Source organism: Carcharhinus amblyrhynchos, chromosome 3, assembly GCF_965287045.1.
Source record: "Carcharhinus amblyrhynchos chromosome 3, sCarAmb.v2.hapA, whole genome shotgun sequence".
Taxonomy (NCBI): Eukaryota; Metazoa; Chordata; class Chondrichthyes; order Carcharhiniformes; family Carcharhinidae; genus Carcharhinus; species Carcharhinus amblyrhynchos.
Window position 1 is genome coordinate 125,155,522 of NC_137326.1, and position 72,089 is coordinate 125,227,610.

A 72,089-nucleotide genomic window follows, 5' to 3' on the forward strand; every position below is an offset into this window, starting at 1 on the left:
CCTGCCTCTCTCCATCTCCCCTGCCTCCCTCCATCTCTCCTGCCTCTCTCCAGCTCCCCTGCCTCTCTCCATCTCCCCTGTCTCCCTCCATCTCTCCTGCCTCTCTCCATCTCCCCCTGCCTCTCTCCATCTCCCTCTGCCTCTCTCCATCTCCCCCTGCCTCCCTCCATCTCCCCCTACCTCCCTCCATCTCCCCTGCCTCTCTCCATCTCCCCCTGCCTCTCTCCATCTCCCTCTGCCTCTCTCCATCTTCCCCTGCCTCCCTCCATCTCTCCTGCCTCTCTCCAGCTCCCCCTGCCTCTCACCAACTCCCCTGCCTCCCTCCATCTCCCTCTGCCTCTCTCCATCTCCCCCTGCCTCCCTCCATCTCTCCTGCCTCTCTCCAGCTCCCCCTGCCTCTCACCAACTCCCCTGCCTCCCACCATCTCCCCCTGCCTCCCTCCATCTCCCCTGCCTCTCTCCACCTCCCCTGCCTCTCTCCATCTCCCCTGCCTCCCTCCATCTCCCCCTGCCTCTCTCCACCTCCCCTGCCTCTCTCCATCTCCCCTGCCTCTCTCCATCTCCCCTGCCTCCCTCCATCTCCCCTGCCTCTCTCCATCTCCCTCTGCCTCTCTCCATCTCCCCCTGCCTCCCTCCATCTCCCTCTGCCTCTCTCCATCTCCCCCTGCCTCTCTCCATCTCCCCTGCCTCCCTCCATCTCCCCTGCCTCTCTCCATCTCCCTCTGCCTCTCACCAACTCCCCTGCCTCCCTCCATCTCCCCCTGCCTCTCTCCATCTCTCCTGCCTCCCTCCATCTCTCCTGCCTCTCTCCACCTCCCCTGCCTCTCTCCATCTCCCCTGCCTCCCTCTGCCTCCCTCCATCTCCCCCTGCCTCCCTCCATCTCCCTCTGCCTCCCTCCATCTCCCCCTGCCTCCCTCCATCTCCCTCTGCCTCCCTCCATCTCCCCCTGCCTCTCTCCACCTCCCCTGCCTCTCTCCATCTCCCCTGCCTCTCTCCATCTCCCCTGCCTCTCTCCATCTCCCCTGCCTCTCTCCATCTCCCCTGCCTCCCTCCATCTCCCCTGCCTCTCTCCATCTCTCTCTGCCTCTCACCAACTCCCCTGCCTCCCTCCATCTCCCCCTGCCTCTCTCCATCTCTCCTGCCTCCCTCCATCTCTCCTGCCTCTCTCCACCTCCCCTGCCTCTCTCCATCTCCCCTGCCTCCCTCTGCCTCCCTCCATCTCCCCCTGCCTCCCTCCATCTCCCTCTGCCTCCCTCCATCTCCCCCTGCCTCCCTCCATCTCCCTCTGCCTCCCTCCATCTCCCCCTGCCTCTCTCCATCTCCCCCTGCCTCCCTCCAACTCCCCTGCCTCCCACCATCTCCCCCTGCCTCCCTCCATCTCCCCCTGCCTCCCTCCATCTACCCCTGCCTCCCTCCATCTCCCCTGCCTCTCTCCACCTCCCCTGCCTCTCTCCATCTCCCCTGCCTCCCTCTGCCTCTCTCCATCTCCCCCTGCCTCCCTCCATCTCCCTCTGCCTCCCTCCATCTCCCCCTGCCTCCCTCCATCTCCCTCTGCCTCCCTCCATCTCCCCCTGCCTCTCTCCATCTCCCCCTGCCTCCCTCCATCTCCCCTGCCTCTCTCCATCTCCCCTTGCCTCTCTCCATCTCCCCTGCCTCTCTCCATCTCCCCCTGCCTCTCTCCATCTCTCCCTGCCTCTCTCCATCCCCCCTGCCTCTCTCCATCTCCCCCTGCCTCTCTCCATCTCCCCTGCCTCTCTCCATCTCCCCCTGCCTCTCTCCATCTCTCCCTGCCTCTCTCCATCCCCCCTGCCTCTCTCCATCTCCCCCTGCCTCTCTCCATCTCCCCCTGCCTCTCTCCATCTCCCCTTGCCTCCCTCCATCTCCCCCTGCCTCTCTCCATTCCGTCTGCCTCTGTCCAGCTCCCTACCATGCCCCAGTCCCCGATACACTGTGACTGGCACCACCATACCTGCTGCAACTTTTGTGCTGATAGATTGTCAAATCCTCTGCCCTTGCTGTGAGGATGCAACAACGCTGTCTGTCAAATCCCGGAACCCAGCCCGAGCACTACCTCCAAAAACATTCCACAGTCCACATTGCAATGGCTGATGTTTAAAGTGCACCATCTCTGCAAGGAGAGTGTCTGACCCTTTGAGTGATGCAAAAAACCGGAACCCTAATTAGGCTCATGTGGTTCAAATTTGATAATGGACACTGTCTCAGCTAGTAGAAATGTCTAACGTTATGATACTGTGCATTCAGTTGCTTTTAGCACCTGCAGAGGATTCCTGCTTGAGCTGGTTTGTGCCATGTGAGCATACCAGAGGTATGTGGTGCCACAACGTGTACCCTCAGGAGGATGATTGGGCAGCAGTTCAGCAGAATCTAGCTTATGCCCCTGTCTCCATTAATGGGGACAAAGTAGGAATGGTCAAGAGCTTCATGTTTTTAGATGTTCAGATCATCAACAACTTGTCTTGGTCCCCCTATGCCAACACTATAATTAAGAAAGCCAACCAACGCTTCCACTTCCTCAAAAGACTAAGGAAATTTGGCATGTCAGCTGTGACTGTCACCAAGATTTGCAGATGCACTATAGAAAGCATTCTTTCTGGTTGTATCACAGCTTGGTATGGCTCCTGCTCTGCCCAAGACCACAAGGAACTACAAAGGGTCGTGAACGAAGCCCAGTCCATCACTCAAACTACTTCTCACCCCTTGACACTGTTTCCATTTCCCGTTGCCTCGGAAAAGTAGCCAGCATAGTTAAGGACCCCACGCACCCTGGATATTTTCTCTTCCATCTTCTTCCATCGGGATAAAGATACAAAAGTCTGAAGACACATACCAACTAACTCAAGAACAGCTTCTTCCCTGCTGCTGTCAGATTTTTGAATGGACCTACCTTTCATTAAATTAATCTTTCTCTTCACCCCAGCTATGACTGTAACACTACATTCTGCACCTTCTCCTTTCCTTCTCTATGAATGGTATGCTTTGTCTATATAGCACACAAGAAAAAATACTTTTCACTGTATGTTAATACATGTGACAATAATAAATCAAATCAAATCACTGTTGCTGTGATTGCCCCATGAGGGGTCACGTGGTCTGGGTGACCAGAAGGCACTTAGCAAGGGGAATCTCCCCAGGGTAGAGGAGTTCTCCTCATGCGAAGGTTCATTGAATTAGCTGCGAGAGTGCGGCTCATGTGACTTTCTTGTCAATAAAGTTTGACTGAACAAGTTCCCGAAAGTACATCTATGACTGATCAAAATTTCATAGCATAGACGTCCCACTTTTTAAAATGTATTCTTTCATGGGACTAGCATTTACTTCCCAATTGAGAAGTTGGCAGAAGAGCTTGTGCCCAACCAGGCACGGATTTGATGGGGTTATGGTGGGAATCGGCTGAACGATTTAAGCAATCTAGAGCGGCTACAAATTAACTCCTGCAAAAATAATAAATTATTTTTTTCTCTATTCATTCATGGGCATTGCTGGCTGGTGAACATTTATTACCCAGTTGAAAGTTGCCTGAGGACCGTTGAAAGTCAACATATTGCTGTGGCTTTGGACTCACATGTAGTGTCGATGGAATAGGCCAGACCGGGTAAGATAGAATCATAGAATCCTGCAGTGCAGAAAGATTTCCTTCCCTAAAGGACACTAATCAACCAGATTGGTTTTTCCGACAATCGATAATGGATTCATAGTCATCGGTAGATTCTTAATTCCAAATTGAATTCAAATTCCACCATCTGCCATGGCGGCGTTTAAACCCAGAGACATTGGCTGAGTTTCTGGATGAATAATCTAGTGATAATATCACTAGGCCATTGCCTCCCCTTCCCATTTCAGGGGAATAGATCATGACCTCACAGTACGCAGCTTTCATCTACTTTGTGCCTTTAATCTTTATTTCTTCGAGAAAGCTTCAAAATCAATATAACTTCATGCCATTCAGTATGCAATAGACAGACAAACAGATAATTACTCACAAATGCAATAGGAATCCCAATTTTCACCAATCACGTCTCAATTAAAATTGGGGTTTCACCCATACGGTGAGTTACCATCAGAGTGACCATTCTTAAAATAGAGAGGACGGTCTAATTTTTTTAGTACTTTCTAGTAGTGTTTACTCATCTAATGAACAAAGCCCCCAACATTCCAATCATTAGACTTACAGTATTGGCTTCTGAACAAAGAAAACTATTATCAGTGTTTCAATAATACCATTATATTAGAGAGAACAATGTCGAGGTTTGTTGGCATGTGTTTAAAATGCAAACATGAAATTGGTTTGCATTTTTGAAAGTCTTAGATTAAACAAGTATTTCACAAAATGATCCATTTGGGACAAGTGTATCACATGCTTTTTTCGTTCTTGAATCCTTCAGCAGGTCACTGTTAAGATAAGGTCTTTAAGTTAGTTTTCACCTCCAGTCTTCCCTAAATCTGTACATTTCAGGGGAATCTAGACAAGCATGAGGGAGATCAGATTTGAGGATTACAATGAAAGAAGCTTTTTTTATTCATTTGTGGGCTTAGGATGTTGTTGGCTGGCCAGTATTTATTGCCTATCCCTAATTGCCCAAGGGCAGGTGAGAGTCAACTATATAGAAACATGGAACAGTACAGCACAGTACAGGCCCTTTGGCCCTCCATGCTGTGATGAGCTTTGTCCAAACCCAAGATCAAGCTTCCAAACCCAACATCAAGCGTATAGGTCAAGAACAAGCACATTGCTGTAGCTCTGGAGCCACATGTAGACCAGATCAGGTAAGGATGGCAGACTGCCTTCCCTAAAGGAGATTGGTGAACCAGATGGTTTTTTCTGACAGTCAGTAATGGTTTCATGGTCATCAGTAAATTACAGGTTTTTTTAAAAATTCAAATTCCACCATCTGCAATGACGCAATTTGAATCCGACTCCCCAGAGCATTAATGGAGTTTCTGGATTGGCCATTGCCTCCCCAAGATTTAGATGAGGAAAGATGGAAGAGACTCGTGTGGAATGTAAACTCTGACATAGTCTAATTAGGCTGAATGTTTGTGTGTTGTACAAACCATGTAATCCTATACAATGCCACTTGAAAGCCCAAAGTTTGACCTGCTTCGACTACTCGTCTGTTTTGTTAAGGAGCATTGGTGAATCAGTGGCCAATATTTTCCACCCCCCTCTTCCCCCCGTGGCAATTTCCAGCAGTGGAATGGACTCACCACTAGCTGTCAATGGGATCTCCTCGTCCCATCCAGATTTTGCAGGGTTTGCCTGCTGCATTCCGTGAAACCGGTCTGGGGTTTGGGGGAAGATGGGGGGGGTGGGGGTTTCAGTGGAGCTGGAATATTCCACCAGATATACAGCAGGGAAAGGCAAATCATATCCAACATTTTTTTTAACCTTAAAAATCTTTATTCGTTTCTATATCTATCCATTTCCTTCGCCAGTTATGGGGGAGGTTGGGCAGGGGGTGGGAGGTGGGGTGTGGGTCATTATTTGATGTGTGTTTATGTGTTTTTTTGGTTGAGTTTTGAACACCCATTAAAATAAAGTATGACCATGCTGGAGAATGGGACTAATTCTCCGTCCTTATGCACACAGAGCGAGAATCAAACAGTGTCAAACGTGCTGCTCAGTTTAGGTTGCAGACATGAGCTCCCTTTACATAGCTATATCAATATGCTTCCATCCTTAATGAACTAAAGTGGGTCCTCATTTCCACCACCAGAAAACTCAAGGGGCTCCCAAATTAAAGTCATTCTAATGGACATCAGTGTCCTGGGTAAATGTGCTGCAGTCACAGGTTCATCTGGAAGCAGCAACGTGGTGGTAACAGTGGTTAGCACTGCTGCCTCACAGCGCCAGGGAGCCAGGTTCAATTCCAGCCTCGGGTCAGCATCTGTGTGGAGTTTGCACTTTCTCCCTGTGTCAGTATGGGTTTCCTCCGGGTGCTCTGGTTTTCTCCCACAGTCCAAAGATGTGCGGGTTAGATTAATTGGCCGTGCTAGACTGACCCTAGTGTTGGGGGAGTAGCAGAATAAATACTTGGGGTTATAGGAATAGGGCCTGGGTGGGATTGTGGTCAGTACAGGATCGATGGGGCAAATGGCCTCCTTCTGCGCTGTAGGGATTCAGTGATTCTGTGAAGTATCCGATTTGAGTGAAGCAAAAAGGGCAGGGCAGAACTTTAACTGAAGAGACAAGGCATGAAACACTTTGCCCAACCCTGTGCTTTGTTCTCTGTTTCTTTAGAAACATTATTTTACAGAAAGGAATTGTTTGTATTAAGGAAGCAAGTTTGCCTGGAGTTGGCCAGTGAGCTTGACACAGAGAATGCGTATCACCTGTAAAATTTAACATTAGTCAGCAGCTGCACAACTGCCACTTCTAAAAGACTTGAGCTTGCAACTATGCCTCAAGTGTTCAAACAATTGGCTCCTCTGTGTAGAATTTCTTCTTTCACCATTTGTAAATGGACCAAAACCAACTTTAAAATAGCAGAGGAATGAATTCCACTCATGAGCTTCAAGAATGCATATACTGGATTCTTCAACAACTGCGGTTATAATTTCTGTTCCTACTTTTTCCAGGCAGCAGGTTCTGGTGATGATTTTATGATTGATATTCTGGATCCAGTATTGCTTGTTCCAATGGCATCCTTCTTTTGCCTTGTACCATTACTCCTTTAGTTATCTATTAGTGCCATGAGTAGGCTGATATCAATGCTGCAATGAGGTTACTGTGAAACTCCCTTAGTTGCCACACTCGGGCGCCTGTTTGGGTACATGGAGGGAGAATTTCGTATGGCCAATGCACCTAATCAGCACATCTTTCAGACTGTAGGAGGAAACTAGAGCACCCGGACGAACCCCACACGGACACAGGGAGAACATGCAGATCCTGCACAGACAGTGACCCGAGCTGGGAATCGAGCCCCAGTACCTGGCGCTGTGACCCAGCTGGGGTTTTCCAGTCCCGCTGCAGTCAGTGGAGCTTTGGCTGAGCGCCAAAACTGTAGAGGGGGGTGGGGGTGGGAAGAGAGGTTTGGGGGGTGGGGAATGAATGAGACAAGAGAACCTCGGCTGAAATCTCTCTCTTGTCTGCCACCTTTTCACAGACCTAGCCTTGTGTTATTTTCTGTCCCCCCCCCTTCTTTTCCCCAACCCTACACTCGCTGAATAAACTATTACGGCACCAATTACTTCCAATTCTAACGAAAGGTATTCAAGCTCAACCTCAAACGAATGAGAACGTTCATATCTGATTGCATGGCAGTGCAGGCTCAAGGGGCCAAGCAGCCTACTCCTGCTCTTCAATTGTACGTCCCACATATATGGTATGTCTGATACATTAACTTGTTATCTCTCCACAGATGCTGCCTGAGGCATTGAGTAATTCCAGCATTTTATGATTTTTATTTAAAAATAAATACACTTGCATTCCATGGTGCAGTTTCAAGATCTATTGCATGTGTACCTGAGAGGAAAATTATTGCATGTACCTTCTCCCTGCAGCCATCCCTAAACCACCCCCCTCCCAACCATCCCCTCCCAGGAATAGTCTTCCCCCCATCCCTGCCCCACCGCCATCCTAGTTCTCCGTTCTTCCTTCAGTGCCTTCTTCTCCCCCACATCTTCAACATGGTCGTACTTCACTTTACCGGGTGTCAAATCCAGAGGTCATTGGAAGCAATGTCCTCCAGGAACTGCAGATTCCTCAGTAATAGGGAAAAAAAAGCCTCGAAATGGCTTCACATTGTACTTGATGCCTGTAAGTTCAATTACAAAAGTTATTGTGTACAATCGGAACATTATGATGAATTAATTCCAGTCAAATTCTGTGCAGGGAAGAGAGGAGGACTCACTCCTGTGCTTACTCACTTAGACTGTACCTTTTTCTGTCCACCACGTCCCAGTCATCTGCTTCTCATCGCCGTGAGGTTTCGAAGTACATAAAATCCTGCAAATGAACAGTTTCATTCAGCATCCACGTGGACAGCACTTCTGATGTAGAAAAACATCCAAATGTACTTCACGTAAGAACCATCAGATAAAGGCCTGACACTGAGCCAAGGAAGAAGAAAGGAGGGGAAGGAAGCTGAATCCTGGAATAGATCTGCAGGACTTGGGGGGGCAGTGTTGGGGGTTCTAGAAAGACTGGGGTCCAGATAACTGAAAGCAGAGCTGCCAAAAGGTGAGGCAACCAGGGCAAAGAAGAACAAAGAACAATGCAGCACAAGAACTGGCCCTTCGGCCCAACAAGCCTGCATCAGTCACTTTGCCCTACCGAGACCAACTGCCTGCATCCCTCTATTCACAGCCTGTTCATGTACCTATCCAGATAAAATGTCGCTAATGCATCTGCCTCAACCACCTCACATGGTAGTGCATTCCAGGCCCCCACCACCCTCTGTGTAAAAAAAAACTTCCCTCACACATCTCCACTGATCCTTCCCCCCTCCTTATCCTAAACTTGGGCCCCCTTGTGATTGTCATTTCTGTCCTAGGAAAAAGCTTCCAACTGTTCACCTTATCCAAGCCTCTCATCATTTTATAAACTTCTGTCCGGTCGCCCCCTCAGCCTCCATCTTTCCCGTGAGGACAATCCCAGTTTATTCAATTGAACGTTTTCACTTTGGGTGGGATTCTCCAGCTGCACACAGAGCCGAGACTGGAATTCCTGTCCGAGCCCGGGGAATGGTCCGTCGAGTGTCCTGTCTCACACATTACGATTCCCGCGACAGGTGAGACAGGAGAATTTTGGCCTTTATTCTTAGCATGTGCCACCAGAAACTGTGCAGAAGCTGGAGATTATAATTGCTGTTTACCTCTTTCCCAGAAGTCTGGGATATAAATGTCATTTGAAGGCATTAATGGTAGTTTCAAGGCATTTACTCCTTGGAAATGTTGAAACTGATACTTTATCTTTAACCTTAATTCTGTAATTGAAGTTGTTTCCCTTTTAGCTAAGGACTTTAGCGACACAGATGGTTTTTTATTACAATGCTTTCATGGTCACCATGACTCACACGAGCTTTCAATTGCAGACTTATTAATCAACTTAAATCCTACCTACTGCCAAAGGGCGGCACGGTGGCACAGTGGTTAGCGCTGCTGCTTCACAAGGTTTGATTCCCGAGTTTGGGCCACTGCCTGCGTGGAGTTTGCATGTTCCCCTCGTGTCTGCGTGGCATCCTCCCACAGTCCAAAGATATGCAGGTTCGGTGGATGGGCCGTGCCAAATTGCCCCTTAGTGTCAGGGGGACTAGCTAGGGTAAATGCATGGGGTTATGGGAATAGGGCCTAGGTGGGCTTGTGGTCAGTGCAGACTCGATGGGCTGAATGGTCTCCTTCTGCACTGTAGATTCTAAAGGTGGGATTTTAACCCATGTCCCCAGAGCATTTGCCTGTGTCCTTGGATTACTCTCCCAGTTACACCATCACCAATGTACACAACGTTAGTTAAATAATTTTCTAGGTTGACTACGAAAGCGAGGCATGAATCCTGGTTTTGTCTTGGGTTGGGTGGGGATAGGCAGGAAGCAGTGGTAAACTCTTGATGGTTCCTCGTGCCATGAGGTTAAGGTTGACCTGGTGGGAAAAATCACAACGGCAGTCCCATTGCTAAAATAGCATTCAGGCCAGAATTATACTCTTGAAGTTTGACCTATTAATAAGGCCCCTCTTTGCCTTCTGTCACGTGTGCTTTTCAGCAGCTTAGAATCACAGAATCCTACAGTGCAGAAGGGGGCCATTTGGCCCATCGGGTCTGCACCGACAACAATCCGACCCAGGCTTTATCCCTATTACCCCATGTATTTACCCTGCTACTTCCCCTGACACTAAGGGGCAATTCAGCTTGGCCAATTCACCTAACTCCCACATCTTTGGACTGTGGGAGGAAACAGGAGCACCCAGTGGAAACCCACGCAGACACGGGGAGAATGTGCAAACTCCACACACGGGCACCCAAGCTAGAAATTGAACCTGGGTCCCTGGCGCTGTGAGGCAGCGGTGCTCACCGCAGTGCTACTGTGCCATACTTAAAGAAGATTGGGTTAAAACAGGAGGCTACGATGCACCATTGGTTAAGTTCTTTGAACAACTTTAACTGCCTGACAGCATGGGGACAAACAGGTAGTGTTACCATCTCCCCTGTATAAATATTATCATAGCAGAATACTATTCCCTCTTTTGGGTCTAAGTCTCTCTCAGGAGATGCTTTATTGTGTCCACTTTGTCTTCTTACTTCCCAGACTAATCCTATTCTCCTGCTTTCTCCTCAAAGTATTCTCCTTCTTCTCCAACTAATGGTCTTACATCTTTCCTTGATTCTGCAGCCAATTTAACAATGATCACCACTTGTGATAAAAGCATTTCTTGTGATAATTGTATGGGAATGACTTTTTTTACTTCCCTTTTTATTCACACATTGCTTATTTTTAACTCAGTTTTGTACATAGCTGGTCTTGTGGTGTGGTGGCTGTGTCTTTTATCTCTGGGTTCAAATCTTACTTTGATGACTGGATGGCCAGGGAAGGTGTTTTTGCAATATGCTAAAACAGATTGTAAGTCCTGAAACAGCAGCTTCTAAAAGACATACGGGTGGGATTTTACAGCCTTGCTCAGGTGAGACTGGAAATTCCCGCCCCAGGTCAACGGAGATTCCCGTTGTCGAACCTTTGCCCGTGTCGATCCCATGGTGGGTGAGGTAGGAGAGTTCCAGCTATTACATCTGAAGGACACATATTGACAGAAATAGTCCATCTATGTTTAATCCTACAGTTTCTAAAGAAAATATATTTTCAATTCTTTTACTCAATTTTCTTGCAATCTTCTTAATTTGCGAAGACACCAATGGCTGATCTCTCTGTAATTCAGGCCCTCTCAGCTCTGCTGTCAAGCTGAATAAACAGTCACATATTTCACTAAAACCTTCATACTTACAATTAAAAAACAGGCACCCAACAGAGTGGCTTTAATCTTTACATCCAATGTCATTGGAAAACTGATCGTAAAGTTATCTACATCTGTGAGAACTTCAGTAAGAAATCCAGTCCAGTTCTTTACTATTTTTCCGATTGTTTGAGATCCACTCAGGTTTTTAATCTGTAATAAAACAGTAAACATTGTAACAATGCAAGATCTCCCTTGGCACCCCTTCCATAAACATTCACTCCCTTCATTCACTCTCTCTGCCCAGTGGCGTTCGTCTATAGCTTGTGCTACAGGAACTCACCAAGGTTCCTTTAGACAGCAGCCTCCAAATCCATCTCGAAGGATAACAATGCCATACAAGGGGACACCACCACCTGTAAGTTCTCCTCCAGTCATTCACCATCCTGACTTAGAAATATTTCGCCGTTCCTTCACTCTTGCTGGGTCAAAATTTAATGTTGGAAATTTAATGCTGGAATTTAATGTTGGCAAGTGTGAGGTGGTCCACTTTGGTAGGAAGAATGGTAGGAAGGACTATTACTTACGTGGCGAAAAACTGCAGCAGGCGACGGTGCAGAGGGACCTCGGGGTCCTTGTGCATGAGTCGCAAAAACCCAGCCTGCAGGTGCAGCAGGTGGTCAGGAAGGCGAATGGGATGCTGGCCTTCATAGCGAGGGGGATTGAATATAAAAGTAGGGAGGTCTTGCTGCAGCTGTATAGGGCATTGGTGAGGCCGCAGCTGGAGTACTGTGTGCAGTTTTGGGCGCCGCACCTGCGCAAGGATATTTTGGCCTTGGAGGGAGTGCAGAGGAGGTTTACTAGGCTGATACCGGAGTTGAGGGGGTTGAGCTATGAGGAGAGGCTGAATAAACTAGGCTTGTACTCGTTAGAGTTTAGAAGAATGAGGGGAGATCTCATTGAGACGTATAAGATGATGAATGGGATGGATAGGATAGAGGTGGAGAGACTCTTCCCGCTCAAAAAAGACAGTAGGACTAGGGGGCACAGCCTCAAGATAAAGGGGGGGCGGTTTAGAACGGAGTTGAGGAGGAACTTCTTCACTCAAAGGGTGGTGAATCTCTGGAATTCTCTGTCCATTGAAGTGGTGGAGGCTGCCTCGCTAAATATTTTTAAGAAGCGGGTTGATGGGTTTTTGATAAGAGAGGGGATTAAGGGTTATGGGGAGAGGGCGGGAAAGTGGAACTGAGCCACGACAGATCAGCCATGATCTTATTGAATGGCGGGGCAGGCTCGAAGGGCCAGATGGCCTACTCCTGCTCCTATTTCTTATGTTCTTATGTTCTTATGTTCTTAAAATACTGGGACATCCTCCTGAACTGCAGTGGTTCATGAGGTAAATTGCACATCGTCTTCTCAAGGGCAATTAGGGACGGACAATAGATGTTATTTATTGTCATTTATTCAGTTACTAGTGATGTACCACAAGGATATGTTTTGGGGCCACTGTGGTTTGTCATTTTTATAAATGATCTGGATGAGGGCGTAGAAGAATGGGTTAGTGAATTTGCAGATGACACGAAAGCCAGTGGAGTTGTGGACAGTGCGGAAGGATGTAACAGGTTACAGAGGGACATAGAGAAGTTGCAGAGCTGGGCTGAGAGGTGGCAAATGGAGTTTAATGCAGAAAAGTGTGAGGCGATTCACTTTGGAAGGAGAAACAGGACTACAGGGTACTGGGCTAATGGTGAGATACTTGGTAGTCTGGATGAGCAGAGAGATCTCAGTGTCCATGTACATAGATCCCTGAAAGTTGGCACCCATGTTGATAGGGTTGTTAAGAAGGCGTATGGTGTGTTAGCTTTTATTGGTAGAGGGATTGAATTTCAGAGCCTTGAGGTCATATTGCAGCTATACAAAACTCTGGTGCAGCCACATTTTGAGTATTGCGTACAGTTCTGGTCGCCGCATTATAGGAAGGATGTGGAAGCATTGGAAAGGGTGCAGAGGAGATTTACCAGGCTGTTGCCTGGTATGGTGGGAAGGTCTTATGAGGAAAGGCTGAGGGACTTGAGGCTGTTTTCGTTAGAGAGAAGAAGGTTAAGAGGTGACTTAATAGAGACATATAAGATGATCAGAGAATTAGGTAGGGTGGAAAGTGAAAGCCTTTTTCCTCGGATGGTGATGGCTAGCACGAGGGGACATAGCTTTAAATAGATATAGGACAGATGTCAGAGGGAGGTTCCTTACTCAGAGAGTAGTAAGAGTGTGGAATGCCCTTCCTGCAACAATAGTGGACTCGCCAACATTAAGGACATTTAAATGGTCATTGGATAAACAAGGTCATTGGATGATATTGGAATAGTGTCGATTAGGTTGGTTTTCACAGGTCAGCACAACTTCGACGGCCAAAGGGCTGTACTGTGCACTAATGTTCCGTGTTCTATGTTGGCCTTGTCAGCACCGGGCACATCCCGGAAAATAGTAAAAAATCTATTCAATGCTATTTCAAGTTGAAAAGAAAAGCTTGCATTTGTTTCACACCTTTTATGTCTTCACAATGTTCCAAAATGCTTCACAGCCAATCAAGTATTTTTGAAGTGTAATCACTGTTGTGGTGTGGGCTGCTGCACAGGCCAAGCTGCATATAGCAAGGCCCCTTAAAGAGTTAACTGAGCTTATGGTTTTGTGGTAAGTTTATTTATTAATGTCACAAGCAGGCTTACATTAACATGGCAAATAAGTTGCTGTGAAAATCCCCTAGTTACCACATGTGGTGTCCATTCAGGTACACTGAGGGAGAATTAACAGATAAAGCACGTAACCAGTTTGTCTTTCAAACTATGGGAGGAAACTGGAGCATCCAGAGGAAATGCACGCAGATGCAGGGAGAATGTGCAGACTCCACATAGACAGTGATCCAAGCTGGGAATCGAACCTGGGTCCCTGGCACTGAGAGGCAGCAATGCTAACCACTGTGCCATCTTGCCACAATAACATTCCGCCTCAGAGTCAGCAAGTATAGAGTCCACGTGCCACTCTAGACAGCCTCACCTAGTCATTGGAGGGGGGAGGCTTTGCATTCTGGGTTGAGGCCTGGTAGAGGACGTCTGTGCCCAATAAGAGAAGGTGCTTCCTACCCTCACCCGCCCTCCAGCATGGATAGCTGCATCTTTCTGCTTCTGCTTGAAAGCATCGGGTAGAAGGTACCGCAATGATAAAAGAGGTAAAAACAACATGAAGCCATCTGAACTCATTTCCGCAGTAAGTGATCCTAGAGCCTCATGACTTAGAACCTGCGTGGCAGCAAGACGAGATCAGGTAATCAGCAAAAGGAAACTTGAGACAGGATGAAAAAAATGTGGCATTGTGAATTATCTGGACTGCGCTGTCTGAAAGAGTAATGATGTGATATTTCAGCTTGGATCTCAAACTCATGTGTATAAGAACATAAGAATATAAGAACTAGGAGCAGAAATAGGCCATCTGGCCCCTCGAGCCTGCTCCGCCATTCAGTAAGATCATGGCTGATCTTTTTGTGGACTCATCTCCACTTACCCGCCCGCTCACCATAACCCTTAATTCCTTTACTGTTCAAGAATCTATCTATCCTTGCCTTAAAAACATTCAATGAGGTAGCCTCAACTGCTTCACTGGGCAAGGATTTCCACAGATTCACAACCCTTTGCGTGAAGAAGTTCCTCCTCAACTTAGTCCTAAATCTGCTTCCCCTTATTTTGAGGCAATGCCCCTAGTTCTAGTTTCACCTGCCAATGGAAACAACTTCTCTGCTTCTATCTTATCTATTGCCTTCATACTCTTGTATCTCTCTTCACTCCTCTGAATTCCAATGAGTATAGCCCCAGTCCACTCAGTCTCTCCTCATGAGCCAACCCTCTCAACTCCGGAATCAACCTAGTGAATCTCCTCTGCACCCACTCCAGAGCCAATATATCCTTTCTCAAGTAAGGGGACCAAAACTGTACACAGTGCTCCAGGTGTGGCCTCACCAGCACCTTATATAGCTGCAACATAATCTCGCTGTTTTTAAACTCCATCCCTCAAGCAATGAAGAACAAAATTCCATTTGCCTTCTTAATTACCTGCTACATCTGCAAACCAACTCCTTGAGATTCCTGCACAAGGACACCCAGGTCCCTCTGCACAGCAGTATGCTGCAATTTTTTACCATTTAAATAATAGTCCATTTTGCTGTTATTCCTCCCAAAATGAATGACTTCACATTTACCAACATTGTACTCCATCTGCCAGACCTTCACCCACTCACTTAGACCATCTATATCCCTTTGCAGACTTTCAGTGTCCTCTGCACACTTTGCTCAGCCTTTATTTTGCTGTCCATAAAATGATTAAACTGTGATGGATAATCAGTGCTTTTTACTTCCTGCTTTCCTGTCTGTTAGAATTCTTTAACATTATTTGTTGATTGGCTTACTTGATGACATATTATTTTTGCTGAACTAGAATTAACTGCTTGAACTGACGGCAGAATGGAAGTATATTCAGGAGCAACCTTCAAAAAAGGATTTGGTCGATATTTGAGAAAGAAATATCCTCAAGACTAGAGGAAAGGGCAGGGGATTGGGACTCATATAGTGCATTCAGAATGCTGACACACACAAAATGGGTTGAATGGACTCTTTCTGTGCCACATAGTTCTTCTGAGCGGCTTGGATTTTACAGTTGCGATAATGGCAAAATTATCAGCATTTGCTACCATTATAATTGTGAACCTGTCAACAAACGCTGGTGCCTCCACAGTGCAGGCACGCTGAAATCTAAATGTTACTGTCAATGATTTGTGACACCTCGCAGGGTGCGCTATTGAATGGAAATCTTCTCAAATCACTTAAACTGCATGAACATCCACTTTTATACCACATGACTCATTGTAGAAAGCCAGGATTCGCCAATCTCATCTGTGAGTGGGATTCTCTGGTCAGGCTGTTAGAAATGGACATGTGGCTGAGTGCCAAATTCTTCATCCTTGCTGGCAGTGGAACCAGAGAATTCCATCCATTATACCTCATTGGAAGAGGTGTAACTGGGTTTATAATGGCATTACGAGTTCATAAATATTGCGAAACAACCTCTCTGGATCTGAAGAAGTAATTTTCTATTTGTGGAATGTCAAATTTCTCCAAAATGATAAAAAAAACCTGATATTTTAAATACTAAAAAAAACATTTTTGATGTTGCTTGAGATATTTGGCATGTCAGCTATGACTCTCACCAACTTTTACTGGTGCAACATAGAAAGCATTCTTTCTGGTTGTATCACAGCTTAGTTTGGCTCCTGCTCTGCACAAGACCGCAAGGAACTACAAAAGTTCGTGAATGTTTCCCAATCCAACATGCAAACCAGCCTCCTATCCAATGACACTGTCTACACTTCCCGCTGCCTCGGCAAAGCAGCCAGCATAATTAAGCATCCCGGACGTTCTCTCTTCCACCTTCTTCCTTTGGGAAAAAGATATAAAAGTCTGAGGTCACTTACCAATTGACTCAAGAACAGCTTCTTCCCTGCTGCTGTCAGACTTTTGAATGGACTTACCTTGAATGAAGTTGATCTTTCTCTATGCTTTAGTTATGCCTGTAACACTACATTCTGCACTTTCTCGTTTCCTTCTCTATGGACGGTATGTTTTGTCTGTATAACGCGCAAGAAACAATACTTTTCACTGTGTGTTAATACATGTGACAACAATCAAATCAAATCAAATATTTCAGCACAACTTTGATTCCATGCGTATGTCCCAATCTTTATTTTGTTGTCTGTAAAATGATTAAGCAGTGAAGGCTAATGGACACTTTTTTACTTTCTCCTTTGCTTCTATGAGAATTCTTCAATATGATTAGCTTGTTTGGCTTACTTGTTAATTTTGCTGGATGCCAGATAACCCTTTTAGCTGACATCTGTTGTGCTTGCCACACAGTCTATTTTAACCTTATATGATGGACAAAGAACTGCGAGTAGATGTCTTGTTAGTACAGCCAATATTTATTTAAGACACACAATCAATAATCACCCATCCAATCAACAATAAGTTATCTTACAGAAAATATTAATGTTCAAGTCCAATACAAGACTGTTTTTTGCGTGACTGGTAAGTACCCAAGCAAATATTGGCCTTTATCTATGCACTGGCCTCGGTCGTCTTCTGCATACTCTGGTCCTTTGATCTGGTCTGGCACTCTGGCTCTGGTCTACCTTCCTTCTCAGGTGTGGTGGCTCTCCTCGTGCAGGTCATTGCTGGCGACGGTCACCGGTGTTGTAGCTTGCTCGTGGGGTCAGAGAGAGCGAGATTCTTGGTTGCACAGCGTCCTTTATACCCCGTTGGGTTTCGTGCCCCTTTTGGCCATTGCCAACCAATCGATCAGGACTTGATCACCCTGATCGATAAAGTCCAGTTGGGTGCTGCCACACCAATCTCTGGCTATGTCCCCAACGGCCATGTCTGTAGGTGCTGGGGGGGCACGTAGAATACGCACCTCCCTCCCAAATAAGGAGTTACGGCACCCCTATGCCTGGTAAACAAACCAGTTTGACCAGAAAGTCTCTTTTGCCCTGGAGATGACCCATAGCCTGTGTATTCACCCGTCTATGTTGCAGCCTGTTTATCTGTCTTTTAGGCTGCAGCCTGTCATTTTAGTTCTTGCCCAATTGTCCCAGAGTGCTTTACGAATTGCCATTTTAGATGGCCCGTTTGGCCACACACCAGAATGAAAATAAGATTGGGAAAGGCGCAACCACGCCCACAGAGATTGCTAGATTTTTGTCTCCAGTTTTCTTCGAGATCAGCTGTGAGCACTTTAACTTCACTGATGACAAAACCTGGACCTACTTTCCTAAAACAACCCAGCAGATGATGGAATCTGTTTTTGTCAAGTTAGTCAGAGTTCCTCGGGCCACCGTTCAGAGTTCTCCTGCTCTTCCTTTTGTATTATTTATTTTACTTATTTATTGGTGTCACAAATAGGCTGCACAAGAAACAATACTTTTCATTGCATATTTAACACACATGACGATAATAAATCAAATCAGATCAAACTATTAAGGGTAGATCCAGGGCCTCACTGAATCTACATTTGTATCCATTTAGATATCTCACCCTGGATCCTGTGAGATTTAACCTTATGCAACAACCTACCATGCGGTACTTGTCAAAGGCCTTGCTAAAGTCCATTTGACAACATCTACTGCACTGTCCTCATCTACCTTCTTGGTTAGCCCTTCAAAAAATTCAATCAAATTTGGGAGGCATGACTTTCCACTCACAAAGCCATGCTGACTGTCCCTAATCAGTCCTTGCATCTCTAAATGCCTGTGGATCCTGTCTCTCAAAATAACTTCCAACAATTTACCCACCACAGATGTGAGGCTCACTGGCCTGTAGTTCCCAGGCTTTTTCCTGCAGCCCATCTTAAGCAAAGGCACAAGACTTGCCACTCTCCAATCTTCAGGCATCTCACCCGTGACTATTGTGATTCAAATATCTCGGCTAGGGGACCCGCAATTTCCTCCCTAGTCTCCCACAATGCCCTGGGATATACTTCATCAGGTCCCGGGGATTTATGAGTCCACATTTCTTTAGGGCAGCATGGTGGCACAGTGGTTAGCACTGTTGCCTCACAATAGCAGGGATCTGGGTTCGATTCCTGGCTTGGTTGCTGTCGGAGTCTGCACATTCTCCCTGTGTCTGCATGGGTTTCCTCGGGTTCTCCGGTTTCCTCCTACAGTCCGAAAGACATGCTGGTTAGGTGCATTGGCCATGATAAATTCTCCCTCAGTATACCTGAACAGGTGTCGGAGTATGGGGACGAGGTGAATTTCACAGTAACTTCATCGCAGTGTTAATATAAGTCTTATTGTGACACTAATAAATAAAATCTAGAAACCCTAAACAACCAAGGGAGCACCTATAATCAGAAACCACTCACACACTTGACTCTTTTTCTTACCATTTTACTGACATGTGTATCAAAAGGCTAATGCAAATGAGTGTTGAGATCGCTTATGCAAGGTGCATCTATTACTCATATTTTGTTTGCCAATTAGAAATGCAGTTAGCCACATCTAAGTTCCTAAGTAGAAGCGGCTACCAATTAACATATTCAAAGTTTCAAGCTATGCGCATAGGTTCCATTAATATACCACTCACATAGCTAACATTCCATTCGATGTGTGCTCTGCCTAAAGACAGGCCCTTGGCTCAGGCTGCTGCTGCTTTGTCGTGAGACATTTCCCTTGGTAGATTTTGTCAGGAGATGGTTTGTGGGATTTCAGGCAGGATTCTGACTAAGAGGCACTCAGCCATAATCCAAGCCTTAATGCAACGCGCAAGAAGAGGGCAAACAGAAAAGGTCTCAAATCTACCTCAGCCGGAATGGGCATATAATTATCCTGAACCACACTCTAACCACCATCATATCCATTATAAATAATTAGAGAGACAAATCATTGATGGCGATGGACAGGATTATGAAAACAAGCTGTTAGTTTGGCACCACATGTTGAGATATCACTGCTGACCAATTTCAACCCAAATGGCTCTGTTCTGAATTTCCGAGGGCTTTGGAAATGAGACACAAATGAGGACAAAGAGCAATGCAGCACAGGAACAGGCCTCTGGCCTACTAAGTCTGTGCCGATACACTGTTTCTATTCCTCTGTTCACCTCCTGTTCATGTGCTAATGAAGATACACCTTGAACATTGCCAAGGTGACCTCCACTGGCGGTGCGCTCCAAACACCCACCACCCTTCTTGACTTCTTGCCTTGACAGAAGAATCCATCTTCTACCTGCAATAGTTTGTGCTGCAGATATTGCAGAGTTGTTAAAGTAGTCATTCCTTTTGACCCAAACCATTTCAACAAAGGTTTTGCACACAGGTTGACAATCCCACACACTGAACTAGGTGTGTTGTTACGTACAACCATGTGAGAAGTCATTGCAACACAGTCATTTTTCTGAAGTCATGCAATTCCAAATATCCAAGTCATGAGTCATAGTCACATGACACTCCCTCTATGAACAGGGAAGTATCTGTTCAGTTGATGAGCCAAAGACAGAAAAGTTAAGGAATTAAGGCATAACTCAGAAATTGCTGTTGGCAACCAGTGGTTAACATTGCTGCCTCACATTTTCAATTTCTGGCTTGGATGACTGTGCGGAGTCTGCACATTCTCCACGTATCTGTGCGGGTTTCCTCTGGGTAGTCTGGTTTCCGCCCACATTCCGAAAGACACGCTGATTAGGTATATTGGCCATGCTAAATTCTCCATCAGTATACCCGAACAGGAGTGCGAAAACTTGGAGATTTTCACAATAACTTCATTGCAATGTTAATGTAAGCCTACTTGTGACACCAATAAATAAATTTAAAATCTTAAGAACATAAGAAATAGGAGCAGGAGTAGGCCATCTAGCCCTTTGAGCCTGCCTCGCCATTCAATAAGATCATGGCTGATCTGAAGTGGATCAGTTCCACTTTCCCGCTCTCTCTCCATAACCCTTAATTCCCCTGTCTATCAAAAACCTATCTACCTGTGACTTAAATATATTTAGCAAGGTAACCTCCACCACAGAGAATTCCAGAGATTCACCACCCTTTGAGTGAAGAAGTTCCTCCTCAACTCTGATCTAAACTGCCCCCCCCCCCGCGCCCCCCCCCCCCCCCCCCCCCCCACCCCCAGCTTATCTTGAGGCTGTGCCCTCTAGTTCTGCTATCCTTTCTAAGTGGGAAGAATTTCTCTACCTCTACCCTATTCATCCCCTTCATTATCTTATACATCACTATAAGATCCCCCCTCATCCTTCTAAACTTCAACGAGTACAGACCCAGTCTATTTAGTCTCTCTTCATAGTCCAACCCCCTCATCTCCGGTATCAGCCTAGTGAACCTCCTCTGCACTCCCTCCAAGGCTAATATATCCTTTCTCAAGTGCAGCGACCAAAACTGCACACAGTACTCCAGCTGCGGCCTCACCAGTACCCTGTACAGTTGCAGCAAGTCTGCAGCTGTTAAATCTTAAAACATTTAAACTTTGTTCTGGTTAACATTTATTACCTGATGAAAACAGATTGAAGTGATGTTAATCCGAACTTCTCAGAAGAAACTGGTCAGGTGGTCTCTTAGCCATCAGGAGCTGGAGGGTTAAAATGTAGACCTACTGTCTTAAGCAGGCGGTGAGGATAGGATTACAGTTAACCTGTCCAACCTGCTCAAGACTGGTGAGGTGCTTTTTATCCGATTTATGTTGCGTCTTGATCTTCCTGTTTAGCTGCTCTCTCCAGAAAGTCCTCTTTAACATCAACAAGGTGCTTAAAATGGGTGAGAAGTTGTGGAAAGATTGAGTATGCTGGTTATTAGACCATAGGAGCATAAGGTATGAGGGCTGAAGTAGGCAATTTGGCCCATCGAGTCTGCTCCACCATTCAATGAGATCATGACTGTTCTGATATGATAACCCTCAACTCCACTTTCCCACCTAATCCCCATAACCCTTGATCCCCTTACAGATTAAATATCTGTCTATCTCAACCTTGAACATTCTTAATGAACCAGGCTCTGCAGTTTTTTTTTGTTTTTATTCCAATTCAATCAAATCAATTCCAGCTTAGAGTCTCAACAAATTGAGACATTCCTGATCCAAGCTGACAAGACAGGGCTCTCACTTCCTGTCTTAGGCTTGATCTACATGATCCAAGCTGATTGGAGTAGGCATAGCTCCTCCTCCAAGGCTTGATCTCATTTGCATCTTAGCCAAAAGGCTGAGGTGCCGCATTTAAAAATTGCTTCAAATGAAACTAAAATGCAACCTAATGACTTCAACCAAGCACAACATGTCGATACTACACTTGAACTTAGCCAAAAGGCCAAGAAACCATAAGAATTCCATAGCTTCACTACCTTCTGAGGGAATAAATTCCTCCTTATCTCTGTCTTAAATAGACGACCCCTTACTCTGAGATAATGCCCCTGGCCCTATTCTCTCCCACAAGGGGAAACAACTTCTCAGCATCTATCCTGTCAACCTCCTGAGAATTCAATATGTCTCAATAAGGTTTAATCTTTTTCATCTGAACTCCAATGAGTACAGGCCCAACTTACTCAAGCTCTCCAGATAAGAAAATCCCCCTGTATCCAGGATGAGCCTAGTGAATTTTCTCAGGACTGCCTCCAATGCTGAGATATCTTTCCTTCAGTGAGAGAAACAAAACTGTTACCTACATTCCAGATGTGTTCCTGTTTGTTATGTGGTCTTTTCTCTCATTTCTCTTTCTAGGTCCTACCACAGTGATTACACTTCAAAACTTTGTTACTGGCTGTGAAGAGCTCTTCGGCATCCTTCGATCATAAAAATCCAAGTGTTTTCTTTCTTTTAGTGTTTATGAAACTGACTTGGAATACTCTGCACGCTCTCCCTGTGTCTTCATGGGTTTCCTCCCTGTGCTTCGGTTTCCTCCCACAGTCTGAAAGATGTGCTGGTTAGGTGCATTGGCCATGTTAAATTCTCCCTCAATGTATCCAGACAGGTGCCAGAGTGTGATGACAAGGGGATTTTCATTTTCACAGTAACTTCATTGCAGTGTTAATATAAGCCCTACTTGTGACACTGGTAAATAAACATAAAACAAAATTTTGCAATTGACAAACAGCAGTGTTATAATTAGATGCAACATATCTTTCTTCGATGTTGAATAGACAGCAACATCTAAGTTTAAAGTTTATTTATGACAATCACATGTAGGCTTACATTAACACTACAATGAAGTGACTATGAAAGTCCCCTAGTCGCCGCACTCCGGTGCCAGTAATTAAATGCAATATTTTCATTCGTTCCATCCGTCTAGAATAGGTTCATTTTTATTGGGAGGAATGAGGAATAATGCCGAGGTGTAACTTTAGGGGGAATAGTCGTATGATGATTGTTCTATTTTACTGATTCCAAGCTTTTGTTGCAATTCCGAAGAAAAGTCTATTTCACTCTCCCCAGACACGCTGACACTACTCAGCACTTTCTGCTTTTACTTCAGATCTCCTGTGTCTGCAGTATTTTGCTTTTGGTTTATTTGTACCAGTTGGACCAATGTAAAGGGCATACCTTAAATTCAACTGAACGACTGCAGCTCGTGAAGCAGCATGGACCACGGATCTTCAAAACTGCATTTTTGTTTTTATCTTGGATTATGAATTTCGGCAAGCATGGGTGCCATGCTTGGGCAACGTATCCTATGGGTTCGCCAGGTGGTGCTTGCACCTCCAACTGTGAATGAGCAAAGAAAATAGAACAAAGTCACACAAGCAGTAACATTTCAGTACTGGAATTGCTATCCATGGTAAGTAAGCAGCTTCTAGCTCAGAAACGTGCTGAAAATATGCTGTGCCAGGAAGATGGCACCGGAGGCAACTTCTTGCGAGCTACACCCAGCGTACCCTTTAATTTCATCTTTTACTCATGTTCTATGCTTCTAAAACTCTATTCTAACTCTTTTAAACCCTCTATCTTTCTGTGCACCCTAGCTATGACTATAACAGTACATTCTGCACCCTCTCCTTTCCTTCTCTTTGAATCTTTTGCTTTGCCTGTATAGCACAAGAAACAATACTTTGCACCGTGTGCTAATACGTGTAACAATAATGAATCAAACCAAATCAAAAGATTCATGGGCATGGTCCCAAGGGTGAGGAACTTCATGACGGTAGATTGGAGAAGTTAGGTTTGTTTCCCTTGGAGAAGGAAAGACTTCGAGGAGTTTGAAGGAGGTATTCAAAACCTGGAGGGGTCTGAACGGAGCAGCCAGGGGGAAATTGTTTCTACTCATGAAATGATCGAGAATGAGAGGACACAGATTTAGAAAAATTTGTAAAAGAAGCGGAAGAGGTAGGAGGAGATACTCCTTCACACAGTGAGTGGTTAGGGCTTGAAATGTACTAACTGCGAGTGTGGTGTACGTAGATTCAACTGAAGCATTCAAAAGGGAATTGGACTGTCATCTGGGAAGGAAGAATGGGCAGGGTAATGAGAGAAGGCGGGGCGAATGGTGTGCTACTCAGTTGGAGAGCTGATGCAGACATGATGGGCCAAATGGCCTCCTAGTGTGCCATGACAATTCTGTGATTCTGTGAGTTCTCCATTATTGAAAATCCCAGCCGCAACCTGGACATTCTCAGGCAGTGTCATAGTGGTATTGCTACTGGATTAGTAATCCAGGCACCCCGGACAAGATTGGGGGACCTGGGTTCAAATCTCACTGTGGCAGATGGTGAAATTTGAATTCAATAAAAACCTGGAATTAAAAGCCTAATGATGACTATGAAACCAAAAACCCATCGTAAAGACCTGTCTGGTTCACTAATGCCCTTTAGGGAAGGAAATCTGCTGTCCTTTCCTGGTCTGGCCTACATGTGACTCCAGATTCACAATAGTGTGATTGACTCTCAAATGCCCTCTGAAATTCCATGGTGCCGCAGCATGGTGACTTCTTGCAAGCTGTGCCCAGCACGCCCTCTAACTCTATCTTTTACTCTTGATCTATGCTTCTAAAACTCTATGACTGTAACACTACATTCTGCACCCTCTCCTTTCCTTCGCTATGTCTGGTATGCTTTGTCTGTGTATTGCACGCAAGAAACAATACTTTTCACTGTATACTAATACGTATGACAATAATAAATCAAATCAAAACAAGAAATATAGAGCAGTTAGAGATAGGCAATAAATGCTGGCCCAGTCAACGAAGCCCACATCCCATAAATTAATTATAAAAATTGTTCTGTTGACAGGAACATGAGGATTATTCTCTTCAAGATCTGTTGAGACGCAGAAACACTGGCAGATAATTATTAGCTTAATGTACAGTTCCTGTTTACTGAGTTTGGAGTAGCTCCAATCCCAATCATTGCCAAATAAACGTCAATGTTCACCAGCGTTATGTAAATTCTTCATGGATAGAATGGCGTACAAAATTGTTTGCACTTTATATGATTTATAAAGAACAAGTTGGGACAGGACATCAAATTTTATTTACAATTAAGAAGAGAAAGAAAATGCACTAATGGCTTCTCATTGACTTCTGGGAGTACATAACAGCAATTAAATTTTAATTGAATTGAATGTATTCCTATTTGTATCAGTTGGACCTTGTGGGATTAAAGTGGAAGATTTGTTTAACCACAGACTTGTGTTATCAGCAGAGTTATATATTGTATGTCACACAGTAAATTCCCCTAAAGTGAAGTAGAGCAACCTCTCAATTACTGTTAAATGGTACATACTAACATTTATAATATAGTTTTCAGTACTCAATGCTATTCGTCGCTAATCTGCTTACCTGTCTTTGATTAATATCAGGTTCATCTTTCCAATACAATTTTGTGCTATCAACAAACTCAAACATCCTCGACCGTAAACTTTGACTGGCTGCTGGCTAGAAGTCATCACAATGTGGATATGCCGGCATTGGACTGGGGTAAGCACAGTAAAAAGTCTGACAACACCAGGTTTAAGTCCAATCGGTTGGACTTAAACCTGGTGTTGTCAGACTTTTTACAGAAGTCATCACAACCAGCCCACAATTTGGAACAGAGCCCAGATCCAATGGATGGGATATTATGGCCTTGCTTGTCCCAAAACTGTAAAATCCCACCCGAATTCAACGGACCTTTCCATTGTCTGCCTCTCGCCCGCTCCACTTCCTGTGGCGGAGTAGGGCAGTAAAATTCCGGCCAGTATCTTTCCACACAACAACCACAAACCTTTCCTACCTCCCACAGCTCCTATGTCCTCCTGACCCAGTGCTTAACTTTTAAAACATGAACGGTTATCAGTTTGGAATTCCCCGGAACTGACTTTTTCTTTAAAATGGGCACTGATGGGCTGCAAAAGGTGGCTGCTGTCGGCTAACATGACCCTCTGTCTGTGGATTCCAAATCATCTGCCGTATTGTCTCGAAAGGACAAAAGGACATTCCAGGCTAATGCGGTGTAAATGCTCATATCCTGACAGCATCCGTCCTGCATTCCTGACTTGAACCGAGACAATAATTGTTTAAAAGAGGGTGGATGTCTGCAAGTACAAAGACCCAGGATTTTGGCTAATTAACTTAAATCCCATGCCTTTTTTTTTGAAGAGAGCTGCGAAGGAAAAACACTGTAAGTGCTGTCTGCAAAACAACTCAGAACAACTGTAGAAACAGTAGCTGCAGATGAGGCAACAACATATGCGCCTTGAATAAAAGCAGAGAAAGCTAGGCAGATTTGACAGCATCTGTGGAGAGCGAAACAGAGCTAACACATTGACTCTTCAGAGCTCTGAAGGACCCAATGGAAAGATGTCTTAAGTGCTGTCTGTAAAGGATGTCAGCATCCCCGGCATTTATTGCCCACTCCAAATTTTGCCCTTGAACTGAGTGGCTTGCTGGCCATTCCAGTGGCAGTTAACACACAGCGCTGTACACTCGGCGCCATGTGTAGACCAGGTAAGAACATTGGTGAACCAGATGGATACAACAATGGCTTTTTGTTCCAAATTTCTTTTATTGAATTCAAATTTCATCATCTGCTGTGATGGGATTTGAACCCAGGTGCCGGGAGTATTACTCGCTCAGCAATAATTCCACTGCGCCACAGCCTCCCGATAAGGCTTCCAAACCTGTTCCTTTTCAATCCACCTCTAAAGCAATCTCTTGGGATTACAAGTGATCATCTTTGTGATCTGCTAAAAATCCATCTCTTCAAGGGAATCCTGCAATAACTCTGAGTGGCACAGTGGTACAGTGGTTAGCACTGCTGCCTCACAGTGCCAGGGACCCGGGTTCAATCCCGACCTCGGGTCACTGCCTGTGTGGAGTTTGCACATTCTTCCCGTGTCTGTGTGAGTTCCCTCCCACACACCAAAAATGTGTGGGTTAGGTTGATTGGCCATGTTAAATTGCCCCTTAGTGTCAGGGGGACTAGATAAGATAAATACTTGGGAGTTACAGGGATAGGGCCTGGGTGGGATCGTTGTTAGTGCAGGCTCGATGGACTGAATGGCCTCCTTCTGCACTGTAGGAATTCTATGATTCTTTGAATCCAGCTATTGGATCCACCTAGACTACACTTCAGGAGTGAAAATGTCTCCTTCAGACTATGCTTTCTTTCAAGATGAGACAAACACATGACCTCTGAATTATTATTTTGTTTATAACTTGTAAAATTGCACTATTCTCTCTTTTTTCCTGTGTGTGTGTTTGTGTGTGTGTGTGTGTGCATGTCTGTGTGTGCGTGTATGTGTGTGTGTGTATGTCTGTGCATGTGTTTGCATTCTGTGTGTATGTCTGTGTGCGTGTGTATGTGTGAATGTGTGTGTATGAATCAGTGCATGTGTGTGTGTGAATGCATGAATCAATGTGTGTGTGTGAATCGGTGTGTGTGTGAATAGGTGTGTGTGTGCGTGTATGTGTGTGTGTGTCTGTGTGTGTGAATGTGTGAATCAGTGTGTCTGTGTGTCTGTGTATGTGTGTGAATGCGTGAATCAGTGTGTGTGTGTGTGAATGGGTGTGTGCTTGTGTGTGTGTGTGTGTGTGTGTGTGTGTGTGTGTGTGTGTGTGTGTGTGTGTGTGTGTGTGAGTGTTTGACGTTTCTTCTGTGTGAATGCATGAGTAAACAATCTTCTTTATTTAAACCCATGAAGGCTTGCTGCTTGCTTGCTATACAAATTAACTGCACACTCAGGGGTGAAGAAATGCACATATCTTCCTCTTCAAAAACATTGTCATAGAATCCTTACAATGCAAAAGGAGGCCATTTGATCCATCAAATTTACACCAACAACAATCCCACCCTATCCCAAAAACCCATGTATTTATCCTGCTAATCCCCCTGACACCAAGGGGAATTTTGCATGGCTAATCAACCTGACCTGCACATCTTTGACATGTGGGGGGTGGGTGGGAAACTGGAGCACCTGGAGGAAACCCATACAAACATGAGGAGAATGTGCAGACTCCAGACAGACAGTTGCCCAAGGCCGGAATTGAACGGGGATCCCTGGCGCTGCGAGGCTGCAGTGCTAACCACTGTGCCACTGTCATTGTACACAATAGGGGAAGGGAACTGGGTTTCAGTTCAATCTCATCCTTGTCCATAACAGGATACTCCTGGATTATCATTAGAATTCCACTGAGCCATGGCTGCTCTAACTGATATCTATACCATTTGAGAATTAATGCAAATTTAATATCCGGTCTTAGGAATGCTCCATTAAGAAAAATGAACAGGAAATCAATTGCAAGCAAATTAATTAGTTCTCAATTGTTGGTTCATTGGCTTCCTGGAATGAAGATTTAGAAAACCATGCCTTACTTTTTCAGGTCTTTATTAGTTCATCGCAGAGTGGTGCACTGAACCTAAGGAAGTATGTGCTGGCCTTGGAGGGGGGTCCAGAGGAGGAACAGAAGAATGTTCCCAGGAATGAAGGGTTTGTCATATGAGGAGCAGTTGAGGAATCTGGGTCAATACTTGGTGAAGTTTAGAAGGATGAGGTGGGGATCGATTTGAAACTTACAGAATACTGACAGGCCTAGATTGAGTGGATGTGGAGAGGATGTTTCCACTAGAGGGAGAGGCTAGAACTCGAAGGCACAACTTCAGAGTGAAGGGACACTTCTTTAAAACTGAGATGAGGAGGAAGATCTTCAGCCAGAGGGTGGTGAATCTGTGGAACTCATTGCCGCAGAAGGCTATGGAGGCCAGGTTGTTGACAGAGATTGAAAAATTCTTGATCAATAAGGGGATCATGAGTTACAAGGAGAAGGCAGGACAATGGGAATGAGAGTCATATCAGCCATGATTGAATAGCAAAGCGGACTTGATGGGCCAAATGGCCTAATTCTGCTCCTATATCTTATGGTCCTGTGGCCTAACATTATTTGGAGTTCCATTAATTCAATGGGATGGACATTAGTGACACACCCACATAAGTGAGGGTTGCCCTCCTTGTGTACAGATATGACCAGATCCCCACAATTCTAACCACAGAGAGCTGGAAGTCATGCTCCCCTAGTACTTCTGTGGCATAAGTAGGAACCAAGAATCATGGCCTTCTATATGAAACAAACTGATTAAGGTCATGAAAATCACAAGTGCGAATTGTGAACATTAAGGTCACAGCACCAGTATCTAGGGACCTCTGCTTGTTACAGTTATGCAATTGAAACAATTCCCATCTGCCATGATCTCTTCACTATTATTTAGCTGATTATTAATCAGTAAACGTTAATCATTCCTCAAAACATCCCTAGTGTAGCTTAAGTCAACGTTACTAGCTATGAAATTCTTCCCATTGAATCTCAAAGGGAGAAAACTGTTTAAGTAACTTTTTTTTTGTTTCCTTCATTATGGGTCAAAGCATAAAGGGCGGAATTTTGATGATCTGCCAGCCATGGGAATCGTAGTGGATGGGAACAGAACCATGCAAAGGTCTGTTGACCTCAGGTGCAATTTTCCAGCTTTGGGGTGAATGCGGCTGGAAAATCCCACCGAAGGAGTTTGTATAACTTCTATCGCATTGTAAGCATATGTAGTCATGGCATATGCGCTAATAGCCACTAGGCTCATAATCCAAAGGGTCCAGAGAATGTCCTGAGGAACATTGGTTCAAATCCAAACTTGGCAGCTGGTGGAATTTAAATTGAGTTAATAAATTTGGAATGTAGGGCAGCACAGTGCCACAATGGTTAGCACTGCTGCCTCACAACGACAGAGACCCGGGTTCGGTTCCAGCCTTGGGTCTGTGTGGAATTTGCACATTCTCCCTGTGTTGGTGTGGCCTTCCTCCGGGTGCTCCAGTTTCCTCCCACAGTCTAAAGACTGTAGCTTAGATGGATTGGCCATGCTAAATTGCTCAGGGTTATGGAGATAGAGCAGTAGGGGTGGTGGGCTTGGGTAAGATGCTGAGCCAGAGCAGGCTTGATGAGTTGAATGAGCTCCTTCGGCACTGTCAGGATTTTATGGTTTATAAATCTACTCTCTGGAGTCGCAACCATGAAGATTGATTGCCATAAAACCCCATCAGGATTCTTAAATCTCTTTCGGTAAGGAAATCTGATCCAGATGTGACTCCACACCCACAGCAACATAGGGTTGACGCTTGCATACAGCAAGGAGTCAATTCTATTTTAGATATTAGACTGGCTTCAAAGTGCAGGGAGGCTGGTCGTCTCTACTTTCCAATTGTATTCCCTCAATATATTTGTTGTCAGATTGATGTTGGAGTACTGGGGGTTAAATGGTGTGCTTCGAAAGAGGCGTTGGATGGCAATTCAAAGGGGGTGAAATTAGTTTTATAAATAAAAAAAATGTTTTACAATCACAGGAGCTTCCATGCACTTTACAGCCAATGAAGTACTTTGGAAGTGTGGGCACAGATACAATGTAGGAAGTTTGGCAGACAGTCTGCATTCAACAAAGTCCCACGAAAAGCATCTTTTTTGAGGTTGTGCTCAAGGATTCTTTTACAACAACAGGATCTAAATTTAACCTAATATCAGTAAGACAGCACCAGCTCCAATCATATAACATTTTCCCTGGTGCTGTATTGTACCATTGGCCTAGATGCGGACGGCACAGTGGCACAGTGGTTAGCACTGCTGCCTCACAGCGCCAGGGACCCAGGTTTGATTCCTGGCTTGGGTCACTGTCTCTGTGGAGTTTGCACATTCTACCTGTGTTTGCGTGGGTTTCCTCCGGGTGCTCCAGTTTCCTCCCAGAGTCCAAAGATGTTAGGCAAATCAGGCATAATAAATTGCCCTTTAGTGTCAGGGGGACTAGGTAGGGTAGATGCATGAGGACAGGGTAAGATGCTGAGCCAGTGCAGGTGGGATTGTGGTTGGTGCAGACTTAATGGGCCAAATGGCCTCCTTCTGCACTGCACTATGATTTTATGACCTTGTACTTGGCTTCAGGAGTGGGACTTGAATCCATAACCCTGGAGGCAAGGGTGCTGCTAGTAAGGCACAACGGAGCACAGTAGAAAAGCAGGCTATAAACTGGACGCAATGGATAGGAAAAGGGCATTAGGATTCAAACAGTAGAGGGAAACCAATGACACATTGATCAGTCAAAGACAGGAACACTTTATGAAGTGTAGCTGATGAAGTGGAAAGGGTTGAGAGTTCCAAATTTTAAGTGTCTGGATCACCAACAACCTGTCCTGGTCCCTCCATGCTGATGCTATAGATAAAAAAGCCTTCTATTTTCTCTGGAGGCTAAGGAAACTTGGCATGTCCACTACAACGCTCACCAATTTTTAAAAAAATGAACCATAGAAAGCATCCTTTGCGGATGTATCACAGCTTGGTATGGCTCCTGCTCTGCCCAAGACCACAAGAAACTACAAAAGGTTGTGAACGTAGCCCAGTCCATCATGCAAACCAGCCTCCCATCCATTGACACTGTCTACACTTCACTGCTGCCCTCAGAAAAGCAGCCAGCATAATCAAGGACTTCACACACCCCAGACATTCTCTCTTCCACCTTCTTCCATCGGGGTAATGATTCAAAAGTCTGACGGCGCGTACCAACCAAATCAAGAACAGCTTCTTCCCCTGTTGCTATCAGACTGCTAAATGGATCTACTTTATGTTAGGTTGATCTTTCTCTACACCCTAGCTATGACTGTAACACTATATTCTGCGCCCTCTCCTTCCCTTCTCTATGTACATTATGTTTTGTCTGTTTCCCACTACATGCGACAATAATAAACCAAATCAACATTTAATTTGTAATTTCATAGGAAGTGATTAAAAAATGATGAATCACCACTGTCTTTTCAATCAATCACTAACCTTTTGCAAACAGCATGGACACCAGCAGCTGGTACATCGCTTCGGCCGTCTCACGCGTATTACTTCTGTCCCCAAATTGTCCACGATGTTAATTTTGAAAGGTCGTTGTGGGCCACAGAAAAATTTGCAGCAGCAGTTAGAGACTTCAGTAGCAAAGTAGACCTGTTGGCCAATCTTGTTCTTGACTTCATATTTGTTGTTCATCTCAAATCCCAGCAGGGCTGAAAGCAAAGACATTTGAAGCAGTTGCTAAGAGATGTGTGCTACGAAGGAAACATGCCCCTGGAATATTGCAGCGGTCATTTTTGGAATCCTTTCATGAGTTCAGAGACCTTTACGTCATTTGGGTCCCGTTAATAACAGTTTGAGGAAGGCCAACAAATCAATATTTTATTCCTCTTATAAGAGGTGATGGCTTACTGATACTTTCACTGGGCTATTAATTCAGAAACTCAGCTAATGTTCTGGGGCCCGGGGTTCCAATCCCATCATGGCAGATGGTGGAATTTGAATGCAATGAGTAAAATCTACAATTAAGAATCTATTCATAGAATATGCATGAATTCAGCCCATCAAGCCCGCACCAATAACAATTCCATCCAGACCCTATCCCCATAACCCTACATATTTACCCACTAATCCCTCTAACTCACGCATTCCAGGACAATTTAGCATGGCCAATCAACCTAACCTGAATACCTTTGGACAATGGGAGGAATCCAGAGCACTTGGAGGAAACCCATGTAGACACGGGGAGAATGTGCAAACTCTGCACAGACAGTGACCTCAGCCGGGAATTGAACCAGGTCCCTGGAGCTGTGAAGTAGCAATGCTAACCATTGTGCCACTGTGCTGTCCCCCTATTGATGATCATAAAACCATTGTCAATTGTCTGAAAAGCCCATCTGGTTCACTAGTGGTTCTTTAGGGAAGGATATCTGCCGTCCTTACCTAGTGTGGCCTATATGTGACTTCAGAGCCATAGCAATGTGGTTGACTTTCAACTGCTCTCTGAAATGAGTTCAAGGGCAACCAAGGATGGGCCATAAATGCTGGCCAGCCAGTGATGCCCATGTCCCATTAATAAATTTAAAAAAAGTGGATGATGGGTCAGGTTATTGAGAGCATTCAGGATGGAACAGAGGGAGCGGGTGCTCAAAAAATAGCCAAAGCAAGAAGAACGCTATCAGTTCCCCTTTCCTCTCATTCCTTGGTAAATAAGCAGATTTCCAATACCTTGGTAGGTTATTCATTTGTGAGCCTAGCAGTTGAGGGATATCACTGCAGAACTTGAATTCACCCTCCCCTGATAGGCTCACATGCAAGACTTCCACATTGACCCTTGGCTGTCTTGTCCCCCTTCTGATTCCAGGGGCATGAATGACAATTGTCTGTGTCCTGGCATTGTCCTGCCCAAAGCCACTCTTATCTTTCCTTGAGCACAATTTTCCACAAGTGTCATTAACAGTATCTGAGTTTCAGCTTCGCTGCAGGCAAAGCTGTGATGACCAACATTTTAACCAATGCGTTTTTCCCCAGCTAACTCTGATGCCAGTCGGAATAAGCTATCACTAACGTTCCACTATCGGTGAATGGACAAGTGACATTTCTAATCCACTGCCCATTTTGTTCTTATACTCTTCACTGGGATAAGAATGCTTGACGCTGCTCAGTAACTATTGCAACACAGGGCAAACAATATGAATATTGGGCGAAACAATCATTTTGTAGATGGGGTGAGTTGCAACTTTCATGTCATTTATCTCAACAAAAATGATGGTAAGGCAGTGAAAATTGGGGAGACACTGGGTCAGCATGCCCAAGTTTTGGTAAAGTCACAAACAGTTGCATTGAGACGTAATCTCATTGGAACATATTGGATTTTAAGGGGCTTGACAGGGTAAACACTGAGAGGATGGTTCCCCTTATGGGAGAGTCAGAGGCTAGAAGAATTTCTTCTCTTGGAGGGTTGGGAATCTTTGGAGCTCCTCGCCACAGAGAGCAGAGTCCTTGGCCGAAATGTTGCAGCCGTTGACGCCGACAGAATTTTCCCATCTCACTGCAGTGAACGGAGATTTGGCTGGGTGCCAAATTCTCTGACCCCACTGCAGTGGGAGAATGGCATGAATGGCCAATAAGACTTGTACCCCTTGTGCACATTTGAGGCCGAGATAGAGACATTGTTAATCAGCAAGGGTATCAAGAGTTACATGGAAAAGGGCAGGAAAGTGAACGTGAGACATGTCAGATCAGCCAAGATGCTATAGAATGGTGGAGCAGGTTCGAGGGGCCGAATATCCTTATGGTCCATTTAAAAAGTGCCTGTTTGTGTCCTCAAAACAGCTAACATTTCTCAGAGTAGATAACAGTGAATGGTGTTATTTAGGAAACTATCACACATATTATGCCAGCACTGTGTAACAAAGTACACTGAGGGGAGCCTACTGTTCTGCCTTTTCTTTGGTGTTCACTGGGGAAGAAATGTCCAAAATTCTGGGATAGGATGTCTACGATATGTCGGATTTTCATACTCTTACTGAAAGCTCTTACTGACACAAACTGTTTCAACTTTTGGGGAGTGAAAGAAAAACATATGTACAGTTCAAACTCGAACTGAGGTTGATGTGTTGATGCTAATTCGCACACATTGACAATCGCTTACCTTCCACTAACTCCAACTGCTGATGAATCAGAAGACAATCTACCTGTGAAACAACAGAGATTAACTGATTTTCTATTATTTTTCACATGTACACATTGCTGCCAGGGTGGTAGGTTGTTTCTGGGAGATACTACTTTGTTAAGTATTGTTTTTGTTTCTTGAGTTGTGTGAAATCAAGGCAGGACTTACTCATTCGATGGTAGGGCATTGGGGAGAGTTATCGAACTAGGAAATCTAGGGGTACCCATTAATAGTTCCTTGAAAGTGGCATCACAGGTGGACAGAGTAGTGAAGAAGGTTTCTTTGATCAGACTATTGAATACAGGAGTTGGGACATTTTGTTTAAGTTGTGTAAGACATTGGTAAGGCCACGCTTGGAATATTGTGTCCAGTTCTGGTCATCCCTATTATAGAAAGGATATTATTAAACCAGAAAGAGTGCAGGGAAGATTTACAAGGATACCAGGACTTGATGGTTTGTGTTATAAGGATAGGCTGGATAGAATGGAACTTTTTCCCTGGTGTGCAGGAGACTTAGAGGTGATCTTATAGAAGTCTATAGAATAATAAGGGGCATAGATCAGTGAGAAAGTCAACATCTTTTCCCAAAAGTAGGAGAGTCTCAAATGAAAGGGCATAGATTTAAGGTGAGAGGGGAGAGATACAAAAGCATCCAGAGGGGCAATTTTTTCACACAGAGGATGGTGAATATCTGGAACAATTACCAGAGGTAGTAGTAGAGGCGGGTACAATTTTGTCTTTTAAAAAGCATTTAGACGATTACATGGGTAAGATGGGTATAGAGGGATATGGGCCAAACATGGACAATTGGGACTGGCTTAGTGGTTAAAAAAAAGGGCGGCATGGACAAGTTAGACTGCCTGGCTTGTTTCCATGCTGTAAACCTACTTCTATGACTCTATGACTATATCTTTCATGCTTTGCGTCTCTTATGAGATTGTTTTGCATGTTTGATAGATAATGGTTGTAATAATGCAGCATTAAGTCCTGCCCTTCATAAGGCCACATTGTCAACATAAAACCACACTGGCATCTTTCTGTCTTCTATTTGTAAACAACAAAGCTGCAGTGAAAGGAGACACTGTGGGGAGATCTTTCCTGCCCTGCCCGTCACGGGAAGCGAAGTGGAGGGGGAAGCGGACGATGCAAAGGTCCGTTGACTTCAGGTGGGATTTTCTGGTTTTGGGGCGAGCGCGGTGAGGAAATCCCACTCCGTTTGTTCATTTCATTCCTTTCAGCTTGCAGTGGGGCTGCTCTTGAGGACAAAACAGAGTGTGGGATTTACCAGCTGTGCTCGCCCCCAATGTCGGAACCGCCCCCCAAGGCCCCCCCCCCCCCCCCCCCCCCCCAGCAGGTCAATGTCCTACGTGTGGTCCACCAAATTTTCTGTCCCGTCTACTACAATTCCTATGGTGGGCTGGATGAGAAAATTCCACCCAGAATGTTTGATTGGCGTCCCATCCCCTTCTTTAAACATTCATTCCCTCCACTGCTGATGCAGCAGTGCATACATCTGCAACTTCACCGTAGCAACGTTGCAAGGCTCCTTCGACGGCACCTCCCAATCCCACAACCTCTTACATCTAGAAAAGCAAGGACAGCAAGTGCATGGGCACACCATCACTACAGCAAGTTCCCCTCCAAGTCACAACGCATCCTGACTTGGAACTACATTACCATTTCGAAACTGTCAAAACCCTGGAATTGCCTTCGCAACAGCATGGCGGGCTCGCCTGGTCTACGGTGGTTTAAGACAGGCGCTCACCACCACACTCCAGGGCAATTAGGGATGGGCACTAAATGCTGGCCCAGCCAGTGATGGCCTCATCCCAGGAGTGAAGAATAAAATGGCAGAGACTTGGTTGCTGGAAGCGCAGACAGAGCTTTGGGACACACATGCCACGTGATTCTCCATCTGTTAACAGGCACAAGAACAAAATCCTAAGGAAATATCCTGCGTTTCTTGTTTAGTGGTCTTGTTGAGGAAGGATCTATGTTATGGGCGCAATTTCTTGCAATTCCTGATGATGTTCCAAAACCCCGTCTAATATTGATGCAGGAACAACATCTTCTACCTGTGATCAAAAACCCAAATGTAAGTAGACGTTCTAACAAACTTGTACAGTGACTGGATCCCGTGCTAAATTCTCCCTCAGTGTACCTGAACAGGTGCGGAGCATGGTAACTATGGGGTTTTCACAGTAACTTCATTGCAATGATAATGCAAAGCCTACTTGTGACACTTATAAATAAACTTTAAAAGAACTTTACTATTAATGATGTGTCAAGAATTATATCCAAATCCCTGTTGTTTTCCTCCTCTACCAGGGTTGACCTTGTCTAAGATCAGGGAGCCTCCTGGCAAGGACGTGATGTATAAATGTACTATGGGTGGCATAGTGGTTAGCACTGCTGCCTCACAGCACTAGGGACCCGGGTTTGATTCTAGCCCCAGGTCACTGTGTGGAGTTTGCACATTCTCCCTGTATCTGCATGAGTTTCCACCGGGTGCTCCAGTTTCCTCCCACAGTCCAAGATGTGGGGGTTAGGTTGATTGATCGTGCTAAATTGAACCTAGTGTAAATAAATGGGGTAACAAGAATAGGGCTTGGGTGAGATTGCGGTCAGTGCAGATTTGATGTGCCAAATGACCTCCTTTTGCATTATGGGGATTCTATAATTGTAAAGGGAATGCGGTTTGTGGATATGCAAGAATGAAGCTTCTGATTCACATCCCATTAATGTTAATGCAGCTTTATAACTCCCAATCCAGCATCCTTGTGAGGGCCAGTCATTATTGGAAGCATTTGCTGAGGGAACCAGTCTTCTCATGTCCCTTGGAGATAATGGCCTTAGCGGCATTATCATTAGATTATTAATCCAGAAACTCGACTAATGTTCTGGAGACACAGGTTCGAATCCCGCCATGGCAGATGGTGGAATTTGAATTCAATAAAAATAATCTACGATTAAGTATCTACTGATGATCATAAAAACTATTGTCAATTGTCACGAAAACCCATCTGGTTCACTAATGCCCTTTAGGGGAGGAAATCTGCCATCCTTACCTGATGTGGCCTACATGTGAGTCCAGAGCCACAGCAATGTAGTTGACTCTCAACTGCCCTCAGGCAACTAGGGATGGGCAATAAATACTGGTCCACCAGCGGTACCCATGTCCCATGAATGAATAAATAAAAAACTATGCTAAGAGAGAGCAAAGAACTATGACAAAGAAGAACAAAGAACAAAGAACAAAAACAGCCCGGGAAACAGGCCCTTCGGCCCAACGAGCCCGCGCCGCCATCTCAACACCACCAGTCCCCCTCTCCACCCACGACCCTTGTCTAATGTTTTATGGCCATCCAGATTGAGGGAAACTGATTTAGGGACAATTTATTACTGCCAATCAGCCTAACAGCACATCTTTGGGGTGTGGGAGGAAACAAGGTGCTCTGAGATGGCATCTGGTACCATCCATTCTCTGAATTGTAAAGTTGGTATCAATTGTTAATTCTGACCTGTGAGGACACCCTCTGAATGTTAGCAGTCTTCCAGGAAAATGCTTTGGCAGAACGGGAGGTGGGCGATAGGGATTCAACTGCCTGCTGTATGCTCTTCCTAACCTTTCTATTTATTGGTGGAAAGCTGGGGAAATGAGTGTATCACGCTTTCGTAACCCTGTCAACAGTTAAAATGAGCATTTGGTCAAGTGGCTTTTGTACCTCCAGAAGATACTCCAGTCCTGGTGGGCAGTTTATATCAAACGGCGATTGTGGTACACTCGCCATCCTGGGTTGCCCTCGTAGGAGTCGAAGACCAGGAAGTTTGACGAGGAACAGTCCCGGGCCGGCTGGATTGAAGCAAAATTCCTGAAGTTATTGTAGTTGATTTTTATCACTGGGTAACACATTAATCTTTACACAATCCAAACATTACCTCAGAGAGAACGAGTCATGAATGCCCAAATTTTCAATGATTAGAAAAAGGATTTGAAAAGTAGGCATATAAAAGCAATGGCAAAGATTGAGTGGGGGTGGGGTTGGGGGAGGGGGGGGCGGGGTGGGGAAGAAGGGTTGCAACCACCTCCCCAACCCCTCCCCCACCCCCCCCCCCACCCCATCTTGCTCCCATGAGCTTCCCATCCAGGTGAAAGAGAACTGCTTCAGTGAGCAGGCAAGCTGAAGATGAGAAGAGCCAGCACTGATTACAACACAGCACACTCAAGGCCAGCACTAATATTTAAGTAATCCAACACAAACATGTTTATCTAGTGCTTGGGACAAATCCTCCAGGGAACGTACAGCATCTGCGTTCTGCCACACAACAGTTCTGTGTATAAAAAAAACAATGAAGACATTAAACAAGTCACTCTGATCAGCTGCAGTAGGATTTGTTCTTTTTAGTGTTACAGAATGAAAGTCCAGTGACAACAATCAAAATATATTATATACAGATGCATACACAGAAATATTAATAAAAACATATTGTGCAACAAATATGCTAGTCTTAACTTCCCGAATCCTGCTCCATAAATACACAAAAATTGCTTTTTCAATTACGTCCCAGCTTTGGAAATGAACTTGGAGATCCAGTTCCCATGCCTCACCACACCATGTTAAAGTCCAACAGGTTTATCTGGAATCGCGAGCTTTCGGAGCGCTGCTCCTTCATCAGCTGAGTGACTTTGGACTTTAACCTGGCGTTGTGAGACTTCTTACTGTGTCCATCCCAGTCCAACGCCGGCATCTCCGTATCATGGTCCCCATGCACCTGCTGCCCTTGCCCTTAAAGGGAAGGTGGTAGGATGGGGGCATGGTGGTGGGGAGCAGGCTGGGCCAGGCAACATCTTTCTCCGTGGCGCACAAAGGAACATTCTCGCTTTACCTGGTCACACAAAGGAAACATTTCCATTTTGCCTTTGACCTCCTCTCTGTTGCCAGTGTACCTTCACATGCTGCGAAAACTGTGGGTCCAGGTTAAAATGCAATGGGGATCCCATTGATTTAACGTGACTCAAAATTTGTGTGAAGCGATGAGGCTTCTATGGGTCCCAGTGGGTGTCAACACAAGTGATCTAGTAAGGCTGAAAGTCCTGTTTTAAAAGTCACCCCACTCCCTTCCTGCCAAGGTGGGTTAAAATCTCCTCTCCAACCAAGAATATATTCAACCAAGAGGGTCAAAATGTCTTGTCCTTATTGGTCACTGTTTGGCTTAATTTGGTATCTTTGAGTCACATATAAAGAATGTTCTGTCGTTGTTCTGCCACTGAGGCTGCTACATGGACAATGTACTCCATGATGGAGCATTGCAACGTGTGCAATTCTGGTCACCCTATTATAGAAAGGATATAACTAAACTAGAAAGAGTGCAGAAAAGATTTATTAGGATGCTACCGGGACTTGATGGTTTGAGTTAGAAGGAGAGGCTGGATAGATTGGTGCTTTTTTTCCCTGGAGTGTAGAAGGCTTAGGAATGATCTTAGAGAGGTCTATAAAATAATGAGCATCATAGATCAGTTAGATAGCCAATATCTTTTCCCGAAGGTAGGGGAGTCTAAATCTAGAGGGCATAGGTTTAAGGAGAGAGGGGAGAGATACAAAAGGGTCCAGAGGGGCAATTTTTTCACATACAGGGTAGTGAGTGTCTGGAACAAGCTGCCAGAGGTAGTAGTAGAGGTGGGTACAATTTTGTCTTTTAAAAAGCGTGTAGACAGCTACATGGGTAAGATGGTTATAGAGGGATATGGGCCAAATGCGGGCAACTGGGATTAGGCCAGGAAAAGAAACAAGGATATGAATGAGTTTCTAACAAGATGTATGGAAATGGAAAATAACAGAACAAGTTCCATTTGCCTGGCCAAGAAAGTACAAATGCAACGGCATTGGTGTGACGACAATAATATCTCCCTCAATGTCAACAAAATGACAGAGATTGTCATCAAATTTCAGAAATGTAGTGGAGGGCATGCCCCTGTCTACATTAATGGGGATGAAGTAGAAATGGTCAAGAGCTTCAAGTTTTTAGATCCGATCACCAACAACCTGTCCTGGTCCCTCCATACTGACGCTATCGTTAGGAAAGCCCACCAATGCCTCTGCCTTCTCAGAAGGCAAAGGAAATTTGAAATGTCCATGACAACTCTCACCAACGTTTACAGATGCACTATAGAAAGCATTCTTTCTGGTCGTATCACAGCTTGGAATAGCTTCTGCTCTGCCCAAGACTGCAAGGAAGTACAAAGGATGATGAACAAAGCCCAGTCCATCACTCAAACCAGCTCCCACCCATTGACACTGTTTACACTTCCTGCTGCCTCAGCAAAGCAGCCAGCGTAATTGAGGACCCTGCGCACCCCGGACATTCTCTCTTTCACCTTCTTCTGTTGGGAAAAAGATATAGAAGTCTGATGACATGCATCAACTGAGTCATAGAAACCGTACAGTACAGAAAGAGGCCATTTGGCCCATCGAATCTGCACCGACCACAATCCCACTCAGACCCTACCTCCTTATCCCTATATATTTACTCACAAATCCCTCTAACCTACTCATCTCAGGACACTAAGGGGCAATTTTAGCATGGCCAATCAACCTAACCCGCACATCTTTTGACTGTAGGAGGAAACCGGAGCACCCAGAGGAAACCCACAGAGACATGAGGAGAATGTGCAAACTCCACACAGGCAGTGACCCAAGCTGGGAATCGACCCCAGGTCCCTGGAGCTGTGAAGCTGCAGTGTTAACCACTGTGCTACCGTGCTGACTCAAGAACAGCTTCTTCCCTGCTGCCATCAACTTTTAAACGGACCTACCTTGCATTAAGTTGATCTTTCTCTGCACCCTAGCTATAACTGTAATGCTACATTCTGCACTCTCGCTTTTCCTTTTCTATGAACAGTATGCTTTGTCTGTATCATGCGCAAGAAATAATATTTTTCATTGTATACCAATACATGTGACAATAGTAAATCAAATCAAATCAAATCAAAATACTGACTGAAACCTAATGGTTGCCTTATTATTGAAATGAAGACATTGGATAGAAGAGTGAATGGCAGGGACAGCACATGCTATTCCACTCAACATCTTTCCAATATATGATTTGCAAATTACTGCCCAAACACTGCAATTCTCAATAAAAACAAAATCTTTTTTGGGATGTCAGCACTGTGGGCAAGACTCATGTATTGCCCATCCCTAATAGCTCTTGAGGAGCTGATAATGATTTGCTTCCTTAAAGCTTTGCAGCCTATTTGGTGTGGGTGCTGTTAAGGTTGTGGCATTGTCAATAGGTCTCAGGCTTTGTGAGGAACAAAGGGTATTTATTGATAAGAGAAGTCTGTTACAGGAGGGGTTGCAGCTCTAGGCTGCCTTAGAGCAGAACTCCAGTCCTTGCATGTTTAAAACATGGCATCTAAAGGATTCTGCCTGAGGGAGGACTCCACCCTCATTTGTGATCACCCACTCTCAGGGCCCAATTTTACCATTGGGCTCGAAAACTTGGTAAAGTTGGGCGTGAGGCGATTAGCGCGATCCACGCCCGCGTCCGCGCAGGTTCCCGCTTTACCAAGACCTGAAAATGGTCACAATCCAAAGCGCACCCAAAATGGGCACAATGGCAATTTAAATGCATTTGCATGCATTTAAATTGCCAGCGCTTCCCCCCTTTATCACCGCCTTCGCCTGTCCAGATTCGGCACGAAACAGATATGATCCGCAAAGGTCCCATTCGGGCGCTCCAGCTTCTGAAGAGGTAAGTTCAGAGCGTCTGGCAGCTCTCTAAGTGGCTGGGGAAGGTCGTGGGGGTTTGGCGGGTGGGGGGAGGGGTGGAGGGAGGCCCGATCGTTTTCTGGTGGGGTGAGGAAGGAGGGAAGTGGCTCGCGTGTAGCTCTGGTGCGGGTGGGGGTGGTGGCGGGGAGGGATGCCAGTTCATTCCCTGGTTGAGGGGAGGGGGGGTAGGTGGAGGAGAAAGGTCCGATCATTCTTTGATGGTGGGGGGGACCCGGGTTCGATTCCCGGCTTGGGTCCCTGTCTGTGTGGAGTTTGCACATCCTTCCTGAGTCTGCTGGTGTGTTTCTTCCAGGTGCTCCCACAGTCTGAAAGACGTGCTGGTTAGGTGCATTGGCCATGCTAAATTCTCCCTCAGTGTACCCGAACAGTGCCTGAGAGTGGTGACTGGGGGATTTTCACAGTAACTTCATTGCGGTGTTAACGTAAGTTTATTTGTGACTAATTATTAAAGTCAACCTCATGTTAGGGGTTGTGAGTTTTAGACAAAAAGAATAGATGTGGTTTGTACATATCGATTCAAACTAACAACAACAAGGTTTACTGAAAGAGCTTTGACCTTTGTAAGTAAGAAAATCTCAGTGGGCCTGGTGGCATCTGTGGAGAGAAATAGTTAACATTTCCAGTTGAAATAACCTTTCATCAAAAAAGCAGGATATCAAAAGCTGGCACCATCGACACAGCAAACTGCCGGCTCCAAATGGAGAGGATCTCCAAGAAAATCACGCATATCGACACAGACATCAAGTTTCTACAAAGATGCAAGAAAGCAGACAACTGTGGTCTGTGTTATAGGTTGACCTGAGTGGGTTCATGATCTGTAGAACTTTCCCAATATTTTCACTTGAGGTTTCCAGCATTGGTAGTAATTTGTGTTTGTATTATTGTTAAGACTGAAGTCAAACTGGTGAGATTTCCCTTCATGTTCTCTGGATTATTAATCCAGGAAATATAACCACCGTATTCCTCCTACACACACACACACACACACACACACACTCCCAAGCAACAAAGTCAAAGTGAAAATAACAATTAAACAACGTTCTATATCCAAATTATCAGGCTAGGACAAAGATAGGAAGTAGGAATCAAGGACATTAAACATCAATAAAAAAAAATACATGAGTAAATGACATCAAAATATTAGTTCAAGATAACTTACAAACGTATTGGCATGAAGCCCTGCCTAAATGGCAGTAACTGTTCACTCACCTGAGGAAGGAGCAGCGCTCTCAAAGCTCGTGATTCCAAATAAACCTGTTGGACTTTAATCTGGTGATGTGAGACTTCTAACTGGCGGTTTAACTGACTTATTTAGAATGCTGAACTGGAACAGTTCAAAACCTGTGACTGGTATAGAATGTGTTCCTTGTAGAACATTGATATCGGCGCTGTCCAATGTGAATAAATGCAGCAATACTTGCAACGCGGAAGCTGCAGCTCATACTTTCAAAACTGGTCTGTGCAGATTTAGTTGACCCTGATACTCAGGGTAATAATTGGCTGGTGTTATCCTGGGTGAGCGAACATTAGCGTTAACCAGAACCTGCTTAACACTGGTCACAGCCTGGTCAACATCTGCTGGAAAGTTGTGGATGTCAGTGTTGTAGTGGTATTGTCACTGCACTAGTAATCCACAGTAATGGGGCCAGGGTTCGAACTCCATCACAGCAGATGGTGAAAGTTGGCTTCAGTAAAAATCTGGAATTAAAAGTCTGATGAAACCATTGTCGATTGTCGGAAAAGTCCATCTAGTTCGTTAATATCCTTGAGGGAGGGAAATCTGTCATCCCTACTTCGTCTGGCCTGTGTGTGATCATGATGTGGATTTACTCTGAGTGTGGTCCACAGCAATGTGCTTAACTGTTAAACACCCTCAGTGGTGGGCAATAGCTGCTGGTCCAGCCAGTGTTGCCCACATCCTCAGAACAGATAAAAAATGAAGTGTTGGTAGAATTAAGTTTGACCTTGATTGCTTCTACAGCTGAATAGTTAATGTTGGGGGTGGGCTGGGAGGGGGTTTAGGTTTTCCTGCACCTGAACTTGGGGTAATTCTGTGGCTGGGCTATAGGGAATAAAGACACAGGTTATGGACAGAAGGAAAGATGTGGTGATCTCATCAGAGCACTGACCCAGTGATGATTATGTAATTTTCATCAAGTTACACGAATATTTCTGCTGGTGGAAAGGTTGTGTTCACTTGGCAGGAGGGTCGGTAACCAAGGGAAACAGATTTGAAGTCATTGGCAAAAGAATCAGAAATGGTTGTGGGGAGATTGGCTTTCACCTGCATGTTGTTATGAGCTGGAATGCACTAGCTAAAAGAATGGAGGAAGCAGATTCAATCGCAGATTTTTAAAAGGATAGGTTGGTGAAAAGGAATTCATCGCAGAACAATATGTAAAGCATGTGACTGAGGACTGGGGAGGGTGGGGACTAATTATATTGTCCCACACAATGAACCAAATATCTTCCTTCTGTGATGCAAAGTTCCTTTTGCTAGCTGCTCGTGGGAACACGGGCAACACTGGTTAAGGCCAACATTCCTCCTGGTGAGTTCTTTGTTGACAAACCTCTCACACATCATCCCTCAGCTACTCAGGAAGTATTGCCCAACCTTTAAGTCCGTTTTTGTATAGAATAGGAGGTAATGTGGTATTATCGCTAGAGAATTAATCCAGAAATTTAGCTAATGCTCTGGGGACCCGGTTTCAAATCCCACCACGGCAGATGGTGGAATTTGAATGCAACAAAAAATATCTGGAATTAAAAATCTACTGATTGCCGATTGTCTGAAAAACTCATCTGGTTCATTAATGTCCTTGAGGGAAGGAAATCTGCCGTCCTTACCTGACCTGGCCTACATGTGATTCCAGAGCCACAGCAATGTGGTTGACTCTCAGCTGCTGTCTGGAATGGCCGAGCAAGCCACTCAGTTGTATCAGCAATTCAAGAAGGCAGCTCACCGCCACCTTCTCAAGGGCAACTTGGGACGGGCAATAAACCCAGGCCAGCAAGCAACACCCATGTCCCAGGAATGAATTTAAATAAATGCTGGAATTTAGGACCAAATTTCAGGGAATTCTCTTGAAGAGGACAGCCATGCCAACACTATAGTTAAGAAAGCCCGCCAACGCCTCGACTTTCTCAGAACGCTAAGGAAATTATTAATCCAGGAAATACAACAACCTTTTTCCTCCTGCACGCACACACACACTCCCAAACAACAAAGTCAAAGTGCAAATAACAATGAAGCAACGTTCTATATCCAAATTATCAAGCTAGGACAAAGATAGGAAGTAGGAATCAAGGACATTAAACATCAATAAAAAAAATACAATAGTAAATGGCATCAAAATGTTAGTTCAAGATAACTTACAAATGTATTGCCATGAAGCCCTGCTACGACTCTCATCAATTTTTACAGATACACCATAGAAAGTATTCTTTCTGGCTGTATCACAGCTTGTTATGGCTCCTGCTCTGCCCAAGACCGCAAGGAACTACAAAACATTGTGAATGTAGCCCAATCCATCACACAAACCAGCCTCCCATCCATCGACTCTGTCTACACTTCCCGTTGCCTCGGCAAAACAGCCAGCATAATTAAGGACCCCATGCACCACACTCAGTCTCTCTTCCACCTTCTTCTGTCGGGAAGACAACACAAAAGTTTGAGGTCACGTACCAACCAACTCAAGAACAGCTTTCTCCCTGCTGCCATCAATGGACCTACCTTGTATTAAGTTGATCTTTCTCTACACCCTAGCTATGACTATAACACAACGTTCTGCACTGTCTCCTTTCCTTCTCTATGAATGGTCTGCTCTGTCTGTAGAGTAGTGCGCAAGGAACAATACTTTTCGCTATGTGCTAAAAAATGTGACAATAATAAATCAAATCAAAATTGCAATATTTACTTTGGGAACAAATCCTCAATGTCGCACATATTGAAGACCCTCTGAGTTAATGCAGTGAGTTCTGTCACTATGTAATATGATTGGCGGTATGGTGACACAATGGTTAGCATTGCTGACTCACAGTGCTACGATCCCAGGTTCGAACCCCAGCTTAGGCTACTGTGTGGAGTTTGCACATCCTCCCTGTGTCTGCGTGGGTTTCATCCAGGTGCTTCGGTTTCCTCCCACACTCCAAAGATGTGTGGGTTAGGTGGATTGGCCATGCTAAATTGCCCCTTAGTGTCAGGGGGGCTAGCTCGGGTAAATGCATGGAGTTATGGGGATAGGGCCTGGGTGGGATTGTGGTCAGTGCAGATTCAATGGGTTGAATGGCCTCCTTCTGCACTGTAGGGATTCTGTGAGTCTATTATCCATTTCCATCAATGATACACCAAAGGGTTTGTCTGTAAGAGTGTGAAAAAGGTGTGTGGATCTGTGGGAACCTAATAGGAAATTCAGGACAAATGTCCTCACTTGAAGAATGGTAAGAATGTGGCATTGGCTATCACGGGGAGTTGTTCAGGTAAATAGAATAGATACATTAAAGCAGAGACCAGGGGAAAAGGGAATGAATGGATCTGATGATAGACTTAAATGAAGAAAGATGAGAGGAAGCTTGTGTGCAACTTGAACACTAACACGGACTGGTTGGGCCGAATGGTCTGTTTCTCTGCAGTACATCTTAAGTAACTTTTTGTCCATCTCTAATTGCCCTTGTCTCACCACCTTGAAGCAGAGTAGTCCATTGAGTGTTGGTGCATCCACAGTTCTGTGAAGGAGGGTGTTTTGATCCAGCGACAGTGAGGGAATGACAATATAGTTCCAAGTCAGGATGGTGAGTGGCTTGGAGGGGAACTTACAGATGGTGGTGTTCACATGTGTCTGCTGCCCTTTGTCCTTCTAAGGTGCAGGGGTCACAAGTTTGGAAAATGCTGTCTAAGGAGCCTTGATGGTTTTTGTAATACAGCCTGTAGATGGTACACACTGTCGCCACAGTGTATTGGTGGAGGAGAGAGCGAACTTTGTGAATGGGATGCCAATCAAACGGGTTATTTTGTCTTGGATGGTGTCAGATTCCTTGAGTGGTGTTGGAGCTGCAATGATCCAGGCAAGTGGAGAGTATTCCATCACACTCCTGACTTGAGCCTTGTAGATATGGTGGACAGGATTTAGGGAGTCAGGAGTTGAGTTACCCCCTGCTGGAATCCCAGCCTCTGACCAGCTCTTGTTGCCACAGTACTCATATGGCTGGTTCAGTTTTTTTGTCCATGGTAACCCCCAGGATGTTGATAGTGGGGGATTCAGCAACAGTAATGGGAGATGGTTAGATTCCCTCTTTGTTAGAGAGGGTTAGAGTGTGAAATGCAAATTAGATGGAATTCTAATAGGACCCACCATTTTTACTGTCCAAATAGCACCAGGAAAATGAATTGAACAATTTCCCACAGTCAGCTAATTTCCCCTCAATCAAGATCAAAAAATGGTGGAAAAGCTCAGCAGGTCTGACAGCATCCGTGGAGAGAGAATAGAACCAACAATTCGAATCAGAATGACCCTTCATTAGGGCTGAAGACGGAGAAAATCTGACAAAATTTATACTGTGAGGGTGTGGGGGTGCTATAATTGATAGGAATGGCAAAAAGGCAGAAGGTGAAGTCCTGCAGGATCAGAAGCGAGCTGACAAGTTGAGTACTGAACTGACTCAGTCATAGAAGTTAGCAGTGGAAGGGTGTGTTTCTGAATGGAGGGCTATGATCAGTGGCATTCCTCAGGGACCAGTGTTTGGACCTTTGCTGCTTGTAATATATAAATTTGATTTGGAGGAAAATGTTATTGATTTGATTAGTAGGTTTGTGACAGACACAAAGGTTGGTGGAATTGCAGATAGTGATGAGGATCATCAATGAATATAGCAGGATATAGATCAGTTGGAGACTTGGGCAGAGAGATGGCAGATGGAGTTTAGTCCAGACAAATGTGAGGTAATGCATTTTGGAAGGTCTAACACAGATGGGGAATACACAGTAAATGGCAGAATCCTTAAGAGTATTGATAAATAGGCAGAGGGATCTAGATATACAGGTACACAGGTCAATGAAAGTGGCAATACAGATGGAGAAGATAGTCAAGAAGGCATATGGCAATCATTGCCTTCATTAGCTGGGGCATTGAGTTTAAAAATTGGCAAGTCATGTTGCAGATTTATAGAACCTTAGTTAAGCCACACTTGGAATATTCAATTCTGGTCGCCACACTGCCAGGTGGATGTGGAGGCTTTGGAGAGGGTACAGAAAAGACTTAACAGGATATTGCCTGGTATGGAGAGCATTAGCTATGAGAAGAGGTTGGAAAACTTGATTTTTTCTCACTGGAAAGACGGAGGTTGAGGGTCGACCTGATAGAAGTCGATAAGATTATGAGGGGAATGGACAGAGTGGATAGTCAGAAGTTTTTTCCCAGGGTGGAAGAGTCAATTACTAGTTGAGAGGGGCAAGGTTTAAAGGAGATGTATGAGGCAAGTTTTTTACATTGAGGTTGTTGAGTGCCTGAAACTCGCTGGTGGGAGGGGTAGTGGAAGCAGATATGACAATGGCTTTTAAGGGGTGACTTGACAAATACATGAATAGGATAGGAATAGAGGGATATGGTCCCCAGAAGTGTAGAGGGTTTTAGTTCAGATAGGCAGCATCGTCGATGCAGACTTGGAAGGCTAAACACCCTGTTCCTGTGCTGTAACTTTCTTTATTCATTTGAATGTGGCAGCATGGTGGCACAGTGATTAGCATTGCTGCCTCACAGCACCAGGGACCTGGGTTCGATTCCCAGCTAGGGTCATGCAGGCATGTTCCCTCCATGTCTGCGTGGATTTCCTCTTGGTGCTCCGGTTTCCTCCCACAGAAAAAAAGACATGCTGGTTCGGTGCATTGGCCATGCTAAATTCTCCCTCAGCGGACCTGAACAGGTGCCGGAGTGTGGCGACTGGACGGTTTTCACAGTGACTTCATTGCAGTGTTAATGTAAACCTATTGGTGACACTAATAAACAAGTGTTAACTTTAAATGGTGATGATAAAGGGTGAGAATGGTGCTAAGAGTGTCTATTAAGAGATGTGCATGGTAGAACAAAGTGTAGGAATGCGGTAGTTGGCCCTAGTGGAGTGGGGGAGGATGGAAACAAGATGGAAAGCGAGATTTTAGAAGTGGAGGAATAAAAATAAGAATATAAAGTAATAAAAATAGGAAAAATTTTCTTGATTATCTTAATTTTCCCTCAGTGACTGCCAGTGGTTCAGTCACTGTGCAATACTTCATCTGTCACGAGTTATGCTTAAGATAATGCCAGTGTTTTCTCCAGGGAGGTTTTTGCTTCAGTGGGCAAGGTTGTTTTCTCCTTTCCAACATCAGCTGCTTCCGTATTTCACTCGGGTCAGGTTATTCTCCAGGGGCCTGAGATTTATACACCGATGAAACGTTACATGACACTTCTCTTCAGCGCTGCACAATACTCAAGCCAGTTCCCCTCAGTCTCCGCTCTCTGGGTCTTGAGCTTGTGCGTGTCATTCGCTCCGTTCAACAGTCACTTCATATCTGCCAATACTGCGCCCTGCAGTGGGAAATGGAGTCTGGGTTTCCCCTGGCAACAGATGAAGCTCATCCTCCACCTGTCGCTCTCAATCGGCCCACTCCGATCAGTGACAGAATATCTGTCCGACCAGCTGAAACCTCGCTCTTTTTGCATTCCTGCCACGTTGTGGTGATGCGGACCGGTGTCGATCTCACGGAAACCCACGCAGGTTTGACATACTCCACTAGCCTGCTCAAATCCAGCCTCCTGTTACAGAGGTTCAGACAAGTTGGATGCATATTTGAGAACTGGTGGCGGAGAAACAAGTGGGCCCTCCACGAATATAAACGGAGAATTATACAGGAGCACTGACATCGGTGCCCGTGTTCTCAACAGGCCTTCCTGTCAGATGTTCACTAATTCGTTTCATGTGAGAAAGCATCAGGGAGGAGGAGATAAAGAAATAGTAGAATGCCCGCAGTGCAGAAGGAGGCCATTCGGCCCATCGAGCCTGCACCGACAACAATCCCACCCACACCCAACCCCTTAACGCCAGTCCCCCGGACACTAAGGGTCAGTTTTGCGTGGCCAACCAACCTAACCCGCACATCTTTGGACTGTGGGAAGAAACTAGGTAGACACGGGGAGGACGTGCAAACTCCGCGCAGACAATCACCCAAGGCTGGAATTGAACCTGGGTCCCTGGCGCTGTGACGCAGCAGTGCTAACCACTGTACCACCATTGCTGCCCAAATAGCTTGTGCTATCACAGAACCATAGAAACGTTAGAGCACAGAAGGAGGCCACTCGGCTCAACTTGCCATAGAATCATAGCATCCCTGCAGTGCACAAGAAGGCCGTTCGGTCTATCGAGACTTCTCTGACTCTCTGGCAGAGCATCTTACCCAGGCTCATACCCCCTGAAACCCTATGTATTTACCCCACTCAACCCCCAAACATTCACATCTTTGGCCACTAAGGGGCAATTTAGCATGGCCAATCCACCTAACCTACAAATCTTTGGATTGTAGGAGGAAACTGGAGCACCTGGAGGAAACCCATGCAGACATGGGGAGAATGTGCAAACTCCACACAGACAGTCGCCTGAGGCCGGAATTGAACCTGGGTCCCTGGCTCTGTGAGACAGCAGTGCTAACCACTGTGCCACTATTCCACCCTTGCAAATCTTCTGAATGCCCCACAGTGCTTCCCACTTTCCAAGTGGAGTTTGCAATGTAGGCAAACATGGCTGTCAATTGGTGCACAGCAAGGGGAGGTGATGGCCTAGCAGTATTATCACAAGATTAGTAATCCAGAAACTCAGCTAATGTTCTGGGGCTGAGTTCGAATCCCACCACAGCAGGTGGTGGAATTTGAATTCAATAAAACATACCTGTTATTGAGAATCTATTGATGATCATGAAATCATTGACAATTGTCAGAAAAACCCATCTGGTTCACTAACGTAGGGAAGGAAATCTGCCACCCTTACCTGGTCTGGTCTACATGTGACTCCAGAACCACAGCAATGTCTCAACTGCCCTCTGAAATGGCCCAGCAAGCCACTCAGTTGTATTAATCACTACAAAGTCAAGGGCAACTTAGGATTGGCAATAAGTGCTGGCCAGCCAGCAATGCCCATGCCCCACAAATGAATAAAAAAAAGCTCTCACAAACAGCAATAGGATTAATGATCACCTATCTTGTTTTGATTAAGAGTTGGTTGAGAGAGAAACCTTGGTTGGAATGCTTCCTTTGTGTTATTTTTTGCTATGTCTTTTAGAATCATAGAACCCCTACACTGCAGGAGAGGACGTTCAGTCCATGGAATGTGCAACAAGTCTCCGACAAAGTATCTTACCCACCCGCTCTTCCCCCAATCCCGGCACAATGGTGGCACAGTGATTAGCACTGCTACCTCACAGTGACAGGGACCCAGGTTTGATTTTCGGCTTGGGGTCACTGTCTGTGCAGAGTCTGCATGTTCACCTCATGTCTGCGTGATTTTCGTCTGGGCACTCCAGTTTCCTCCCACAGTCCAAAAGATATGTTGGTTAGGTGTATTGGCCATGCTAAATTGCCCTTAGGATCAAGGGGATTAGCAGGATAAATCTGTGGGGTTATGGGGATTAGACTTGGGTTGGAATGTTGACGCTGTAGGCTCAAGGGGCTGAATGGCCTCCTTTTGCACTGCAGGGATCCTATGATTTACAGGATAGCAGTAGAAGTGTGTGTTTCTGAATGGAGGGCGGTGACAAGTGGCATTCTTCAGGGATCAGTGCTGGGACTTTAGCTGTTTGGTATGTATAAATGATTTGGAAGAAAATGTAACTGGTTTGATTAGTAAGTTTGCAGATGACACAAAGGTTGGTGGATTTGCAGATAGCGAAGAGGATCAACAGAGGACCACTGCAGGATATAGATTGAAGACTTGGGCAGAGAGATGGCAGATGGAGTTTAATCTGGGCAAATGTGAGCTAATGCATTTTGGAAGGTCTAATACAGATTGGAAATATACAGTAAATGGCAGAAGCCTTAAGAGTATTGATTGGCAAAGGGATGTGGTTGTACAAGTACACGGGTCACTGAAAATGGCAATGCAGATGGACAATGTAGCCAAGAAAGCATACAGCATGCTTGCCTTCATCAGCCGGGGTATTGAGTTTAAAAATTGGCCAGTCATGTTGCAGCTTTTATAGAACTTTAGTCAGGCCACACTTGGATTATAATGTTCAATTTTAGTCGCCACATTACCAGAAGAATGTGGAGACTTTAGAGAGGATACAAAAATGATTTGCCAGGATGCTGCCTGGTATGGAGGGCAATAGCTATGAGGAGAGGTTGGAGAAATTTGGTTTGTTCTCACTGGAATGACAGAGGTTGAGAGGTGACCTGATAGAAGTCTGCAAGATTATGAGAGGCATGGACAGAGTGGATAATCAGAAGCTTTTTCCCAGGGTGGAAGAGTCAATTACTAGGAGGCACAGGTTTAAGGTGTCAGGAGCAATGTTTAAAGGAGATGTACAAGGCAGATTCTTTACACAGGAGATGACAGGGAAACAGATAAGGTGTTGACTTTTAAGGGCCGTGTTGGCAAATGCACGAATAGGGTGGGAATAGAGAGATATGGTCCCCGGAATGATAATGGGTTTCAGTTAAGTCTTGTTAAGCATTGTCAGTGCAGGCTTGGAAGGCGCAAGGGCCTCTTCCTGTGCTGTAATTTTCTTTGTTCTTTGTATCCCTGAAACCACACAAATTTACCTTGGCTAACTCATTCAACCTACGTATCCTGAGGTACCAAGGGACAATTTAGCATCACAAAATCATCTAACCTTCACAGCTTTGGATCTTTGGATGTGATTCTTTGCATCCATTTTCTAAGGCTGTCGGGGCATTGATTTAATGTCTTGTCCTCAGCCCTTTACTATACTTCTTATACACCTATGACTGTGTGGCCAAATTCCCCTCCAACTCAATTTTCAAACTTGCTGATGACACCAACATCATGGGTCCAATCTCAAACAATGATGAGATGGAGTACAGGAAAGAGATAGAGAATCTGATGAACTGGTGTGATGATAATAATCTCTCCCTCAATGTCAACAAAACTAATGAGATATTCATCGACTTCAGGAAGCATAAAGGAGAACATGTCCCTGTCCACATCAATGGGGATGAAGTAGAAATGGTTGAGAGCTTCAAGTTTTTAGGTGTCCAGATCATCAACAACCTGTCCTGGTCTCTCCATTCCAACACTATAGTTAAGAAAGTCCACCAAAACCTCCACTTTCTTAGAAAATTAAGGAAATTTGGCATCCTGCTACAGCTCTCACCAACTTTTACAGATGCATCCTGAAAAGCGTTCTTTCTGGTCGTCTCACAGCTTAGTCTGGCTCCTGCTCTGTCCAAGACTGCAAGAAACTACAAAGGATCATGAATGAAGCCCAGTCCCATCACTTAAACCAGCCTCCTATCCATTGGCTCTGTCTACACTTCCCACTGCCTTGGAAAAGCAGCCAGCACAATCAAGGATTCCATGCACACTCGCCATACGCTCTTTTACCTTCTTCACTTGGGAAAAAGATACAAAAGTCTGAAGCCATGTACCAACCGACTCAAGAACAGCTTCTTCCCTGTTGCTGTCAGACTTCTGAATGGACCTACATTCCATTAAGCTGATCTTTTTCTATAACCCAGCTATGACTGTAACACTACATTCTGTACTCTCTCCTTTCCTTCTCTATGTACAGTATGCTTTGATTGCATGCAAGAAACAATACTTTTCACTGTATACTAATACCTGTGACAATAGTAAATCAAATCAAATCATTAGAACTGATTTCCAACAATGTGGATGTGATAGCACTAGAGGGGGTACAGAAGTGGCTCATCAACATGTTGCCTGGGACGGAGCATTTGAACTGTAAGGAGAGATTGACTAAGCTTGTACTGTTTTCTTTGGGCTAGAGAAATGGACATGATTGAGGTGTACAAGATTATGAAGGTTATGGACAGGCTGAGGAGGGAGCAGCTGTTCCCCTTGGTTGCTAGCTTTAGGGTAACGGGATTCAGTTGGGATTTGAGAAAAATCCTTTTCACTCAGAGGGTTGCGGGAATCTGGAATACCAGGGAAAGGAGCCAAGGCTGGAAACATTACACCTTTTAATGAATATTTGGGATGAGAACTTGAAATTTCAATATTCAAGGATAGGGGACAAATCTGGAATTAAGGATTAACTGATGACCATGAGACCATTGTCAAGTGTCGGAAACACACATCTGGTTCACTGATGCCCTGTTGGGAAGAAAATCTACCATCCATCCCTGGTCTGGCCTACACGTGACTCTAGAGCCATAGCAATGTGTGTTGACTCTCAACTTCCCTCTGAAGTGGCCTAGTAAACCACTCAGTTTCTTGAGTAGGGTAGTTGGGGATGGGCAGTTAATGCTGGGCAGCGATGCCCATGTCCCACGACTGAATTAAAACAAGTGCACCAAAATGAGATTTGCACAACTTTAGTGTTAGCTACTGTCGGTGTAGAACAAATGGGCTGAAGGGCCTTTTCTGCACTGTATAACTCTCTGATGTCTGACCTGAGATATTAGCCCATCCTCCACTCTCTCATAGAAACAGAGAACAATACAGCACAGTACAGGACCTTCGGCCCTCAATGTTGTGCCGAGCTATGTCCAAACCCAAGATCAAGCTATCCCACTCCCTATCATTCTGATGTGCTACATGTGCCTATCCAATAACCGCTTGAAAGTTCCGAAAGTGTCTGACTCCATTATCACAGCAGGCAGTCCATTCCACACCCCAACCACTCTCTGAGTGAAGAATCTATCTCGGACATCCCTCCTCTATCTCCCACCATGAACCTTATAGTTATGCCCCCTAGTGACTGCTACGTCCACCAGAGGAAATAATCTCTGCACGTCCACTCTGTCAATCCCCCTCACGTTATTAACCTGTTGCATTCCATCAAGTGTTTATTCTTTCATTGAAAACTCAGAACAAATCCTCAGATTGTACCCTCTAATCTTGAAAACTGGACAGCAGAATGCTGCAGATGCTTGAAATCTCAAATGGAAACAGAGAAAATGTTGAAAGTGCTCAGCACGTTTGGCAGCTGCAGTAGAGAGGAACGGAGTTAACATTTCGAATGAAAGGACATCAGCCCGAAACATAAACTCCAATTCTCTCCACAGATGCTGCCTGATCTGTTGAGTATGTGCAGCATTGTCTGCTTCTATTTGCTCTCACTTGGCCTCCTAACTATTTGTTAAGGCCTTAATGAGATAAATAATCAGAAAATATGTTTTTTTTGGTGACGTTTGTTGAAGAATAAATATTGGGCAGGACACTGGGGAGAACTCCCTTTCTCAGGTGATGTTTTACACTCACCTGCAAGAGCAGATGGGGCCTTGGTTCAGAGTCTCACCTGAAAGATGCCACCTCTGGCAACACAGCACCCCCTCAGTTCAGCACTGGAATGGCATTGTAGAATTTGCACCCGAGTTTACGCGTGCGGACGATGAACCAACAATTTTTGGACTTGTAAAGACTATCCACTGAGCCACACTTGATGCCAAAACTTTAAAAGTAAAGGTACCATATTATGAAATACCCACAAATGATCATAGTTTTTAGGTGTCCAGATCATTAACAACCTGACCTGGTCACCCCGTGCCGAGTAAAAAAGCTCACCAATGCCTCTACTTTCTCAGAAGATGAAGAAAATTCAGCATGACAGCTATGGCCAACTTTTACAGATGCACCATAGAAAGCATTCTTTCTGGTTGTATCACAGCTTGGTATGGCTCCTGCTCTGCCCAAGACTGCAAAGAACTACAAAAAGTCGTGAATGTAACTCAATCCATCACGCAAACCAACCTCCCATCCATTGACTCTGTCTACACTTCCTGCTGCCTCAGCAAAGCAGCCAGCATAACTAAGAATCCCCACGCACCCCGGACATTCTCTCTTCCATCTTCTTCCTTTGGAAAAACGATACAAAAGTCTGAGGTCACGTACCAACTGACTCAAGAACAGTTTCTTCCCTACTGCTGTCAGACTTTTGAGTAGACTTATCTTGCATTAAGTTGATCTTTCTCTACACCCTAATTATGACTATAACACTACATTCTGTATTCTCTCATTTCCCGCTCTATGAATGATACGCTTTGTCTGTATAGCAGGCAAGAAACAATAATTTTCACTGTATGTTAATACATGTGGCAATAATAAATCAAATCAAATCATAGAATCTCTATGGTGCAGGAGGAGGCCATTTCGGCCCACCGAGTTTGCACCAACAACAATCCCACCCAGACCCTATCCCCCAAAACGGCACATATTTACCCTGTTAATCCCTTTAACGTACATATCCTGGGACACTGAGGGGCAATTTTGCATGGCCAATCAACCTAACCTACACACCTTTGGAGTGTGGGAGGAAACTGGAGCACCCGGAGGGAACTCATGCAGGCACGGAGAGAACATGCAAACTCCGCATAGACAGTGACCCAAGCCGGGAATCAAATCCAGGTCCCTGGTGTTGTGAGGCAGCAGTACTAAGCATTGTGCCACCGTGCCACCCCAACTTTGCCACTGTGCCATCCCATCTGACTGTGTACAGTTTTGGTCACCCTATTATAGAAAAGATTTTATTAAACTAGAAAGAGTGTAGAAAAAATTTGCTAGGATGCTACCAGGACTTAATGGTTTGAGTTGTAAGGAGAGGTTGGAAAAGCTGGGGCTTTTTTCTCAGGATAGTAGGAGACTTCGGGCTGATCTTATAGAGGTCTATAAAATAATGGGGGTCAACATCTTTTCCCAAATATAGGGGAGCCTAAAATTAGAGGGCATAGGTTTAAGGTGAGAGGGGAGAGATACAAAAGGGACCAGAGGGGCAATTTCTTCACATAGAGGTGGTAAGTGTCCAGAATAAGCTGCTAGAGGTAGTAGTAGATGTGGGTATAATTTTGTCTTTTAAAAAGCATTTCGATAATTGCATGGGTAAGATGGGATATGGGCCAAACACAGGCAATTGGGGCTAGGTAAGTGGTTAAAAAAAAGGGCAGCATGGACAAGTTGGGCCAAAGGGCCTATTTCCATGTTGTAACATAAAATCTAGATTTTTCTTGCCTCTTCCCTGCAACTGAATTCACTGCCTTTGTGCCTTTTGTACACGAGTGTTAACACATTTGAGGAACGGATTCCCTCTAGTGAATATTTCTTCATCTCTGTGAACCTCTTTTTGCCCAGTGCTCAGCCATCGGCTCCTGACATTCGTCTTTGGCTTAGAGCCACAGACATAAAAGCGCATTGATCAGGAAACTGGGAGAGCTACAATGCAGGTACTATTGCAACCTGTACAGGTCCATGCCTGCCAACAACCAACACCAGTACATTATCTTCCTTTCTCATGTCACACGAGGCTATGTTTGTACCTTCTCCAATTACTGCTGAAATTAATAGCAGCATATGAGTCAGACACTGTTATGAGATGCAATGATGGACATTATGGTAAGAAATATATTATGCATTAGCCCCTTCGTGACTGATAATATAGAACGATTACTGGCAGTATCTAATGGGGATTTATTAAATTATATGTTGGACACTAGATACTTTGAGTGCATGTAATAATGGCAGGCCAGAGTGATCACAGGATCATGAATACAGCCATATATTGGAGAGCTTCAGTTACATGAGTTTATCTGTATGCATCCTGCACAAAACAGTCAAATACAATCATGTTTGCAAACAGCAGGCAAAAAAATGAGGAAATATAATTTGAATGGATTATTTAGTCATCAGTTTCACCATTATTTTTTAATTTAACTTTTTGGCCTCTCAGCATTGCAATTCCCTTTATTTGGAGGGGGTGGGGGAAGTAATTGTATCTCAGGAGAGCTGTCACAGGTCCAAATTGTTACAGAACCTGCCAACTGAAGGCACGTTTACTTTGTCAGAGCGATCCTGGAGTACGATGGCGGGGGGACATTAAAGGAGAGTTCCTCAAACCCGCAAGACCCGACAAAGATAACAGCCCATTGCTCCCATTGCTGATGTCGGAAGTGACTATGAGCAAATTGGTTGCTGTATTTGCCTACAAACCAACAGCAATTAAACATCAAAATAATTCTATGGCTGCCATTGGGACATCTTGCTAAAGGAACATAGCAATTAGGAGCAGAAGTAGGCAATTCAATTCAGGATTTTCACAGTAACATTTTTTATTTATTTGTGGGACATGGGCATCGCTGGCTGGCCAACATTTATTGCCCATCCTGAGTTGCCCTTGTTTAGAGTCAACACACATTGCTGTGGCTCTGGAGTCACATGTAGGCCAGGCCAGGTAAGGACAGCAGATTTCCTTCCCTAAAGGGCATTAGCGAACCAGGCGGGTTTTTCTGACAATTGACAATGGTTTTATGGTCTTCAGTAGATTCGTACTACCAGATTTTTAAAAATTGAATACAAATTCCACCATCTGCCCTGGCAGGATTCAAACCCAGGCCCCCAGAACATTAGCTGAGTGACTGTATCCACACTGACCCTTTCCTCCCGCTGTGCCCAGTTTATCAGGTAGTGGATGGAGTGCTGATGAACCTGGCTTCTTTATCCTGGATGGTGTCGAGCTTTTTGAATCCTGCGGCAGCTGCACTCATCCAGGCAAGCGTAGAGTATTCCATCATAGTCCGTTGGGCTTTCTAGGTGGTTGGCAGGTTTCATTGAGTCAGGAGTTTCACTGCAGAATTCCCAGCTCCAGATCTGCTTGTGGGATCCACAGCATTTATACAATGAGTCCAGTTACATGGAAAAGTAGTAGGAGGAGTCAGCCAGTTGGCTCTTTGGGCCTGCTCTGCTATTCAACACTCTCATGGCTGACCCTCTATCTCAATGCCAAACTCCCATAGTCTGCACCTTTAGAGTCTATAAATCTATCTGTTTTCTTCTTAAATCCATTCAGTTATTTGGCCTCCATTATCTTCTATGGTGGAGAATTCCATAGATTCATGATCTGTGGAATTGGTGAAAACAATTAGTGAAAACATTTCTTCTCATCTCAGTCCTAAATGGCTTATCTAACCTAAGGAAGGATGTACTGGCCTTGGAAAGGGTGCAGAGGAGGTTCACAAGAATGATCTCTGGAATGAACAGCGCGTCGTATGAGGAACGGTTGAGAACTCTGGGTCTGTACTCGCTGTAGTTTAGAAGGATTAAAACTTACAGGATACCGCAAGGCCTGGATAGAGTGGACGTGGAGAGGATGTTTCCACTAGTAGCAAAAACTAGAACCACAGGGTACAACCCCTGTCTAAATGGACGATCCTTTAAAACAGAGATGAGGAGGAATTTCTTCAGCCAGAGAGTGGTGAATCTGTGGAACTCTTTGCTGCAGAGGGCTGTAGAGGTTAGGTCGTTGAGTGTCTTTAAGGCAGAGATAGATAGGTTCTTGATGAATAAGGAGATCAGGGATTATGGGGAAAAGGCAGGCGAATGGGCATGAGAAAAATATTAGCCACGATTAAATGGCGGAGCAGACTTGATGGGCCGAGTGGCCTAATTCTGCTCCTGTGTCTTATGGTCTTATGGTCTTACCCTATACCCTGATCAATGGTGACTCCCAGGATATTTATGGTGGGGAATTCAGCAATGGTGGATTTGGCACAGTGGCACAGTGGTTAGCACTGTTGCCTCACAGTGCTAGGAACCTGGGTTCAATTCCAGCCTGAGCTGACTATCTGTGTAGTTTGCACGTTACCCCCGTGTCTGTGTGTGTTTCCTCCGAATCTGGAATACATTATTACTGTTGGATGAATTATCACTGTCCATAATCTGTCCTGTAATCAATGTTCTCAGTGTGTTGATAGTTTGACTTGAAGAATTATATACATATTATATTATATACATATAATATTGCTTGCAAGGGATGAACTGCATAAGAGCAAAAACACCATGAACTGTTTCAGAGACGGTTAAACTAAAGTGGAAGCTCTTTATAAATTAGTTGGTGGGACGTGGGCTTTGCTGGCTGGCCACCATTTATTGCCCGTCCCTAGTTGCTCAGAGGCAGTTGAGAGTCAACCACTGCTGTAGTTTTGGAGTCACATGTAGACCAGACCAGGTAAGGGGATGGCAGATTTCCTTCCCTAAAGTGAACCAGATGGGTTTTTCCAACAATTGTTTCACGGTCATCAATAGATTCTTAATTGCAGATATTTTCACTGATTTCAAGTTTCAATAAGATTCCCCCCCACCATCCTTCTAAACTCCAATGAGTACAGACCCAGAGTCCTCAACCATTCCTCATATGACATGCTCTTCATTCCAGGGATCATTCTTGTGAACCTCCTCTGCACCCTTTCCATGGTGGGATTGGAACCCAGGTCCCCAGAACATCACCTGAGCTTCTGGATAAATAATCTAACGATACGTAATACCACAAATCCATTACCTTCTCCTTGGTGGAATCTGTCCTCTAAGAAGCACCACGTTGCATCGTACAGTCATTCACAGGTTTTCTTCCACTTTTGACCCAGAGAAACACACATTTTATCACTATTGCTGTGGCCAGACTGATCATCCTTCAGCAATATGTTCCTTTTCCACCTGGGAGCAGGAAGCCAGTCAGCCATGCCATTGTTATGAACGACTCGGGAGTGTGAAGTGGATTAGGGGGCGAGTGCATCCAAGTGGAGTTGGCAGCCTGATGGACCAAGCGTGATTATTCAGATCACCGGCTCACTTGCTTGGGATTGAACCAGTTAGCAAGTCTTTAACTCGCTTCAGTCATCACAGGGACAAAGTACCCCATCTACATTACAACACTGCCATCTGCTGATCAGAGCCAGAAGCACAACTCAGCTCGAAACACAACCCAGCCAGAGCTCGAATTGCTGAGTTACTTTTGATGGACGCAGTAAGAAGTCTCACGACACCAGATTAAAGTCCAACAGGTTTATTTGATAGCAAACGCCACTAGCTTTCGGGGCTCTGCCCCTTCATCAGGTGAATGGGCAGAGCCCCGAGAGCTAGTGGTGTTTGCTACCAAATAAACCCGTTGGACTCGAATCTGGTGTTGTGAGACTTCTTAGTGTGTTTACCCCAGTCCAACGCCAGCATCTCCACATCATTACTTTTGGTGGCAAAGTTAGAAATACAGAAAGATCAAAACAATATGGCAGTGAGGAAGTCCATTCAGCCCATTGTGTCTGGACTGGCTGAGAATGGCTATCTAGCCTCATCCTACCTTCAAGTTCTCGTTCCCAGCTACAGCTTGAACGATTCAAATCTGCTTCAAACCTGAATGATTTTTAAATGCATTGAGTATTTCTGCCTCCACTAACCCTCACATGCAATGAGTTCCTGAGTCTACCACTCCCTCAAGGTTAAAAAAATTAACTCACTCCTCACTTCCCCTGTAATCCTGCTAGCAATTACTTTTAATCAATGCCTCCAGCTATCGGCCTCTGTTGCTGGTAATAGATCCTCCAGCCAGGCCCCTCATACATGTTGAAAACAGTCCCTTTTTGCAAAAAAAAGCCAATTTTTAGGTACCTAGAGAATGTGTCTTAAGGTGCCTTGCAGCAAAACACCTTCTGCATTACACATATTGATTTCTCTCAGAAGTGGTTTCCTGACAGTCGTGGAACTAACATCCATGAAGGTCCGTCAGTGCAAATCAAAAATAAGAGATTCCCAGGGTCATGCAATAGTTATGGTGCTGGCAGATCCCCTGTTTGCTTTGCATGGGATTCCCTGAGGCACAAACAGCTATAGATGAGCGCAAAGCAGAACAGAATTTGAAGGTAGCTACAGGGTGCCTTGAAATTAAATCTTCAGGTACTTGGCAAATCTGAAAGTTCACTAGTTGGGGACCTCCAAAGACAGTTGCTGGAATTTTACCGGCACGCCCCACCCTGGAATTGGGGCGGGCGAGGCTCACGTTCTTCGTTGGTTTCTGGCAGGATCTTATGAGTCTTGAACGGGCGAGGTGTAAAATTCCAGCAACAGAATGCGAGACTCACTCTGTGGAACAATAATGAGCAGGACAGTAAGAATTTATAACTATTAATAACACCTGTACAGTTACTTGAAAAGCTTAGTGTGTTGTATATTGCAGTTGGGTAGCAAGAATCAGGGAACTATACACCAGTGAGCCTAATGTCAACAGCACTGGGAAAATTGCTAGCATCCACTATCAAGGAGTTCATATCTTCGCATTTGGAAAATAGTGATATAATCAGACAAAATCCGCATGGATTTACAAAAGGAAATCATACTTGACAAATCTATTGGAATTTGTTCAGGATATTACTAGTAGAATTAACTGAGGAGGACAAGTGGATGTGGTTTATTTAGACTTTCAGATGACTTTTGATAAGGTCTCGCACAACAGACAAATATGTAAAGATAAAGCACATGGGATTACAGGTGAGATGGATTGAAAGCTGGTTAGCAGATTGGAAGCAAAGAGTTGGTGTAAATGTATCTTTTTCTGATTGCAGGCAGAGGCAGCAAGTTGAACCCAACTTGCTGGGTTCAGCAAGTATCTGTGCTAGGACTCCAACTGTTCACATTATACATTAATGATTTGGAAGAGGGAACTGAATGCATTATCTCCAAATTTGCAGATGATACAAAGTTGGTTGGGAGGGTGAGCTGTGAAGAGGATGCAGAGGTGCCTCAGTGTGATTTGGACAGGCTGAGTGTGTGGGCATCTGCCATGTATAATGTAGATAAATGTGAGGACATCCGCTTTGTTGGCAATAATAGGAAGACAGATTATTTCTTGAATGGGTGTAAACTGAGAGAGGTGGATACTCAATAAAAACTTGGAATCTTTGTGCATCAGTCACCGGAAGTAAGCACGTAGGTATAACAAGCAGTAAAGAAGGTAAATGATATGTTGACTTCCATAGCAAGAGGATTTGAGTATAGGGGTAGGGATGTTTTGCTACAATTGTGTAAGATGTTGGTGAGGCCACATCTGGAGTATTGTGTGCAGTTTTGGTCTCCTTATCTGAGGAAGAATGTCCTTGCTGTAGAAGAAGTAAAGCAAATGTTTACCAGGCTGATCCCTGGAATGTCGTATGAGGAGAGACTAAGTCAGTTAAGATTATATTCATTGGAATTTAGAAGAGTGAGAGGGGATCTCATAGAAACTTATAAAATTCTAACAGGATTAGACAAGGTAGATTCAGAAAGAATGTTCCCGATGGTGGGAGAGTCTAAAACTAGGGGGTCATAGTTTGAAGATAAGGGGTAAACCTTTAAGAACTGAGGTGAAGGGAAGTTTCTTCATCCAGAGGGTGGTGAATGTGTGGAATTCACTACCACAGAAAGTAGTTGAAGCCAAAACATTGTCTGATTTCAAGAAGAAATTAGATACAGCTCTGGGGCGAAGGAGGTCAAGGGATAGCGGGGAAGGGAGGAATCAGGATATTGAATTTGATGATCAGCCATGATCAATATGAAAGGTGGAGTAGGTTCGGAGGGCTGAATGGCCTACTGCTGCTTCTAATTTCTATGGGGGCAATTCTCCCAAAAGTGTTGAATTGGTGGGGAAACTTTTCTAGATCACGACTGTTTTCTCAGTTCAACTTCACATTCAAATCTCCGCACTCTGAGCGCTGCAGAGGTCCCAATTGTGAATCTCATTAAAAACCCGGGGGGTGGTGGGGCCTATTTGCACTGGAATCTGATAGTGCTGGAACTCTGCGCATGCGCAGTGATCTCGATTTGTCAGACTCCCCGATCGCTGCCCAGCCAGGGATTCCCACAGTGCTGCCCCTCTAGTCCCCCCACAGCCCAACTGCAGCCTCCACTGCAATTCCGGAACCAACCCTGACCCCACCCCGGCCCGGAGCACCCCGATGCACAGCCCACCACCACCACCCCCCCAGCAGTGGCGATGCCCCCCACTCCCCTCACCTCTGCAGACCCCCACCTTCTGGCCCGCCAACCACCACCCCCCCCAACAAGAGGCAGCCCCACCCGGCAGACTATCATCCCCCTTTCCTCTAACTCGCCCTGATCACTGGCTTCCCTCCAGCCTAGACCAATCCTGTCAGCAGAGAGCAGCAGGACACCCACCCCCACCAATCGCCCTCTAGGCCTCGCCCACAATTGGCCCCGTCCCCTCGGCACTGTCTGATGCCCAGTGGGGCAGTGCCAAGGTGCCCGCTTGGAATGGGCACTTTGCTTCTTCAGCACTGCCAGGCTGCCCATGCCCAGGGGAAGTGGATACCTTGCCGGCCCCGATTACCCCCCCACCCCCCTTCATGCCAGCGAGGTTCCCCTCTAGTTCCTCCACTGTGGGGAGCTACTCCAAACTGCACCGGAATGTATTTCTCCTGGCGGGATGGGAGATTCTATTGGGACAGGCAAGTTCCCGATAGTGACATTGGAAACATATTTAAATTACATTAAAAAAAAACATTCAAATGACTTACCTGCATTCCCGCTGGTTTCCAGCACAGTCTGGACTCTGACTGTTCTCCGGCTTGGGGAGACGCGGATGCGTTCCTGGCGCATGCGCAAATCTCGGAAAGATGTCGCGATGGGAGCATCGCCTCCTATGTCTCTACAAATCTGTGGAAACACCTTGTGAATGCATGAGGCTTCACTGAGTCTATCTCACCTGTTAGCTGTGTTTTCATAAAATTGCCAGGTTGCAAACCTTTGCCTGAAAGATGCTCCCTCACAATGATACCGATCCCTCGAAACAGTGAATGTTGGCAATGAGCACCTGCTTTTGATCAATGAGGCAATCCAATGATGAGAACATGCAGCTGCAGCTCACTCAGCGAGGAATCATCTCAAACGCAGCCTCAGTCCCTCAGGGAAGAGAAAAATATAATTACGCCCCATTATATGCAACAACATTTTCGTAATGATTCCCCCAAACAATTTACAAACCAAACATGTGTTATCTGTTAAGAAGTGTCAAATTTAGCTGGATGTAATGTTTTTATTTATTCGTGGGGCGTGGACATCGCTGGCTGGCCAGCACTTATTGTCCATCCCTAGTTACCCTTGAAACTGAATGGCTTGCCAGGCCATTTCAGAGGGCAGTTCAGAGTCAACTACATTGCTGTGGCTCTGGAGTCACAGACCAGGCGAGGACAGCAGATTTCCTTCCCTGAAGGATACTGGTGAACCAGATGGGTTTTTCTGACAATCGATGATGTTTTCATGGCCATCAGAAGATTTTTAATTCCAGATATTTTTTATTAAATTAAAACTTTAATAATTTTTAATAAATTATATTTAAATTTAATAATACCGGCACAGTATCACAGTGGTTAGCACTGCTGCTTCACAGCTCCAGGGACCTGGGTTCGATTCCTGGCTCGGGTCACTGTCTGTGTGGAGTTTGCATGTTCTCCTCGTGTCTGCGTGGGTTTCCTCCGGGTGTTCCGGTTTCCTCCCACAGCCCAAAGATATGCGGGTTAGATTGACTGGCCACGCTAAAATTGCCCCTTAATCGTCCTGGGATGCGTAGGTTAGAGGGATTAGCGGGTAAAATATGTAGGGATATGGGGGTAGGGCCTGGGTGGGATTGTGTTTGGTGCAGACTCGATGGGCCGAAGGGCCTCTTTCTGCACTGTAGGGTTCTATGATTCTATGATCTATAAATTTAAATTCAACCGTCTGCTTGTTGCAGGATTCATACCCGGAACATTAGCTGAGTTTCTGGATTAATAGTCTGGCTATAATACCATTAGGCCATCGCCTCTCCAGAATTGGAGACAGTGCACACAGGATTTAACAATTTGATACCATCTGGGTGACAGTTGTGAGCTGAGTAGTTCTCTAACCTCGAGCGTAAGAAGGCTCAACTCCCACTATGAAAAACTGAAGCGCAGAATCTAGGCTGGAGTCTTAGTGCAGTCCTGAGGAAGTGCTGCACTGTTGGTGGAGCTATCTTTTGCTGATGGCTCTCTCGGGCGAAGATAGAAGATCCCATCACACCATTTCAAAGAAGAACAGGAGGTGGAAGCAACATACTGTGGACACTGGAATCTGAAGCAAAAACAGAAAATACTGGAAAATCTCCCTCAAAGGATCATCCAGACTCAAAAGATTGACTTTATTCTCTCTCCACAGATGCTGTCAGATCTGCTGAGATTTTCCAGCATTTTTCGTATTGAGTTTTCCAAGGTTTTTGTGGCCAATGTTTATCCCTCAGTCAAGGAGACAAAAGAACCTTCTGCTCACTAGCTCATTGGCTGGAATTTTACCATCCTGCCTGCCACGGGAATCGGAGCAGGCGAGGACGGACCATGGAAAGGTCCATTTACCTCGGGTGGGACTTCTCTGTTTCAGGATGTGCGAGGCTGTAAAATCCCAGCCATCATTTGTGGGGCTTTGGGGTACAAAGAGCAAAGAAAATTACAGCACAGGAGCAGGCCCTTCGGCCCTCCAAGCCTATACTGACCATGATGCCCAATGCTAACTAAACCCTAAAACCCCTACCCGTCCGGGGACCATATCGCTCCATCCCCATCCTATTCATGCATTTGTCAAGATGTCCCTTAAAAATAACTGTCGCGTTTGCTTCCACTACCTCCCCCGGCAATGAGTTCCAGGCACCCACCACCCTCTGTGTAAAAAATCTGCCTCGTACATTTCTTTAAACCTTGCTTCTTGCACCTTAAATCTATACCTCCCTGTAATTGACTCTTCCGCCCTAGGAAAAAGCTTCTGACTATCCATTCTGTCCATGCCTCTCATAATCTTGTAGACTTCTATCAGGCCCCTTAACCTCTGTCGTTCCAATGAGAACAAACCAAGTTTCTCCAACCTCCCCCCATAGCTAATGCCCTCCATACCAGGCAACATCCTGGTAAATGTTTACTGTACCCTCTCCAAAGCCTTCACATCGTTCTGGTAGTGTGGCGACTGGAATTGAACACTATATTCTAAGTGCAGTCTAACTAAGGCTCTATAAAGCTGCAAAATTATTTGCCAGTTTTTGAACTCAATACCCCAGCCAATGAAGGCAAGCATACCGAATGCCTTCTTGACTACCTTCGCCACCTGCATTGTCACTTTCAGTGACCTGTGTACCTGTATACCCAGATCGCTTTGCCTATCAATACTCTTAAGGGTTCTGCCATTTACTGTATATTTCCTATCAGTATTAGACCTTCCAAAATGTATTACCTCAGATTTGTCTGGATTAAACTCCATCTGCCATCTCTCTGCCCAAGTTTCAAACTGATCTGTATCCTGCTGTCTCCTCTGATGGCCCTCATCTCTATCCACAAATCCATCAATCTTTATGTCGTCCGCAAACTTATTAATCAAACCAGTTACATTTTCCTCTAAATCATTTATATATATTACAAACAGCAAAGGTCCCAGCTCTGATCCCTGAGGAACGCCACTTGTCACAGAACTCCATTCAAAAATGCGCCCTGTCTTCTATGACCGAGCCAGTTTTGTATCCACCTTGCAGCTCACCTCTGATCCCATGCGACTTCACCTTCTGCACCAGTCTGCCATGGCGGACCTTGTCAAAGGCCTTACTGAGGTCTATGTAGACAACAACCACTGCCCTCCCCTCATCAATCACCTTTGTCACTTCCTCGAAAAACTCGATCAGGTTTGTGAGGCACGACTTCCCCTTCACAAAACCATGTTGCCTCTCACTAATTGATCCACTTATTTCCAAGTGGGAATAAACCCTTTCTTGAAGAATCCTCTCCAATAATTTCCCTGTCACTGATGTAAGACTCACCAGCCTATAATCACCTGGATTTTCTTGCTCCCCATCTTAAACAAAGGAACAACATTGGCAATTCTCCAATTCTCCGGGGCCTCCCCTGTAGCTAGTGAGAATACATTGAACCTGGTGTTGTGAGACGTCTTACTGCGACCTCCCCCGTAGCCAGTGAGGATACAAAGATTTCTCTCAAGACCCCAGCAATTTCCTCCCTTGCCTCTCTCAGTATTCTGGGATATATCCCATCAGGTCCTGGGAACTTGTCTACCTTAGTGTTTCTCAAGAACCTCAATACCTCCAGTTTTTTGATCTCAAATTGACTCAAACTTTCTACACACCCTTTCCCAGACTCATTATCCACCATTTGGTGAATACTGATGCAAAGTACTCATTTACCCCACCCATTTCCTCTGGCTCCATGCATAGATTCCCTCCCTTGTCCTTGAGTGGGTCAATCCTCTCCCTGGCTACCCTCTTGCTCTTTAAGCCTTGGGATTTTCCTTAATCCTGCTGGCCAATGCTTTTTTGTGATCCCTTTTAGCCCTTTTTACTCCTTGCTTTAGTTTCTTTCTACTTTCCTTGTATTCCACACTTGTTTTGTGTATTCCCAGCCTCCTAGCTTTGGTACTTTATATAAATCAGCTGCTATGTTTCCTGTATTATAACAGTGACTACACTTCAAAGAACTTCATTGGGCAATCAACACTTTGAGATACCCTAAGGTGATGAAAAGTACAACATAAATGCAAACCTTTTGTTTTGTGTGAACAACTCTCCACCAACATATGGCAGCTGGCTTTACGCCAGAATAGGAGACTGAACTCATGAACAAAACAGCCATTTTTTGTTGAAGCTTTTCATATTGCACTCACCTGCATAGTTCCCAAGAGTATCAAATGTAATTGGGATTGTTGGAGGAGGAAAGGGGGGAGGGGCCCTCAATTGGCTTGGGTGGCAGGGGAATGGGGGGATAAGGGGGTCAGTAATGTTGTGGGAGTGGGACAGTGGGGGGCATTAGCTGGCCTGAGAGTGATGTGGCAGGGGTACTGCATTCTATCATTTGTTTTCTCGGCATGCGTGGTTGAAAGCACTGATTGGAGCTGCAAGATTTTGGGTGCGTTAAGCCCCGACCATAGGCTTCTACAGCGCGATTCAGAATCGCTGATATTTTTTCAAAAAGAGTGCAAATGAGGGTGCCTGAGAACGAGTCTAAAAGTTGGATCTGAAACACAACTGTGATTCCCCTGAATGTGGCAATTTTATGATTTGTCCTGATGAGTGCGAGATGAAAAACTTCAACAAAAAAGTCAATTTTTGTTTAGCAATAGCCTGAATTTCATCTACCACTGTAGGATTAATCATAATCCTAATTGCTGACACTGGCTTGTGTTTCAGAATTTACCAGACACTGCATAATGTTCTCCATCTATTCTATAAGATGCAAGGTGAGTGAATGTGATCTTCATATCTCCTGGTGAGTTTGGACATTATCAATTGATTCCCTGGCATTTCCCTGTCCAGTCACTGGAATATGTTTCCTCGGTCAACCTTCATTGAAGTTGCCAGATTTCCATTGCAACCGATTTCCTTGGAGGTAAAAACGGGTAGTTTTACAACAAGGCTTGACAACACAGGCCAGCAAGGGCCACACAATGGTTAGCACTGCTGCCTCACAGTGTCAGGGATATGGGTTCAGCTTGGGTCACTGTCTGCTTGCAGTTTGCATGCTTTCCTCTGCGTGCTCCGGTTTCCCCCCCACAATATAAAGATGTGCAGGTTAGATGGATTGACCATGTTAAGTTGTCCCTTAGGGCCCTATTTTACCATTTTGATTCTAAGTGCTGGGCGGACTTGAAACTGGGAGTGTTTCAGATCCGACCTTTAGACCTGTTTTCAGGCACCCCCATATGCACTCTGCCTGAAAAAATATCAGCGATTCCGAATCGCGCTGCAGAAGCCTGAGGGTGGGGCTTAATGCACCCAAAATCCTGCAGCTCTGATCAGTGTCTTCAACTACGCATGCGCAGAAAACAAATGATAGATCTCATTGAGACATATAGGATGATGAATGGGATGGATAGGATAGAGGTGGAGAGGCTCTTCCCGCTCAGAAAGGACAGTAGGACTAGAGGGCACAGCCTCAAGATAAGGGCGGGGGGAGTGGTTTAGAACAGAGTTGAGGAGGAACTTCTTCACTCAAAGGGTGGTGAATCTCTGGAATTCTCTGCCCGTTGAAGTGGTGGAGGCTGCCTCGCTAAATATTTTTAAGACGCGGGTTGATGGGTTTTTGATAAGAGAGGGGATTAAGGGTTATGGTGAGAGAGCGGGAAAGTGGAACTGAGCCACGACAGATCAGCCATGATCTTATTGAATGGCGGGGCAGGCTTGAGGGGCTAGATGGCCTACTCCTGCTCCTATTTCTTATGTTCTTATGTTCTTATGAATGCGGCTTCCCTGCCACATCTCTCCCGGTGTGGAGATGCCGGCGTTGGACTGGAGTAAAAACAGAAAGAAATTTCACAACACCAGCTTAAAGTCCAACAGGTTTATTTGTAACAAATGCCACAGGCTTTTGGAACAGGCTGTCCCTTGGTCAGGCACACACCTGACCCACGTGTCATCAGCAAATTTAATAACCATACCTTCAGAGCCTTCAGCCAAGTCATTTATATCAATTGTAAAAAGTTGAGGCCCCAGTCCTGATCCCTGTGGCACACCACTTGTCGCATTCTGTCAACTAGAAAAAGACCCATATATGTCAACTCTGATTCCTGGTGGCTAGCCAATCTTCACCCCCCATGCCAACATATCACCCTCTACACCATGAGCTTCATTTTACACAATAACCTTTGAAGTAGCACTTTATCAAATGTTTTTTGGAAATCTAATTACAGTACATCCACTGGTTCCCCTTTATTCATAGCACAAGTGACTCCGATAAATTGGTTAAACATGATTTCTCTTTCAGAAAACCATATTGATTCTGCCTGATAGTCTCAAACTTTTCCAAGTGTCACGCTGAAACATCTTTAATAATGTATTGAAGAGCTGCAACCTCTGTCCGGCAGCTTTTGGAGATAGCTCACCCATCTTCAAGGCCCAAGAAACCCTGGCGCCAATCAGGTGGGTGTTTGATTAGCTTGTAATTGCTTTGGATGCCCAGGAATTTCCTCAGTGTGATTTTCACCTGCTTTCCAGCTGTTAGACAGGACCACTGGTGTGTCCAATGAATCCAGGCCAATATTTCTACATGTTGGGAGGCTGTAAATATAATTTAGTCACTACGAGCAATTTCCGAAGAAACCTCTTGTAATAAAGTTTGTTCAGAAGGTTGAACACATTACCACAAGAAGTAGTTGAGGTAATAGCAAGGATGCATTTAAGAATCACCACATAGAGAAGTGAGGAGCAAGCCTTAAAAAAAAGGTATATTTATATATGGTCTGAAGAAAAGTGTGGGAGGAGGTATGCATAAACTGCATGATCTGGTATGCCAAACATTATATCTCAGCAATGATTGCCTTGCCTTCTGATTACACACTCACTGCTCCACAAAAAGTAGACAATGCAGAAATCCAAACCCATAGCATTGGTTAACATCAAAGAACACCACCTACTAAATGAAGAATTTGGATATTCTGTCACTAGAAATTAGTAATTCTGACAACAGTTGGTGCTTTATATAACATGAAAAGCCCTATCACTATTTAACTGCCTGGCCTTAGACTCACAACAAGTATGGCTATAGGTGATCCTCCAATAATCCGTTCAATATTTTGCCTCTAGTTAGCACTTCCTAAAACGGCCTCACTTACTCCCTGTGGCAGTTTGCACATTTCATGTTGTTATTGCATTGTTAATTTTTTTTATTCATTCATGGGACATAGGCATTGCTGGCTGGCCAGCATTTATTGCCCCTCACTAGTTGCCCTTGTCTTCTTGAATCGCTGCATTCTATGTGCGGTAGGTTGACCCACAATGCTGTTAGGGAGGGAATTCCAGTATTTTGACCCAACAACTGTGAGGGAATGGTGATATAGTTCCAAGTCAGGATGGTGAATGATTTGGAGGGGAACTTGTAGGTATTCCC

General features: G+C 45.0%; 1 protein-coding gene across 1 annotated transcript; it reads right to left on the reverse strand.

Annotated features, from left to right (window-relative positions):
* Positions 1 to 7,621: 7,621 nt before the first annotated feature.
* On the reverse strand, positions 7,622 to 38,232 carry LOC145341520 (phospholipid scramblase 2-like). Its single transcript, XM_080186500.1, has 7 exons — positions 38,167 to 38,232; positions 34,421 to 34,463; positions 31,759 to 31,979; positions 23,034 to 23,195; positions 10,955 to 11,116; positions 7,889 to 7,967; positions 7,622 to 7,776 (listed from the first exon to the last, which is right to left on the reverse strand). Exons 1-6 carry the CDS (start codon positions 38,230 to 38,232, stop codon positions 7,935 to 7,937), a joined length of 687 nt encoding a protein of 228 aa, XP_080042626.1. The 3' UTR covers positions 7,622 to 7,776; positions 7,889 to 7,934.
* Between the last annotated feature and the right edge of the window lie 33,857 nt (positions 38,233 to 72,089).

Coding starts and splice junctions, on each gene's coding strand:
- LOC145341520 (XM_080186500.1), bottom strand. CDS start 38,232: ATGGCGAGTGTACCACAATCGCCGTTTGATATAAACTGCCCACCAGGA. Junction 23,196..31,758: donor GTCCATGCTGTTTGCAAAAG/GTTAGTGATTGA, acceptor GCTCATTCACAG/TTGGAGGTGCAAGCACCACC. Junction 7,968..10,954: donor TGGGTGCCTGTTTTTTAATT/GTAAGTATGAAG, acceptor GTTCATTTGCAG/GATTTTATGTACTTCGAAAC.